This window comes from Lissotriton vulgaris, chromosome 2_1 (assembly GCF_964263255.1).
Source record: "Lissotriton vulgaris chromosome 2_1, aLisVul1.2, whole genome shotgun sequence".
Taxonomy (NCBI): domain Eukaryota; kingdom Metazoa; phylum Chordata; class Amphibia; order Caudata; family Salamandridae; genus Lissotriton; species Lissotriton vulgaris.
In genome coordinates this window covers 768,242,586-768,314,674 of record NC_141687.1, presented here as the reverse complement: position 1 = coordinate 768,314,674, position 72,089 = coordinate 768,242,586, and positions in this window count along the sequence as shown.

The following is a 72,089-nucleotide window of genomic DNA, read 5'->3' as shown; positions in this document are numbered from 1 at the left end:
ACTGCTGCTTCAGAAGAAGCATCCTGTTGCTTGTGTGAGTCGGGTAGGATTGGAAGGTTACAGCTCGCCAAACAGCGCAGTTTTTAACTATGCCTTAAAAAAGTTTTTGCTAGAAGTGGTATGAAGGGAGGGTGGGGGAGCGTTCCAGAGACGGGGGTCAGAACTGAGAAAGACCCACCCCCAGATCTGTTTTTTCAGAATCTGGGGATGCACAATAGGTTGAGGTAACAAGAGTGACGTGCCCTAACGGGAGAGTGGTGCCTAATCTTGTCTTGGGTGTAGCAGGGACCTTTCTGGTGGAGTGCTCTATGAGTGATCATAAGTGTTTTGAATTTTATCCTAGAGTTGATTGGTAGCCAGTGTATTCTTTGAGCCCTAGTCTAATGGACTGATGCTTGGGTATATTCAGAATAAACCTGGCTGTGGCATTTTGTACATGCTGCAGCAAGACAGCAGATTCTGGGGGGCACCAAGATAGAGTACGTTGGCATAATCCAGCCTGGAGATGATTAGCGCATGTACAATCCCTCTGCAAGTGTCTAGGGGTAAGTATTTTAGGAACTTTCTTGAGAATCTTAACAGATCAAAACACATAGCGGCAGTGGCTTGGATGTACAGTTTGAAGGAAAGAGTAGTGTCCCTCATCCCAAGTTCCTGACAGCTGTGGAAGGGGTGGGAGCAAGCCCTAAGCCAGAAGGCTAGAGATGCAGTGCGGACGACCCAAACATCAGAATTTCTGTTTTGTTGGAATGGCGTTGTAAACAGCTGTCATGAATCCAACAATCTTTGGATGCAATACATACCTGAAAGTCCAATCACAGCTAATGGAAGGATAGCATTAGTTAAATATCATCCGCATTAGAGATGATGTTCATAAGTACTTTGCGCAACTAAAGCCAATAGGGCCAGATAGATGTCAAAAAGAGTTGAGCCTAGGGATGAATCCTGAGGAACACCACAATTTATGTCCCTAGACTGAGAGGGGGAGAGGAAGCCCGCCTGTTATCTGTCTGCTAAATAGAAGTGAGCCATTTCAGAGCACATCCCGTGAAACCCGCCTGCTCCAGTCTTTGTAAAAGGATCTTGTGTGACACAGTATCGAAAGCTGTAGAGGTGTCTAGTAAGATGACCACCACCTTCTGCCCTGCGTACAGGGTACCTCTGATGTATTTGGTGACTCCAGGAAGGGCTAGTTCCATGCTGAAACTGGCACAGAAGCCTGACTGGGTAGGATGTAGAATCTCGTTCTGTTCCACATATCTGGTAATCTGACAGTTCACTAGGGCTTCACGCATCTTGCAAAGATGAGGAAGGAGAGAGAGATGGGCCTGTAATTACTCAAGGTATGTGGGCCGGTGTTTGCTTTTTTTTAACACAGGAATCTCAATTGCCTTTTTCCAACTAGGATGCACCTCAACACTTTCTAAAAAGAGGTTAAAAAGGGCATTGATTTGTGAATTAATGGCAGGGTCTGGGACAGGGGTCAAGGGGCGAGACATATTTCATGAATTATTTGTTATGAGTCAGCTAATGATAGAATCGAACGATTCAAGCAGCGCCACCTTCTAGTCTGGAAAGGTGGTGGCTCTGGATGGGGGGGTAGATTGTATGTTAAATTTGGAATAGATTTTTCCCACTTTTGTGTGGAAGAATAGGGAAAGGTCCTCTGCCAACGTCTGAGAAGCAAGCACACTACTTGCAAGCCTCTGGCTGCAAACAAAGTTTGGACATTTTGGAAAACGTTCTGGGGGCATTGTCAGCAGAAGTCCACTTGAACTCAATGTCATAGTTCCTACTCCACTTCCTTTCCAACTGTTTGCATTTGAGCTTTTCTTCCTGAAAGCTAAGTGTGAACCAGTTAGCAGAAGGGGAGGTTAGGTTCGCTTAGTAGAAAAAGATTTGGAGGGGGTTAGAATATCAAAGCCTTGTACTAGGGACTTGTTAAAGAAAATGGTTGCTATCTTCATTACTTCCAAGATGATTGCCTCAATCTGAGAATGTGGATGTGAAAGATTGGATTCAGGGATATTCCGCAAGGGTCTGGAGATGTTCATGTATTTAGTAGAGCCCGATTGGGCTGAAGGAAGAGTATGTGGAAGGGTTCTAAAAAGTGATCTGTTCAGACTAATGAAAGCAGGGAGCCTCCCATACTAATTGGGGAAGGTTAAGGTCACACATTGCCTCTAAATTGCTCTGCTGATCTGCAGATAGGATCATCGACGTGGACATTTTAATCTCCAATGACTACAAAGTTGGAATATTGTAGATAGAAAGGGGGTGAGGACAGTGATACGAGTGTCAAGCGCTGAGGCAGAGGCTCTGGGAGGGTGGTAACCTAAGGCTTCTGAGAGTGAGAAATTGGGGATATCTGGGGGGAGAAGACCAGACGCTCAATGAGGTCTATGCCCTCGAGCCTCGTGAAGGTGCAGCTGAAATTAGAACGATATATGATGGCAATCTCAGTGCCCACCTTTTTTTTCCTGGTACATGTTCAAGAAATAAGGTTTGCTGCACAATTTCAGACATTCATTAATGTGAGAAGATTTGCTGAAAATTGGGTGGGAGACAAAATATCACAAACATACTAATCTAATTGGAAAATATGCACATTTCTTAATTTCATTGAATGCACAAAGGGAAAACTCAATTGAAATTCTGAGACGCAGTTATTACTTTCCTAAATTCAGTTAGCTCCTGTGGCATTCAGTGGTTTGGTATGCGTATTCTTGTACAATTACCAGATGCAAAATACGTCACATTGTTTTGTGCGATCACATTGCAAATCTGGATGGTGTTTTTGACGCTTTTTTTGCCTTGCTAAAACTGCTGTGGGTCTATATAATATTTCCTACCACTTCTTTTGTTCTACAAAAAGATACTTGGGCTCCATTATCAAAGGGCCTCCGCACTCTTGGAGAAGGCCCCGCAGTCATGGCGGAGGGCCCTAACTCATGGCGGGCGCTCCAAACTGAAGAGGTCCATCCATGAGTGAGGTGCCCCCCGGTCCCCGCCACGAGAGAGGAGGCCCTTTGTGAATTGGGCCCTGTGTTTCCTTTAATGGGTTTGCAACTCATTTTTATCTTCTCTGAACCAAGTTATTACATAAAGGCCCATATTACATACAGTGAGCAGAGGAAGTGCCAATGTAAGACCAGTCTCTGGCTCGGTTTTGGTCCGAATTGCTCTCTTAAATAGGTGCAACATTAACATGTTACCATTAATAGTTGTTTATCACTGGAACGTTAACGGAATATGCTGGTTATGGCTGGAAATTTAGCAGCATTTGTAGACACCTTTTAAATAACTACAGACAGAGCACAACAGAGCAGAAGGAAATATAGCAGCATTTGTTGACATATTTTAAGTAATTACAGAGCACATTAGAACCGAAAACAGCAACTTTTAACACAAAGTAAAACATTTCACATTTTGTACAAAGAAACTTCCAATTGGGTGAAATCAATTGACTCTGGATATACATTAACACACTAACTGTGTATGCAGTTTTGTTGTTGTTACTGATGATTATTTCATCAGTTTCAAAGAAAGAATTCCTGCTCAAACACAGGCAAAACCATATTGGTTTAGTGCTTCCTGAATTGTACACCCAGTGGCAGAATAGATTCCAAAAAAGCTAACACAAAATGTGCACCCACTTGTTGCAAGTCGAATCTAATTTCCTGAACTGACCCATGTATAACCAATGGTTCACTAAAATAGGCAATTGAAGTGGGTCACAGAGCAACATGCCAAATTAATATTAATTAGGCATGTCAACATTTGCGTCCCTCTGTGACTGACTACAATCACAGGGATGATGGCCTGCAAAGAACATCAGGCAACACTTCCTGTTCAAGCATTCCAAAATTGACACTTTTTGTTGTTGAAGCCGTATTAAGCCGTATTCCCCAAAGGAACCAGAGCTGCTTTTAAAAAAAAGTGTTCCTTTCTGGAAAGTGTAAGGGGCGTAGGCAGTGGTGCATACATTGGACCACTGCCTTCTCCCCTGGAGGCTGCCACACTGATTCAAAAAGGAAAGGATCCAAAGAGTTACCACCCGAACTTCAAAACTGGTAACTAATCATTGGCTTGGGACTCAAATTACAGTTGTAAACCCTTGCTACATAAATATCTGCTCACAATTTGCAAAGAACAACCCTAACATGTTGCTTCCAAATATCAAAACCCCATTTTGCTAATCACTATTTTTCCAAATTACAATCGGGTTAGTACGCATGAAAAGTGGATTTTATGGTGAATCCCAGGGTTTGCAATCACAAAAGCCCTTTGTGCATCTGGCCCATAGTGTTTCCAATTGGTGTATTGCTTTACAACACCTGGCCTTGTAGCCACTTCTCCTGGGTTACCTATAAAACAATTGGATAGCTTGACAGTCTTCAAACACTTGACATTTTTTTCTACTCAGGCATCTAGAGAAACACCCTCTGCTCACTCCTTACCTTGGCATAATCTCTTCAACGACCACCCTAAACCTTTCAGTAGCATAGCCTCATTTATTGAACACCAACCTTTCTTCATTTCCACCATTCACTGTTGCTTGCACTCCTTTCATCTTATTAGACTGGTCAGCCCAAAGCTCCTTTGCATATGCGAATGCATGTTGTCTCACTTGCGAACTACTAGGCTTTGTGTGTTGAGGGATTTCTTTTTAACCAAAAGCTCTGTCAAACACCTGAGCCATATAAATTAACCATGAATTGATTGACCTGTGTGAGGCTTTCAAACATGAAAGATGGGTGAACCTTTCTCCTTCACCCAAAGAGTTAGTCAAAGTGTGAAACTTTCTCTCTGGCAAAAGCGGGAAAAGCTTCCTCATATTGTTCAACACGACCTGAAATGAAGTAAAACTCACCAAACCCACTGCATAACAGTATTTTTTGGCAAAGAATGTCTTTAGTTCTGGTGTGGGGGTGTTTGGACAAAAAATCGATTTAAAAATATTGGTAGGCAGAAATGTCAGGAAAAAAAATTGTGATACACAAATATTGTGATGCACAAATATCATTGACAAGAATACATTTTTTTGAGGTATTATCATTTTAAATCATATCGAAGATTTTAATATCATTTACAGTACCATGGTTAAAATATTGTTTTTTTTAATTATTTAAATGTGTTTAATTGATTGCTGCTATTGTTTATACAAAGATTATCTTTTAAAAAATGTATCTTGTAATTTTAAGTGATTTGGAATTATCTATTTAATTTTTTTGTGATTCACAGAGTCATAGCAGGTTGCTGGATTTATAGGGAGATAGGGTGAGAATTTAATCAGTTAATAATAATTATGATTTATTGGAGCATGGCTTGACCCCCAAGGAAGATGGCGGAGTCCGAGTGACTCTCTTAGGGATGGCGTAAGGAAGATGTGCTGCTGTGTTGGCATTTCTTCTTGACGCCTTACATTTCTGTGGCACACTCCCCAAATAAACATCAGGCATCATTATTTTCCTATTTGCAAATTCAGGGAGCTGCACAAAACATGTTTCTTGATGGTAAACGCAGCTCTCTTCACTGGAGAGCCCGCCATTTTGTGACAAAGAGCAGTTGTGGAGACAGAAAGGAACCTTTTTAGGTTTGCACTTTGATAATTCCCTGATTTGCTCGCACATATTCTTCAGTCATACACGCTGGAGCACCAGTTTTAAATTTCTCAAAAATGTACTAAACGCTCTATTATTAAGCTTGCATGCTTTAATGTGTGTACAAAGTATATGGAACTATGTTCCTTTTCTTATGCTGCTACCTTTTTAACATTTTCCAGTTTAGCAGAAGAAAACAACTAAAGAGAGAGAGTGTACCAGGACCAATTAGTACACGTTTGCTGTCTTTGGGAGCACTCCTTCTTTTGATGCTCTCAACCCAGTGTATTTCCTCGGAGGGAATTTCACTTGCGCTCTTTGATGGCTTTTATTCTTGTACCTTGCCCCTCAAAATACAATCAAGCACCTTCTCTCCCTGTTTACAACCTAGAAGAGAAGCACGTACCAAGCTTGTCAGTGATAGCATGGCTCCCTTCATTGCAGAGCCCTCCATTTTGTGACGATGAGCCACTGTGTGGACAGGAAGGATTTGCTTTTAGGGTTGCGCTTGGATAATCCTCTGCTTGCTGTGATATGTAACTTAAGGCAAGCACTGGAGAACCACCTTTATCTTATTACAAATTGACTAAATACTTTGTTACAATACCTTAAACCATACTAGTGTAAGGGATCTCGGTTTTTCTCATGCTGCTACCTTTGCAATATCTATGGTTTAACTAAGAAAATAACAATCAGAGAGTGCCACACGACCAGTTATGCAGCTGTGTTGGCATTAACATTCCTTTCTGCATGCTCACAAGACTGTACATCTTCACAGAAGGAATTACACCTGCGCTCTTCTCCACTTGACATAAGTAGCAATTCCCATTGCTCTTTTGTTTAACTTCTGACATGCCCCTCTCACAAATTTGTCAAGAACTCCTCTTTTTCTCCCAGTTCTCCAAGAGGGAAGATACTATGGCTTCCCTACACAGAGGCTACACCTCCTCCTAAAACTCTACTGCAGCTCCTTTACCTCTGATGACTGGGAAAGCATCCACCAAACGTCCTAAAAAGGATCCCCCTTCCCCTACCCTACAAAACCTCTTCTTACTGTATACATGGATCTTCTATTGAAGGAGGTTTGCACACTTATTTCCCACACATGGAGGAGACCAATGCTAAATTACAGCACTTCACTGACAGATGATCCCAAATGGAGGAAAGACTTTCCACAGCTGAGCAACACATCATGTCTTTTGGACCCACTAGCCTTAAGGTGAATACCCTTCAGGCACAAGTTTACCCTCTTTAGAGACAAGTTGAAGACCTCGAAAACAGAAACAGGAGAAACAATCTAAGTATTTACAGTTTGCATGAAGGCACAGAAGGTACGGAGTCTCTTGCTTTCTTTAAATCCTTCCTTCCTAAAATATTCAACATGCTTAATATCAACTGTTGTTGCTTCCAGTTCTAGACAACCAAAAGGAGTTTTTATTTATTTCCTGGAATATGCTGACCTACTTAATGTTCTTTCAGTGTCCCTATCACTGAAACGTATTTCATGGTCAGGTAATGTTCTGTATTTTTCCCAAAACTATGCCAAAAGTACTGCAGATAGACGCAGAGACTTCCCTAGTATGAAACTAGCACTTCATTCTCTTGATGCTCAATTTGGCTTGTTTAATCCTTGCTTATTGAAAGTAACTTATAGAAAATAAGACAACCACCTACAAGGATACCACCAGATTGAACAGCTTTATGGACAACTGCAAGATAGAGACAATGGATACATCCGGAGCATCAACATCCTAATCCATTTAACTTAAAGCACTCTCTTTGATGGTCTTAGTTATTCAAGTAGGAGATTTTTGTGTTAATGATGTTGATATTCAGTTATAATATCTTCTGCACTTCAAAAGTATTATTATAGCTATTGCTCTACTATTTCTTCTCTCCTACAGGTATTGCCTCATATTTGTGCCTGTCCTCAACCCCTGTCTCATGTGCTGCAATCCTCCTTGCACCCTTTCCCTTGCAGTTTGGATGTGCCATCTGTTCCATATGGTCTCACCCTCTCTGTCCTTTTTGGGAATTTTTAGGTATGTTTCATTCTCTCATCATTATCTTATTAGTGTTCTTTTTCCTCTTTGATCCAAGATCTCACTACTGTCCTTATCACCTTTTTCTTTCCTCTTCTTACTGTCCTTTTTTAATTCCTTACTTTTTTGCTCCCTTCATTTTCCTCAGGCTGGCTTTTAACGTTTTCTCGAATACACTGGTTGTTACATGGTTAGTGTTTAGCTTCTTATATGAAATGTTTGATCTGACAGTTTCCTTTGTAATGCTTTCACGTCTCTGAAAATTGTCTCTTGGAATGTCAGAGGTTTAAATTCCCCAATTAAGCAACATTGTGATTTGACACATTTATCAAAACTTGGGGCCATCAGAGCACTCAATCAGGAATCACATCTCACAGAAAGTAAATCTTTGAAATTGTGGAGAGGATGGGTGAGGGAAGTTTTCTTTGCTCTGGGAATCAGTAAGAGAAATGGAGTTATAACTCTTTGTCATTAATCCGTTCGTGCTCAATTCATATCCCAAGAGTCTGATGACAATGGTTATTTACCAAGTGATTGATGGCATTGATGACAAGAGTCTGATGACAATGGTCAATGGTCATTTACCAAATGATAGATTGATAAAGTTTCAGTTTCTCTATTCAATGTTTTTGGTCCCACCACTATTGACTGTTAATTTTGGTCCTACCTTATACAGCAACTCTTACAATATCCTGATGACAACTTTATTTTTTCAGGTGATTGCAATCAAATTGTCGACCCATTTATTGATCGGAACTCTACAGCCACATATACACCAAATAAAGCCCAAAAAACTTTTGTACCAGCCCTCAAACAGAGAAATGTAATAGATGCATGGAGGCTCTGTAGCCCCACTTTAAGAGAGTATACATATTTTCCCCCGTTCATCACACCCAATAGCATAATATATCCCAACCCTACATTCTGCAGATACAGGCTCCATCCTAATATCCGATCATGCTCCTGTCTCCATACAACTAGATATTCTTCCTAAGTCCAATCTACCAAAACACTGGCGTTTCAACAACTCACTTCTTTTAGATACTGACTTCACCCCATCTTTTACTTCTTTTTTTCATGAATACTTCCATTTGAACCTTACCAAACAGACAATTTGCCTAGGCAGAACGCGATGTAGGCACAGATCAGAACGCTGCTCTATGTCAGGCACGCGATCTCACATGGTCCAGATTCAAACACTGGTGCCGCCTCGAGACAACTCATCAAATTTAGTCTTCATTTCGAGATTTGGTCTCTTTCTTTTTTAAGATTGTCATGCCACAAGCTTGCACATAGCAGCGCAGTGAGCAGAATTCCATTTCCCTAACCTAAATGCTGATGTGATTCTCCAGGTTAATTGAAAGGTGGTAGCATCTTCAGACCGCTTTCTCTGACCACCAAGACTGTTTACACAGCGTTGTTACTCCAAAATAAAGCATTATCGCAGTGCAGCAATCTGCGCCCTTCCATTTCCATAGCCTGATACTTAGTCCAGTATCCATTGAAATTTATCGTGGCTCTTCCTGAAAAAGGCGCTTGCATGCCGAAACGTGAGTAGAAGAATTTACAAACTACACCACATCTTAGCAACTTGTGATTTTTTTCATTGGAATTTTTTATTTCCTTTTTTGTCTTTGATTAAAAGATTGATTTATGTTAGTGCTAGTTAATCAATGCATTATTTGTACATCATGTCATGCACATTTATCATTATGTATGTTCATGTCATAGTTTTAACTTTTTTATGAATAAAATGACACAATTTAAATTGTTCTTGTCTGGTACACTGAACGTATGTGGCTATCATTCTTTCATGTATAGGACTTGATTTTCAATAAGTCCCAAGTTGCCTAGGAAAGGTATTTATGTTATAGTGTTTCCCTGTCCTAGGAACACCTAGAGTTGTCAGAGGGTCCCTTCTTTTTTGAAACTCTTGGAAAAAATCACATCCTGAAGTCAGAAAGGCCTAATATGGGTCAATCAACTCTTCAATCATAACACTCTTATATAGTTTTTTCAAGCTCCTAATCTCTTTGGCCTGCCCCCTCTTTTGAAACGTAATCTTCACATGTCGCATTATTCATGTTTTCTGGACACAGACTTGGACTCAGATTAACAAAACGTGCACTCTACAGTATCCTTCTCGATAACCAATATCTTATTAGGATGTTTATCTACTGATTGGGCCCCAAACTCATTTGATATACGATTATTGGATTTGCTATTATCAATTGCATTTCAACCAGTCTCAAACAATTGGAGCGATCTAACCAAATTATCTTCCAAGCATGGTGGTATGCAGTGTGTCATAATAGATAAGGCATACATGCAGCCTGTATCACTTGTTTTGAGACGTTTCATTTTGTGGTCGCCTGTTACTATTTTTTAGGACGACCATGCAAAGGGAACTTTTGCATGCACTCCTGATCATCAAGAAGTGCTTCAACCTCCTTGACTTTTCTTTGACTGATAATAACAATGCCTTATTATACTTAGTATTGTTATTCCACAATGTACCAAATCTATCTGTGTAACCCCCAGACTGTTCATATTCTAAAACATGTATAACCCCCCTCCCTCCCCGAATAATGTATTCTGTTTAATAGTTCGAATTGTAGGCTTACTTTGAACTGTAATGTAGTATCTAATTATGTCTTATCTTTAATAAACTTACTTTTAAACTTAGTAATATTCATGAATTATAGAATAAACATAATTTCATTATGTGACTGATATTTATTATGTACATTATGTAATACTGATTTATTTTTCTTATGTGTTATTTGTGGGCTCCTAGGTTTGTAAGGGTATTAGAGTGGGAAGTTAAGTAATAATTATTTAACAATTAATTATTATTTAATTATTTAGTTGATTTTAATTATGTAAATTATGGAATGCTTATTTATGTTACTTATATTTTAATTGTGGGCTCATAGGTTTGTAGAGGTCTAGGATGGGAAGTTAATTAAGTAATAATTAATAATGTATTCATAATTTGTAATTATTTTTAAAACATTTTTTATTTATGCAATATATGCAATACCAATTTATTTAACTGATATTTTAGTTGCAAGATGAATGGTGTGTAGGGTTTAATTAATTATTAGTTGTAAATTAATTTTAAATATTTAATTTATGGAATACTTATTTATGTGTGCAGGAAGGAACTCCCTTCCTGTACATAAACAAACCTTCCCTGCCTGCGCTGGCGTTAAGTTGTAAAACTCATCGCCATCGCAGGGGGAAACGCTAGGCTGCACCATATCCTTGGTAATATGGTGCAGCCTAGTGTTTCCGAAGTGGCGAAGAGAGGCGTGAAGCCAAGGCGGCTAACACCTCTCTTCGCCACTTTGTTGCTAATATGCCCCAAAGTCTTTTGCCATTTCTACAGCAACGTGTTTAAGCATAGGACTAGCACAGTGCTGTCCTTGCTGAACTGTAAAAGGACAAAAGCCATTTATCACTCCAGCCACAGTATTACAGCTTCAAACTGGTAAAATACCAACTCAAGCCAACCTGAAATTAATAAAAGTAGCACCTGACACAGTGTTTCGCTCTAATTAGAGCTCTTCAGAGAGGTATACCTTGGTCCAGACAGAAGGGAGCACCCATTATAAGACAAAACAAAACCCTTTGAGGCATAGAGTGACGCATAAATTATGCAAAAAAGAAGGAGAGAACTCTGGGTAGTTCTCAAGTTTAGGTGGAAAGCAGCTCCCGTGCGAGCACTCTCAACACCAGCGGCACTCTCAACAACAACGACACTCTAGATCTGCTCACCTCAAATGTCTGACAGGACAAGATGCTACTAGTTCGTTAGGGTGGAAGGATCGTTTGACCTTGGCGACCCCGCTTTTCAGCTCTGATAGGTTTGGTAAATTGTGGAACACTAAGGGGTTCGACAAGTGGGATCTCATTGGCATCTCCAAGGTGGGAGACCTCTGGGTTAAGGGACAAGTGAAGTCGTTCGAGGCCTTGCAGACAAATTTTGAACTGGGAGGGATGGAGTACTTCCGTTATGCTTAGGTCCGTCATGCACTGATATCAGTCTTCCCGGAAGGGGAGGAAATACCGGAATCTACCCCGTTGGAGGACCGTGTGTTGGATGGCCATATGCCAGATAGTACCATCTCCCTGGTGTATTAAAAACTGATTAACCACAGGGTGGACCTTCTGTCGCAATTACGAGATGGCCTTGAGCTTGATGATGAAGACTGGCAATCGGCGATCTCCTCCCTGAAGGAGGTCGCGGTTCCGGCACGACTCAGATTAGTTCAGCTCAAGATATTGCAAAGGGTCTATGTCACGGGTCCCCGTTTGGTCCGGATGGGTTTTTCCGAGGAGGGTCTGTGTCAACGGGGTTGTGGACAGCTGGGGACGTTCCTCCACATCATCTGGGAGTGTCTGGAAGTCACTGACTATTGGAGTAGGATACACGAGGTGATGCAGGAGGTTACAGGTGTGGCTCTCTTGCCAGAGGCCAGGCGCTGCCTGTTGAATGTTTGGGAGCCCACGGATCACAATGTTGCACAGACCCAGTGGGTGACTCTAGGGGCCATGATTGCCAAACGGAAGATTGCACAGTTGTGGGGGTCCCAGAGGCCTACTACTCTTGAGGTGCAGATGGAAAACATGGATTCGTGAATGTTCAGGGAAAAAACTGTATATTTGGCTCGGGGTCGCCCCCGATAATGGCATAAGGTTTGGGGTCCCTGGAATCGATATAGAGGGGACATATGTGTACCACCAGCGACTGCAGTCTTTGATGTCCCGCTTTCCCCCTGACCCCTTATTGCTCTTGATTGCTTTCATGTTACTGCTGCACTCTCTTCTCCTCCCTCCTTCCCCCATCAATGCGTTGTTTATTGTAATATCTGCTGAAGGTCGCACTGCCCTCGTACAGTCTATGCACTTTTGTATTTTGTTGATGCCTTGCTTTGTTTTTCTTTTTCAATAAAAAGAAATAAAAAAAAACAAAGCAAATAAAAGGTTCACTCGTGCTTGATTGATGGTTATGTTTAATCAGTATGTTTACAGCCATAATGTTATCAACAGCGAAACAACCAGTTCAAAAGGTAGTTTATGTTAATTTCAAAAGACTCCTTTCATATGCTTGCTCATTTTTATAATGTGGCCAGTATGAATTTGGCAAAGAGTTTGCTGTCAAAATCCCGCAGTGCAATTAAGCAAAAGATTTTCTGATCATTAGGGTATGCTTATAGAGTGGCTGCAACAGTGTACCTTTTCTGGATAAAGGCATAACCCGAGAGTTGATATTTTCGTAACAAACTGTTAAAGATGCTACTCCATAATATAGATAATCCTTAGGTAAAGTAATTAGAATGCCATTGGGGTGGAAAATCTTGACGAATCTTGATGAATGACTAGATTTCATTACTGGAAACACATCATTCTTAAATCTCAAGGTTTGATTATTAACCCATGTGACAGAGGAATTTACTAGTCTGCGGAGTCGAACACAGTTTTGATGTAAAAGTCTCAAAGATACTGAATGTGTTATTGTAAGTATAATGAATAGAGAAACAATTCATGCCAGAACTTATTAAAAGTACAACAAAAGTACCTCATATCTCCGTTTTTTATGCTTTTTATCAATTGAAATCAGAGGAATTCGTGCCTATGTTTCTTAATATCACACACTTGTTGTCTATACTCAGATTTTAGTTTTTTCAAAACAGCACTAAGGTTTAGAGAGATAGGTCGCATTGTGATACTGCTCAGTGATTTCCTGTACTTTCGTGTAACACTGGAGATTAATCAATCAAACCTTGATTGTTTATTGCAGGCCTTTTGAGGTTGATTGATGAACTTGTCTTTAGAGGGTAAATATTTTCAAAGAATTACAATCAAATTCCCCCATATTTGACAAACATCACTTTAGAGATTTAAAGAGTATGTAAGTTGCAATGATGCATTTGACATAAAATCACAATGCTTTCCAAGAGCAAAATGTTTGGTTAGACAGTGGTGTCCCTGAATCTTACTGTTGTTTACAATAGTGAGAGAGCCACTGAGAGAGACAGATTAAATTATGTAAGATGAGTGAATCCAGTCGATACTAAAAGATTGAGCTTTATGGTTAATAACCATGAGAGAAATATGGTTTCCATGGCACCCAGAATAGTGGTATAGCGACCGTTTAAGCAGCTGGAAACCCGAGTTGCTTGTGGTCGAAAAGTATAAGATTCTACGCAATAAAGGTCCATCAATAAATCGTGGCTGTGGTATACTGTATTGATCATCTGAGTCTGAAGAATATATGTCGAGGTTATGTGTCCTTAACAAATTCATATTAAAATGACTGATGATTATAATTAAGACATTAAAATATTTGTCTATCAGTAACTCAATTTCTGATGAATCTGATTTCAAACTTGTGTTATTTTTACACAGTAATTAGAAAGTAAACTTGAAGAATCAGTATTATGTTTTTAGGTATTGAACCACATAAAGACTCAAGTATGACAGTAAGCATACATTTAGAGATACTTAGGCCCTCATTACGAAGGCGGTCAGATACCATTGCTGCGGGCAGGTGTCCATCTGACACTGAGTCAGGGATCTCACCAGCCCTATTATGATATGACCGCCATGCAAGTGGTTGGAAAGTGCCTTTTCCTAATGTGGCCTGAGCTGCAGCCCAGGAAAAGAGCCACAGCACAAGCTGCAGTAGTTAACGTCACGTTGTGCACATCCATGTACCGTGTGCTAGGCACCATGGGGTGCCTGGCACACGGTGCATGGGTGTGTGGGGGGCACTCCATGGGCTTCCGAGGCCAGTTACCAGTGGCCCACGGGCACGGGCCCTGCTTAGGACCCCAAAGACTCTTTCCGGCTGCCTTTGGGACTGCCATGAAGAAAATTGTAGGACCGCCATGAAGAGACAGTGGGAAAGGGACATCCTAAACCCTATGGAGGTACTTGATTCTGGTGGAGGCTGTGGTCTGTCCCCCAGACTGCTGCAGTCCAACATTCCGCATTGTAATGCGGCAGTCGGACCGATGGCCTGGATGTCGGTGGGACCGCCACCGACGGCCTGTCATTGGTGGTACCATCAAAATTCAAATGAGGGCCTTAATGTTGACTCCTGCATTCCTAATGCAAAATCAGCCATCGTAAGAAGGCCACCACTGGGTCTAGCATTTGACCTATTTGAGGCAATGTTTCAACTGTTGCACAATTATTAAGGGAAAATGTAGATAATTTTCATGATTCCTGGCAATTGATAATAGAAAAGGAATTTTGGAATTGCTTGAAGTTTTTACCCTCACATCTTAATTGCCTTTAATGCTAGTGATATTCCAGGTGCAGATTTAAGAGAAAGATTAGAAAGAGTACATTTATATATTAATGCGTCAGGAGTTTTGAATGCATCTTAAGGGGAGGGAGCTAATCAGGGTGGGTTCAAAAACATTACATTTGGTAGATTTGTTATTGATACTTACATATTATTAAGTTTGACTGGCTCTATTTATGCTAGCCACTAATAGATCAGCTCCATTTGAAAGCTTCTAACTCTTCAAATTCTTAGTTAGACCTCCATCTTTGATGAAGATGTTTTGTTCATGGGATTTACTGAGTGGTAGTGTTTTTTTGTTGGGTCTGATGATTGAAGGATAGTTGATTTTAGCAACCCTCTTTACTCAGATTCCCAAGACCAGAAAGACTGATTGTTTCTCTTATATTTTGTTGACTCAAGACTGAGATGACCAAGATAATCTGCCCATATTGTTGGTTTATTAGCTATAAAATGAATCCTTAGTAGATCTATTGATTTTACATCAATCTCCAGTAGATAATTGAAGGGTAAGGTATCAGGATCCAAGGTGGTAGATGGGTTAGTCGAGCCGATAGTGGCAACACAGTTAGTACCAAGAATGGTAGAATAAAGATGCTTACCATGACTAAAGGGTGATTATTTAATACTTGGACCAACTAATATTGTATCCCTTATGTGGTTCTTGACAGACTGCAGGTGTTTTGCAAGGAGTTTATCCAAACCAAATATGATTATTAGAATCAAGTTTTATGATTGGGGGTTCACAGACCCAAGTTGGTAACAAGTTTCAGAACTATTGCCATTGAGGATGACACTCTTTCAATTTGAAGTAGGCATACCAGCTTTGGTGCTATTTATTTATTTGCCTTTTGTTGGGGAGTTAATCTTAGCTTGCTAGAAGTTGTTAGTGACACCTTGTCATTATTAGGCAGATTCTTAGGTAATGTAATCAGAGTCTCAGATTCTGAGCAAGCAATAGATTGAACATTATTCCCCCTAAATGGTTGAAAATTGGATAAGATTAAACAGTTTAATTAGAAGTGGATTTTTTGTGGTGAGATTTACGTTTATCATGATTTTCTACTTTGTTTTGTTCAATTTTTTAAGCTTTTCCAATCTAAATTTACTAATGTACAGGTGAAAATGATCATTCACTACTTGTTCACATTGAGACGGTGTCTGTGTTAACAGGCCTGTGTACTGTTGATTGACTTGCTGGATGTCGCCATTTTCAGAGTGTAGTGTCTCAAGATTTATGTTTAACAGAGTTACTTTTTTAATACTATATTAATAGTTTCTTCACTTGATGCAATAACCTTCAATGAGTACACTTGGCCATTTATCAAGGAGATGTGATGTAACATGGTGTTACTCATTTTCACTAAAATAGCAGACATGGAGCCCATAGCAGTCATAATGGTATATTCTGGATTGTGTCATCATAAATATCTTGATCTGAATCCCGAGGAGACGATGGAGTAAAGTTGGTTGGAGTAGTGACTCCTTTATTTAAATCAGTGTTAACGTAAGTGACAAGATCAGCGTTACTCGAACAAAAAGAAAGGGCCTCAAATTCTTTTAAGTTTGCTAGAGTTGCTGAGTTTGCAAAACAGTCATTCAAATAATGATGAAAAACAGAGTTAGTGAAATTGTCGGAGTCGGTTAAAGATGTGTCAGTCACAATCGCTCACCCATGACACATTGACACCTAGCGCAGAAAATGCAAATGCCCCCTTCACACCAATACTACATTAATAATGCCAGTACGCCTGTAAACCCAGAAAACAAGTGTTTTTGCTGCTGACTTCTGCCGGGGACTGGGGAGGTGGGTGAGGTACATTTTTGCTGTTTTCATTGTTTATTAGGTTTGATATAAAAATTTAAAACACATTGCAGTGTATAGAAAACCTCTGGGTGTGTGGAGCTAACCGTGGGTTAGCGCCGGAACTACGATCACAAAAGTATGAAGGGTTTCCATGTAAAATGTATATGATAAATGTCTAAATTGTGATATGATGCAATGTTGCTAATAAAAAAAAGATGTGTCAATAGGTCAGTTGTCTTGAGAATCGTCTCGACCATAAATTAACTCTGACTCAGTTAGTTTTGAATCCTGGATAAGCAAAGCTATTGGGGATTTTATGGAAGTGATTAGACCAGTTGTAACAACGGTAACATTTTGGCTTGATGCATTAAATTCAGGGATATTCCTAGCTTGTTGGCTAGGTTAGAAAAACAGGATTTGATTTTTTTTGTTGGTTACATTAAGTTATATTTATTAAAGGTTGATTAGTGCACCAAGGAACAGTTTGTAATATCTCACCCATTTCACTATATCCTCCATTAATGCTGTTACTAATTCTTATTTAATGATTACTCTTTGCATGAGTAATCATGAGGGGGAAAAAAGGAAATCAGTGCACCTCTTTGGGCTTCAGTTGTCTGCTAGTAATCAATGTGTTTTGAAACCTACTGACAAAAATATACAAACTTGTGGCACTGCCACATTACTCTATGGATTCTCACTTATCTCCTCCCTTTGAGAGGCTTCTTGCCGTTTCCACTGCCGCCTCCCCCTAGGCAAAATGGAGCTCCTTTAAATTTTCTTCAACTTCTTTCCCCTTCATTTTGTATATGTGAGGAGGTTACACTCTTCAAAAACAATGTTATCCTGAGCACTCAATAAGTGTTGTGATCCAAATTGAAAAAGGTTCAGGTAGGTGCCCACGTCGTCGCACGTAGCCCAAATGTGCCTTAATGAAACAGTCAAGTAGTATCCTCACTACTTGACTGAGGTTACACTCTTCCTCACATGGTTATATTGCTTCAAGCCTGGCAAAAGAAGAACAGAGAATAAACAAGGACAGGGCTCCAACAGCACTCCCGCTCTTAATGCTCTACTGCACGCCCAGCTTTCTCTGCATACCCAGAGCGGTGAGCACAGAGGCAAGAAATGGGTGCATGTCAAGTCCCAGAACCCCGTTAATTACATAGGTTACAGTTGAGTTTGGGGGTTATTGACGCCCCTTGGATTCAACTTCCGTATTCTTCCACTCTCACACTGTGACTGAGCTGGGTCTCTGGATTGATGTAGAGCCTATCTTCCTTGGTGGTCAGGGTTTTGGAAACAACTACTCTGGCAAGCAGATCTGCTGCAGGACCACAAGTCTATCAGTTCTGGATGTTGGGTTCAGTTCCTGGACTACTCGCAGAACTGGTATAGCGGATGAGCTAGGGATGAGCTAGTGCTACTGCTGGCAACAGCTGTAGGAGGGCATGAGTGCGGCGAGGCATAACGAGAAGGAGGGAGGAGTATCCAAAGTGCCAAACAGCAAAGTATAAACTAAATGCTCTTGAGACACGCTTAAGCCAATTTAAGCGCTTCATTTTCTAAAATGTATTGCTAGCACAAAGCAGCCATATTAGATTGAGGTTCATTATGTGAAACAGTCAGCAACACCATTTTGGCTTGAAAAACACAAAAGGGATGAGAGCCACATGCACTGCTAGCCACAGTCATAGAATGGAGGTGAGAGGAACACTGTTTTCTCCCAAACCCAACTCTAAATAGCACAATCCAAGGAGAAACAGTGAGGAGAGAGATAACAACCTCGGGATCACCCATTGGGAGAATCCACAGACAAGGTCTAAGCCCTGACTTAGAGTAGAACACAGTTTATGGGTTTTGCATCCAGGGTTGAAAGAACAGGAGCAACTAAAGTGCTTATCAGTAGAGTGGAAACAATTAGGGAATGAAGTCTATGGGGTATGAGGACACTGGGAAATCACATGCAAGGAAAAGGCATCTGATGACCTAACACTATTGGTGGGATATAACATCATCTTATACACACTTATATTAACACCAAATGCAGCAGCTACAAAGTGAGAGGATATTTTCAATGAATGTATATATTAAGTGTCTGTCCTGACAAACCTAAAACATACGGTGGAGCCTTCAGGACTGAACTCCGAAGTGCTTTCCCACATATAATAATTACACCATTACCCAGTTCTCTGGTACATGGCTTAATGTCTGAGTATATCTCAAACTAGTCCACCATTTCTCCATAGGTCCCGACCACAGATCCACTGTTACTGAGTATGGTCTCAGTCTAGCTCCTAAGGGTGCCAATGTACCAGTGGACAGTGTTTCAGCAGTTTCCCCAAGCGGTACTTCACTTGATCTCAAGGAGAACATTGATAAAAAAACATCATAACCTGTTCCTAATCACTAAAAGCTCTGATCAACTATTCCTAATTCTTGTACCACCAAGGCCAATACCTCTGTTCAGAAGATAACCCCTAAATTGTCATCCCTTTCCCACTGTTGTCAAGTGCTGCTGTTCAGTGTATAACTCTACTGCCAAGGCCTGGATCGACACACAGTCACAAGATTCTGCCATGGCAAAGCTCTGTTTTGGCACATTCCTACTGCATGTTCCTCAATTCAGCCACAGGGGCCCACTCCAAGCGTACTCACCTGGCTCCTCTTGCTATCATATTTATGCACATGCAAGAATTGTACGCATCCTCAACCACTCGACCTTGACTCACTGCTCCATTGCTGCACGCACAAGCACTGACTGTCTTCCCAGCCCACGTCCACAGTGGATAGGTCAGTACAGGCCAGTCTGTTGCCCCATACCTAGGACATTTGCACTAGGTGCTTCGCGCTCCTAACCTTTAGAAGTCAACTAGATTAGTTATATCACTGTTTCTGCAAGTAAGAACTTTAGAAGACAACTGGCAGATTTTACTTTTGACTGTCTTCTGATAAGCTTTTTACTCTCATCATTCCACGCCCTTCTGTCAAAGCCAGTAGAACAGGGTTCCATGGTTATCTCCTCATCGGCACTGCATGAGATGATATACAAGCAAAGCTTAGGAAATCACATTCCTTGTTCAAGAACCTTAGCACAGGGAGCATGTGTGCGAGCGTGCTGACAGGTAGCCTTCCATTAGACTCTTCTAACCTAGATCTCCCACAATCCCTTGATCCACATTATACAGCAAACACCTCACACATTCCTCCCTAGAATGATCTCTCACCACACACCTCATTTCCAAGATGCCACATACATGGACCTATTCTCAGTGAGAGGCATCTCTCACAGAAGAGACTGGGGGTGAAGTAAATGTAGGAGAGATCGCAAAATGTCTTCTCCACCAAAATTACATACATTCCACGAAATATATTTTGGTTGTTATCCACGTGCAAACTCTATGCAGAGAGATACCGCGCGTAGAAAGATGACGTCTGATACTGAAGGGTGACTAATTGAACAGAAAATATCATGCAGTCGTGGCACACATCAGTTTCAAATTTTTCATGTGACGTTTCCAGCTCTAAAGTGTCCCGCAGGTGAAAATCACATAAAAATACATAACTGAGTACAAATACGAAATGACACTAAATATGTGAAACTCAACGAACTGAAATGATGTTAAATTTTGTTTGCATGAAAAAAATATTCCTGTTGCCATTTCAGTCTGGGATGCAGGATCTGCAGTAGCCATATGACAGAGGTGTCTTTCATTGACCATAAAATACATAAACGGGCATAAAACGAAAGAATCGAATTTATTGTAAAATAAATTGTTTCCACTTCCTTTTCAAGCCAGAGCTGAAACGGAGACAAATTTATTTGTATTGACTTCTTCTTAAAGGAGTTTATGAGATCACTACGCCAAATACACCAATCTCTGTACTCCTCAGTTGCCTGATGGTGTGTTGCTGCTGTTTCCTGTATGCCCGAGTACCGCTGGCTGTCTCACAAAAACATTCTTTCATCATGTCATTTAGTATCATTGCCTCTATTAGCATAGTGTATTTTTAAGTTTAAAAACAAAATCTTTCCTAGATAGAAATATGTAGTACAGATAATACACATATTGCAAAAAAATGCTGTTTAAGAGTATAAAAAACCTCATACTTGAGAGAAACATCAAAAATTGTAAATTTGACAATTTTTCTGTCGAGCCTGGGCAGTCCATGCGCTGCTCTGCCAGCCATGCTGTAGTGGAGTATGGAATAGAAGTCACACCCACTATCCGCCTACATTTGTCACTGGCTTTTGTCATTGTCCTTCCTAAACACTGGTTTCTGATTCATTAATAGGCTTGTTAGTCCCTCCTTCATAGCGCCTTGTTTTCGTCCTAACCTTCCATGAAGACTGGCCCTTTTACTTCGGTTGTTAGATGGTGAGTCTTTTTAGGTCGAGGCTACCGTCGCACTGCGAAGCAGTGGGTGGGTGGAACCGAGATTTTATGACGACTTCTACAGTGGGGCTTTAACCCGCCTCTCTCTTCCATTGGCTAGCTTCGTAAATGGAGGCTAGCCATTGGAAGAGATGTGTGTCACTCGGGGTTGGAGCAGGTTCGTGGGTGTTTCTTGCTTTTTTTTAAGCCCCGCCCCTTTTTGTTCGTCATTCGGAGGTGGGCGTTTACTTTTTTTTTTTTACACAGATGTTTTTCGTCATTGCTAACCTCGTCCCGGTCCTGCGTGGTTGTATCCTGCCCCCCTCCTGCTGTCCGTCCCCCCTCCCGCTGTCCGTGTCTTTGTTCCCGCCCCCCCTCGCGCTGTCCGTGTCTCCGTTCCTCGATCGAGTATCTCGGTAAAAGGACACAGCAGCGCTTTATAGCGCCTTGACTATGATGCACAATCTTTCTCTGATAGGCGGGTGGAGATCGACGCCCTTTGCCCCCAAACAATCGCTTGCTACCAGGTAAGTTTCACTCTTCCCTTTCATCCTTCCTCCAGCCTTCTCCGTCTTCTCGATCAAGTATATCGGCAAAAGGACACAACAGCGCTTTATAGCGCCTTGACTGTGATGCACAATCTTTCTCTGATAGGCGGGTGGAGATCGACGCCCTTTGCCCCCAAACAATCGCTTGCTACCAGGTAAGTTTCACTCTCGTTTCTCCTCCGCCCCTCCCTCCACCTGAGATTTCTTTCATTTCTTGAATGCCCGTAAATTTAGGGAAACGAAACTTGCGAAATGTTAAAAGAGGTTTGGTTGCCCGTTTCTTTATTTTCAGTGTCAGGTTCACCTGCCACGGAGCTCCCCACCCCTTTTTTGGGGTGAACATCAATGCCACTTTATAAGGCTCCGAATCCAGTGGCATTACTGGTGATCGATTCAACAAGAGCTGAGGCGGGTGCTGCCTCTAAGAGCCCATGCAACATATATGGCATTTAAACCAGGTACAGACGTCAGGTGAAAATATTGTATCGTACCGTTATTGCATTTATATAGCGCAGTAAGGTTGCTTTAGAATTAAAGAGGTGTATTTGTTTAACATGTGCCGGCTTCTTCTCCACCCCAAGCTGCTCCTCCACCCCAAGCTGCTCCTCCATCCCATGCTCTTCCGCCCATCCCACGCTCTTCCCCCCATTCCATGCTCTTCCCCGCATCCCACGCTCTTCCCCCCATCCCATGGTCTTCCCCCAATCCCACGCTCTTCCCCCCCCATCCCACTCTCTTCCCCCATCCCACTCTCTTCCCCATCCCATGCTCTTCCCCCCATCCCGTGCTCTTCCCCCATCCAATGCTCTTCCCCCCACCCCATGCTCTTCCCCCCATCCCACACTCTTCCCCCCCATCCCACGCTCTTCCGCCCATCCCACGCTCTTCCTCCCAACCCATACTCTCTTCTGCTTCTCCTTCCATACAAGCTTCCAGAGAAGTGTATTCACTGTGCTGGTATAAATAACCTTTCTACATTGTGTTGGTCTCTTATTTCATCATAAACTGTTGAAGATAGTTGCTGTAGTCGTACCATAAAATGCGAACAGGATTCCGAAGCATTTGAAGCAGTTCATCTGCCAAGTCCGGTTCTTTGGTTTCGTTTTCGTCCTGAGAGGGTAGCTTGGGCAAAGCATGCCTGGTGAATTGCATTTTCTTGAATTATTGCAGTGTCCACCCCCAGCTCAGCTTTTTTGGGAATATGAAATACCAAGTGCCTATAGATGCTTTAATTAACCATTTGCAGTTCTTCAAATGTTAACTTTCTGACCAATACATTTTTTATTGTACTTGAGTGAGACACAAATAGTGGGTGCACTAAATTTGTGAAAAAACTGTTTTTTAAAACAGGAATAGAGACTCTTTTGTGTGCGACAATATGACTGACAACGTGATGTGCAAAAAGAAAAAATATACTTGAAGAAAATTGCTTGTTCTTCGAGTCTCTACATGTTCTAGTTCCGCTTTTTCCGTTTTAACAACATGTTCTAGTTCCGCTTTTTCCGTTTTAACAACCCCCGCTTGCAGTGCCCCAGAATCTGTGTAATAAAGGCAGTAAATACATCCCTATTGCCCACTTTCAGCTGCTAAGCTTCTTACTGGCACGCCTCACGCCGAGAAACTAAGACGGCGCTGGGCGGGAATTGGAAAAGCAAACCTTTTTGGCGTAGTAGGGTTTGCTTATCCTGGGTATGCACATTATCCTGGACATGTTTGAGTTTGGGCTTTTGTTTTTCCCACTTTGTAAATACTATGCATTGCTTAATGTTTCTTTCTCGCTTACTTCCTTTTTCCTGTCTTTGCCTTTACTGTCGTTCTGCCTAATTTTTTTTCTCTCTCTTTCTTTCCCCACATCATCATTAGCATATTGCAGGTGTTTGCTCTCTGTACTATTGTGGGATGTATCTCCTCATAGAAATATTTTGTGAGCACATTTGCACAGCGGGCCAATATTTCGTTTATTACAGTGGACTATGATTTTGCCACTGATTCTTCTGGTCTCAGGAGGTGGCAAACGCATTAATTTGTAGCGAATTATGGCCCGTTTTCTTCGTCCATTAGGACAGTGGTTATTTCATTTTATCTGCCTGATGTCCCAGAGTACATTCAAGATGTGTAAGTGGTGCACTATATTTAATGTACATGGCTTTATTCTTTAGGGCCCCAAGCAGTGCACTTTTGTTTTTCTCATTCGGTCTCCAGCGAGCTGCTCCAGTCAGGTTCTCGAAAGGACTACTAAGAGAAATATCAGAGCAGACATGTCTTGATTTCTCACAGCCATTTGGAACAATTGTCATTCTGTTCAAAGGCAACATGTGCCATTTTCTCGATAAAAATCCTAAAATGCATAATTTAATTCATACCTCATAAAAGTGAGAGTAAGAGTGAGTGCAGAGTGAGAGTGAGTGCAGAGTGAGAGTGAGTGCAGAGTGAGTGCAGAGTGATTGTGAGTGCAGAGTGAGTGTGAGTGCTGACTGCAGAGTGAGTGCAGAGTGCAGAGTGAGTGCAGAGTGCGAGTGAGTGCGAGTGCAGAGTGCGAGTGCAGAGTGCGAGTGCAGAGTGAGTGCAGAGTGGAGAGTGAGTGCAGAGTGCAGAGTGAGTGCAGAGTGAGAGTGAGTGCAGAGTGAGAGTGATTGCAGAGTGAGAGTGACTGCAGAGTGAGAGTGACTGCAGAGTGAGTGCAGACTGCTGCACGCCACACACTGCTGCACACCACACACTGCTGCACCTCACACTGCTGCACGCCTCACACTGCTGCACGCCTCACACTGCTACACGCCTCACACTGCTGCAGCCTCACGCTGCTGCACGCCTCACACTTCTGCACGCCACACACTGCTGCACGCCACACACTGCTGCACGCCACACACTGCTGCATGCCTCACACTGCTGCACGCTGGTTGTGCTTGCTCTCCTGCCCCCTCGTTGGTTGTGCTTGCTCTCCGGCCCCCACCCCCTCGTTGGTTGTGCTTGCTCTCATGCCCCGCCCCATCGTTGTTGGTTGTGCTTGCTCTCCTGCCCTGCTATTGGCATTGGAAATGACAATGCAATTTATTTGTTTTAAAAACATAAATAAAAATAATGTCATGAGCAATGCCAATAGCTCTAACTTTAAGAATGCCGAGACCATTGCATTTAAATGCTTGTTTAGTCTGTAAGCACTATTTTCTTCAAATAGTTTCTCCTACTGATGGCACTACATGCTTTCCTGCAACATTCAGCTCAGCATGTGCACTTTCACTTTCTAAGCAGCCGGGACAACGGTGCCCGCTTCATTAATGTATTAAGGATTCATTAAAGGAAGTAAAGAATTTAGGTCAAATACAATAGGGTCTAGAAGCGAGAGAAAGGAAAAAAGAAAAAAAATATACATAAAACATTCTCAGTATAGTATAATACGTAAATTATATGTTACGCCTAAACAGTCAACAACGTGTATTTTGAACTCGTGCATTATTATTAGTTTAAGATTGGGGTTTTATACTTTCCACCAACCGACAAGATATCTACAATCAGCTTCCCTCTCACTCGCAGGGTCCCACAGGAGCCGCTGAACCCATAGCGATGGGCACTCCTTCTAGCATCTGGCAACCAAGGCTTGGAACGATCTCCCCCCACACCTCAGGACCGCTCCTTTAATCCAGCAATTCAGGAAAGAACTCAAGACATAGCTTCTTTAGTGCCTGCAGACCATCACCGGTGATCAGCTGCGCTATGTAAATGTTTGATGGATACGAATCTCATGTTTGAAAACATTCCTAATTCATCTGAAGGCCTAATATGCAATAACAGTCAATTTTCAATTGTAGAGTTCAAGCAAAGGTGGCAATATGAGCAACTACGCAGTACAGTGAGACATTTTAATTAAAGATCTATTTTAGTATAGTAATATTTCTTTTTATACTTAAGTGTCATAGCGAGAAATTGAATCCTTGTATGAGGAAAAACTACAGCACTGTCCCTAAAACTTGTACTTGGCCGAACACGCCAGGTCTGCAGGTAAATCTTAACGTTTATTCTTCTATACCGCACCGGCTCCTCGTCAGAGTGTATTCTTAAGGCCACCTCATAAATCTCCCCGATAGGGACCTCCCTGCCGCCAGATAGAGATAAATCATAGCGCGAGACAGTGAAGCATGAAATGATTCTGTTAACATGTCATCTGTCTAGAATATATTTTTAAGTCTCCGGCGGAAGGCCCTAAATTATGAGGGAAGGCAAGGTGGTAGTTGGGGATTTGATACTTGCAACCTCGCCCATCTGCTGCCTGTACTTCCCACTTCCGCTTTCGTCGTCCAATCATAAAGCAGAACGCTACCCAGTGTTGACGGCCATTACAGTGAACCACTTGGAAGTGAAATCAGCCATGAATCCTCTGGGTTATGCTATCTCGTGAACAGTATTACATCATACAGATAACGTCTTCGCAGCTAGCAGCTCTATGAAATTTTGAAAAGAAACTAATGGGCAGGATAAGTAATGTGGCGGAGAGGAGATAAAGACCGTGCATTGGAGGCAGAGAATTATGGGTGTGGGTATCAGAAGCACGGGGGACACACATTATATTCAAGCTACAGATAAAAAGAGCTTATTAATTTCGCCTGCCTCCGGTCCTGGCGGCCGCCTGCTTGATGCAGTATATTGAGTGCACGGAATAATACAATACAGTCCAAGATATCATTATGTTTGTATAATCTTTTCGCAAAGTCATTGAGCCCAAAACACTTGACAATCGCATTAAAAAATAAAGTGAAAATATATTCCTGGATATCAATTCACGTTCTCGGACAAGAGAGTCATTTGCATAAACTGCCAGGCGTCCGAGAAGGAGTGTTTTCAGATGAGAGACTCGGTGATGCAACCTGAATCTGCTGGGATGTGCGGTGGCCTTTGTGGGTTTAAGTGCTACGGCTGGTATTAGGTTTGTAAATAGCCCCAGGGCGGGAGGGGAAAGCACAGCACACTTGTCAAAACTAGACATGTTACAGTGGGTCACAGCAAGAAAATACATAAGAATAAATAAAAAATATGGTCCAGTGGGGCATGAAGGCCAAGGGCAGTTAGTCTTGAGGAGCTAAAGCTTTTGTGCATTCAGATTTGAGAAACACTGAAGTGCTTTCCTTCGATAAGGTGGCGAAAACACATAAAACATGTTTCTCAGAAACGAGACTAAGTTCCTTTTTTAGTACTCCACAAGCCAAGAACTTTTGATTTTGGAAAACAATATACAATACATAATATTCACAAATAGGGGGCTTTGCATCAGCCAACTTCAACAATTGGCTTCTTTGGCCCAGATTCTTCAGTCTTTGGCTTGAGACATTGCCAATCACATCAAGGGTCACCACATTTTCAGGGGGCATGTCAGCCTTGATCTTGGGGACGTCCAAAGGCCTATGAAGCCTGGGGGTCCTTGAAGTTGAACTCTTTGCCTACTCCTCGAGTGCCTCCAGGACCTGAAGGCACCAGACAAGGTAGTCTACTTTGACCGTACTAATGAGTGGCCTTCAAAATCTGATGAAACTGATTAACAGCAGTTACAGTCCACATCGTGATTATGAGGTCCAAGGTGTTTCTCCAATTCTGCTGATTTTCATGCAGAGATTTTGGCTGCTAAAAACAGCACAAATCTCTGTGGGAGAATCTGTTTGGAAAATGTGTGATTACTGGGGGAATCAGACCTAGAATTACAGAGTCTTCTGGCAACTCCAATATTTTAAGGGGACCATGAGGGTCCTACTAGTAGTGGTCTCGATTTTCCACCCCTTCGGAGTTATTGATATGGTAACTCTGAGGGTGGGGAAAATCTGGGCCATTTCCGGACACTCGTAGTGAAGGTCATAGCCCATCATTTTGTAAGGGTCATGAATGTGGGTTAGAGGTGTCACATGTAAACACATAGGGGACAATTTACATATTGCTTTTTTTAGTGCTTTTAATAATAGCGCAATAGTACTTCTCATATACTACAATATGCTATTCACCAACCTTTGCTTCCACTTCTCCTACATTTACTGTGCAAACATCTCTGCAAATCTATGTTTTAGTAGTAAATGTGCAAGGAACAGGAGTGGCTGCAAAATGTGGGATACTTACTACAAATTGGGAGGAATAAGGAGTGATTTACAAAGGGTTAAGGAGGGGTTTAGGGCGGGACATGCACCCAACCACCAAATAGTAAATATGTGCACTTGTGCTATTCACCAACTGCACTTCTATTGTTATTACAGCCAAAAGGACTCAAAACTGTGGTAAATGTACTCCAGCTCAGAACTGGAGCAAATTCAGCACTACCCACAGTCAACTACTGGTACTTCAATACCCTCCATAGAACCTGTTAGGAAATAAAGTCAAATACATTTTTTTTTACTTTTTAAGAATAGATATGAATTCAATTTTATGTTAAAACTATATATAAATAATGCAAATATTATTTTATACGTTATGTTTACTAACCTCTCTAAAAATAAAAAGGAAATGTACATTTAAAAAAATGCTTAAGTTAATTCCATATATAAATTTGGTAATAAATAAATGTAAACATTTTATTAAAGGTGGGTGTTTTTTTAAATAAATCTTTAAAAAATCTTTTCAACTTAATATTACATTTTTCACAAATGTATTTCGAAAATCAAGTTACTAGCACTGTAGCTTTAATATATGGCCTAAAGTTCCCCATGCTGTACATTATAACGGATGTACGATGGTACAGAGCAGGAAAATACCTTGTATGCCTTTACCACACATTTTTTACCATGCATGTTTTTACCATGAATATGCTTTTACAACCACGCATGGTGTTTACATATAAAAACAATGTATTTGGGGGGATAGGGCCCTCAACTTACCTTAAATGCATGGTAAAGGTATTCGTTATAAAGGCATGCACGTGGTAAAAATATGCATGCTAAAATATGCGTGGTAAAGGCACAACAAGGTAAAAACCTTGTTGTAAAGGCTGTTGCCCCCATTATAACTGACACCGGTGTAAAATGTTCCTTCAATCTGCCTACTGCCACATCAATAATGCACAGTACTTTCCTACTTTCGTTTCGAAACATCGACCTCCATAGTAGTTCCTCAATATGTTAATATTCACCTTGTTCCTTTAGCTCATATGTAATTTATATATAGACTTCAGAAGACACGTAGACATTGTACGGAATAGTGTTGCAATCAATTCTACATAGGTCTTATTCCCAATGTTACATCACTCCAGGACCTGAGTCAGAAGCTCTTTGTCCTAGCCTTCCGTGTTACATTGTGATCACCTTCATTCAAAGCATTTGCTCCACATGTGAAGAGACTATTTCTGCAGCACACGGCATGCTTTACTCTCAATTCAATTTAAAACAATGCCGTACAAATATAACAGATGCTTTCAACAAAAATTGTCGTCAGCAAAGTCTCATGGGTCAGTCTTTGTGTAGAATCTCTAACAGACTAGTCATTGTACAAATATATAGGAATACATCACTGAAACAATTTGAAAGATAATAGAGATAAAACAATATCTGTGATTTAGAACCTGGTGCCCAAGAGGATAGCCGTCTTGCTCCAGGGTGGTTGCTGCATCAGTTCTCTTGTGTCTTTGCTCCATCTATTACATCCAATATAACCACACCATTGATTGAGTGAATGGTATTTTATCAGCTAATTTTAGCAATTGTAGACCCATTGCTGGCTTCCCCATTTTGAGAATGCTTATGGAAAAGGTAATTACCACAATATTGCACGTACACCTTGACTACTGAAAGATCCTCACATCTGATCAATCAGAAGTTTGTCTGGTACTTCTCAATTTGCTGCCCCTCTCAGCAGATTTCGGCATGGTGAACCACTATTTATTAGTGCCCCTGCTCAAGGGGCTTTCTGAGACCACCTTCATAAGGTTCTCCTACTTTTTCGGTCATACCTACAGACTGGCAGCAGAACTATTCCATCTAATTCACTTTGATTGGGCTTGTGTTCACCCACTGCCCATGATCCTATGGGATCACTGACATAATATCGAGGGACAGAATATCGACAATCAAAAATATCGTTGAAAAAATATCGAAAGACAGAATATCGAGTTTCTATCTACAAACAGGTAAGTCCTAAAATATCGAGTTAAAAATATCGTTTACTAAAATATAGTTTATAAAAATATCGACTTTACTAAAAACAATGTTAAATTAAATTAATATTAAAAACGTAATTACTAAAATATACTTAAAAATACTTAAATTAACTTATTATAATTAAATAATTAATGAAAGTTATAAAAAAAGTTTTAATTCATATTTGATAAAACATATATATATAGTAACAAAATATAATTAAATAATATCCAATACTATTAACGTACAATAACAAAAGTGTAAAAATTACTATTCCCACTCCAAAGAGTGCAATCGTAGGGAAAGCGTTGGATAGCGTAGGGGTTAAAATGACTATTCCCACTCCAGTGGGTGCAACAGTAGGAAAAGAGTTGGATAGCGTAAGGATAAAAATTACTATTCCCTCTCCAAAGAGTGCAACAGTAGGGAAAGCGTTGGATAACGTAGAAGTAAAAATTACTATTCCCACTCCAGTGGGTGCAACAGTAGGGAAAGCGTTGGATAACGTAGAAGTAAAATTTACTATTCCCACTCCAGTGGGTGCAACAGTAGGGAAAACATTGGATAGCGTAGAGGTAAAATTTACTATTCCCACTCCAGTGGGTGCAACAGTAGGGAAAGCGTTGGATAGCGTAGGGGTAAAAATTACTATTCCCACTCCAGTGAGTGCAACAGTAGGGAAAGCGTTGGATAGCGTAGGGGTAAAAATTACTATTCCCACTCCAGTGGGTGCAACAGTAGGGAAAGCGTTGGATAGCTTAGGGATAAAAATTACTATTCCCACTCCAGTGAGTGCAACAGTAGGGAAAGCGTTGGATAGCGTAGGGGTAAAAATTACTATTCCCCCTCCAAAGAGTGCAACAGTAGGGAAAGCGTTGGATAGCGTAGGGGTTAAAATTACTATTCCCACTCCAGTGGGTGTAACAGTAGGGAAAGCGTTGGATAGCGTAAGGGTTAAAATTACTATTCCCACTCCAAAGAGTGCAACAGTAGGGAAAGCGTTGGATAGCGTGTCGTTAAAATTACTATTCCCACTCCAGTGGGTGCAACAGTAGGGAAAGCGTTGGATAGCGTAAGGGTAAAAATTACTATTCCCACTCCAAAGAGTGCAACAGTAGGGAAAGGGTTGGATAGCGTAGGCGTTAAAATTACTATTCCCACTCCAGTGGGTGCAACAGTAGGGAAAACGTTGGATAGCGTAGAGGTCAAATTTACTATTCCCACTCCAGTGGGTGCAACAGTAGGGAAAGGGTTGGATAGTGTAGGGGTCTAAATTACTCTTCCCACTCCAAAGAGTGCAGCAGTAGGGAAAGCTTTGGATAGCGTAAGGGTTAAAATTACTATTCCCACTCCAGAGAATACAACATTAGGGAAAGTAAATACTTCATATATTATTAAAAAAATTAAAAATGTATATCTATAACAAATTTATTAAAAATAATTAACAATTTAATATAATATATTAATTAATATATTAAAATTACTAATTAACAATAATTATTTCAATTAGTTACCTAATAATACAAATTAATTAAAAATTAACAATTAATTATTTAATAATTAAAAATTAATTAACAATTATTTCGAATTAAATACAATTAAATAAATGTTATTATTTAATTAATTATTAATAAATTACTTCCCACCCTTTTCCCCTATAAACCCACAACCCGCTACAGACAATAAATTATTAAAATTAACATAATTAGCAATTAATCAATTAAATTAAATTAATTTGCAAATAAAATTTTAATAATTACCCATAAAAACTGAATTAATAATTAATTCCAAATAAATACCAATGCATAATTTTACATATTTAATTATGATTTATTTACTTCCCACCCAATTCCCCTATAAACCCACAACCCGTTACAGAAAATAAATTAGTAAAATTTACATAATTACCAATTAATCAATTAATTAAATTTAATTACCAATTAAAATTTAATTAATTACCAAATATAAATTAATTAACAATTAATTAAAAATTACTACCAATAAATACATTTACATATTTAATTCATTATAATTAAATTACTTCCCACCCTATTCCCCTATAAACCCACAACCCGCTACAGAATTAAATTACGTAATAATTATAAAACAAAATTCATTAATTAAAATTAATTATAACATAAAAAGACACTTTTCACACATAATATAACATAAAAAACACTATAAAAAATTAGATATTATTAAAAAATCGATATTTTTTACTATCTATATTATATACTTCGATATTTTAACTTTCTATATTTTTAACAGTCGATATTACATCACTTACCTTAAAAACGATATTTTGGATATTTATATTCTGTCCTGTCGATATTTTGTCCAATCTATATTTACAACTCAATATTATGTCCAATCGATATTTTGGACTCAATATTATGTCTGTGCACCAATCCTATGGCTTTCTTGTCTATCCTAGTTCCTTACTCCTGATTCCAAGGCTTTTCTCCTGTGTTTAGGCCACTTAGAGGAGCATTTCAATCTGAATATGTTTTGATTGAATGAGTAGCATCCTTCCACTGCTGATGTCTAGACCTTGCATTACTGTGCATATGGGACGATTTTCTCTCCCTCTCTTTCTTCTCTCTATCCCTGTTTCCTACTACCTTTCTCCTTGCTCTGTTTAATGAACATCTGGCTCTCCCCCGCATCTGCTTCCAGAGTGCTCTATTCACCACCCACCATTAATACAGCAGGGAAGAGCCACCATTGAATGATTCTTACCCCGTTCTAAATGACTGACTGTCCGCAAGCATGTGCACGCCACAGTGGCCATCTTGGACTTATTCTTATAATGCTCAATTAAAAACCATTCTAAAATGGTCCCTCGGCTTGCTCATGAAAGCATATCCACTGTGATCATTGCAGCATTGTTTTTTCACAAATTGTAACAAATTATTCCAATATAGCTGCTGTGCATATGCACGCATGACTAGCTCCTTGGAATGCGTATTTAATTCTTGCTACACAAGCATGAACATCTTGATACTCATTTTCACAAAACCTTTGAAAAAATGTTCCGCAATGATCATCATACCTAAGGTCTAGGTAGGAATTTAAACAGCATTTTATAAACGTATTTAGTGTGGTTGTTTATGACTTCTCAGAGCAAGGTGTGGGAATCTATGTGCTATACATACTCTGCAACAGTCTCTGGTTGTATCTGAAATAATCTTTATTCTAATACACTCTTGTGAACCATTATCTACGAAGACAGGTCAGATCCTTGTCTGTTTTCCCCACTTTGCAGATTCTCTAGGCTAGACTCATTGGTCTTATCAATTCAATTCAATTCAATAATAACTTTATTCGGTAGTTTAAAAAAAAAAAAACATAAAAGTTCACATTAAGCAGATTACATTGGTCTGATCTACCCGGGGTGGTGTCCGATTTACTCTGACTCACTTCACTTGAGATCATATGGGTTGTCTGCTATTTTGAATTTGAGATGTCTTATCAATAGTGCAAAGACCACAGACGTGGCTGGTACTTCAGCCGCTTTCTTTAGCAAAGAAAAAGTGTTCTCGATCCGTTCGAAAGAGAAATTACACTTAGTAGACAAAAGTACGCCCAGGTTAATGGAATGAGGTGAAATGGGCTTTGCATTCACTTTACATAAACTCCCTTGGAAGTTTATAAATGATTTTGCTCTGTTTCAAAACAAGCACATTTACGCGCATCAATGTGTAATGCTGCTGGACTGCACCATGGACGTCATTTAGGGGTCAACAGGGGTCTCAGCTGCGAGCCCTGGCCTCAGAAGTGGCAAAATAAGAGCTTGGAACACAAGGGCAGCTCGCCCCTACGGACGTCGTTGGGAGCCATTTTACAAGCTTTTTGTCAATTTTCTATTGCACTAATAGTGAATAATATTTTGCCATTCACTATTCGTGTAATAAAGAATGGATTGCAATTAGCTCGAATATTACCCTCCTTGGTAACTGAATGAAATAAAAAAATGTTTGAAATGTATGTTGTTTGGTTGCTTGCAAGTGAACGTGTGTTTACGTGAGAGCGAGTTTGTGTATGTGTGAGTGTGTATGTATTCATTAACTTGCATGTGTGAGTTAAAGTAAAGGTTAAATGGGTGTGATGTCACTTCCTCTACTCGTGACAATTTGGTGAATTGATGTTTATGAATGCAACATCCACCTTGATGTCTGTTGAACAGTTAGACATATATATTTACTTATCTTATAATCAGGCAAGCATTACTTGGTTGATTTATGTGTACGGTCACAAACAAAATCTGTGCCTTATAGTTTTTGTTTGCTGGTTAACCAGTTGTTGTCAATTAGCCAAGTGACAGTGAAAATCCAATAGGCCACACCTTGAACTGTAATTAGAATACATTTCTATCAAAAGGTCTTCTCGGGTCTTATTTTTCTGCAGCGCTGGCACAGACACATAGACTCAGGAGTTTTTCTTAGATCTCGTGTTGTGAGTTTTTAGATGAATCATCTTTTTATGTTGATTTTACACCTGTCCCTAATTTTAATTGGGATCCATGTTATTCTTCTAACCAGTTATCTGCCGGGGTTTTAAAATACAACTTTTAACAGTGTATTGGTCTTTAGAATTACCCTTACATTCTGCACCTCATCTATAATTTAAAACAATCAGCCCTGGGTGTTGTGGTTATTACCAGTTATGACCGGTGAATATAAAGTGTAAAAAGAATATAAAAAAAGCAAAAGATGACTATAAGTTGCCAATTTTTCGTCTCGCTCTTTAAATTATGGAACAATGTTCATCCCAATAAGCAATGATTGAAATCCAGAAATTGTGTTTCAGGGACTCAAATTATGAGGTTTTAAAATAAAATATTGAAATAGACAGTCTGCTAGAGACATGTAGAGACAAGCAGGCCACCCAGTCTTTGCTCAATGATCTTTTCTATTTTTTCCCCAAAAGGAAAAATTCGGTCAGGCTACATTTTGCAGCACAGAATGAAAGATTATAGGTGCTGCCTTTTCTACACACAACAACGAAATGGGCCCGATTCACAAAGGCACTTACGTGTAGTAAAGTTCTGAGTGTGGAGTCCCCACACTTGTGGCAGATTCTCGGCACGGCACAAGGCAGAGACTGTGCCTTGTGGAGATTCTGCCAGAGTGCAAAGATTCCATCACGAGTTCAGAGATTCCAAATTCAGAGCTTTACTGCATGTAAGTCCCTTCATGAATCGTGCCTCAAGTGTCTGCCACTATGTGGTGAGTACATGGTCCGTAAATAGAAGCTACAGAGGAGTCCTTTCCTGTCATTCCCCAAAATGGTTATGGTTAAAATACTAAGGGACTTATTTCGATGGGACCGACCGACCTCCAGTCGGCGCTCCTGACCGCCTAATCACTATGGGACCGCACCATACTCCCATTCCTGAATGGGAGCTTGTGTTACAGCCATAAACCGTCCATAACACAAGCTCCCGTAGAGGAATGGGAGTCTGTGTTTATCCCTACACCCCGTGGCAGGCACCTCAAAGTGCCTGCCACAAGGCGCTTGGATCAACAAGGGGGTACCAATGGCGCCCCCACGACCCCCACCTGGAGGCTGACTTCAGAAGGGGGCCCTGCTACGGTCTCCCAAATAAACTTCTATACAGGGTTTCCATGTCAGAAAGGCCGGCATGGAAACCCTGCCGGAAACTGTGCATCGTAATCCAGAAACGCCTTCCATTTGGATTACGGGTCGATCTTCGACTGGCAGACGGGCTCCTGGATGCCAGCAGGAATGACAGGCCTGTTTCAATTGTAATCAGCCAGTTGGTCTTGAAACCGATGATCTTGGTCGCAAGGCCTCCGACCTAAGGTCGTAGGTTTTACGACCGAGAACGTAATCGGGCCCTAATTGTTTACCCAGATGTTTGATGACAAAATATTCCAATATTTCTGGAGCTGGACATATGGGACCTGATTCACAAAGAGACCTACGTGTAGTAAAGTTACGAGAGCGGAGTCTCTGGCCTTGTGGCAGAATCTCTGCACTCATGGTGGAATCTCTGCATAAGTGCGGAAACTCCGCACTTGTAACTTACTACATGTAAGTCCCTTTGTGATTCGGGCCCATAGTGTTTAACACAAGTTGAAGCAGTACTCGGACCCAGTGTAAAGTTGTACTACACAGACAGAAACACCTCTTCAGCCACTGAAAAGATTGGACAGTGTTAAAGTAGAGGTGGGCAAGCTACCGAAAGCTCAAGCCAGGCTTGAGCCTGAAGCCTGGCTCTGGTTCAGCTCAAGATCCTGTTGGAAGCTTTCATGTGGCTCCTGCATGCCTCCCACCCTCTACCTAGGATGCTGCTTTTTAGTCAGGGCTGCCAACTTTAGGAATGGAAAACCAGGTTTGAGTCCTGGCGTTGGTTCAGCCTACTGTGATTTTTAGGCATATCACTTAATCACCTCATGCATATAAACAATGCATGTTACCTTAGTAATGTAACTGGTGCTCCGGTAAAGGGCTTGACCTTTGGGTCGAGTTTGCCCTATGTTTAAAAACTACAGAAAAATGCACTAAGAGGTAAAATGAAAGCCTTAACATAAGGAAAAACAAATTGATACCCTTTAACTGGCTGTCGGTACAAGTAAAAGCAGGATAAATAGTGGCTTCGCCCGCATAAATTATGTGATCTTAGGCAAATATTTAATTTCACCAAAACTCTTTTTTCTTCATTATTGCAAATAAAAACACTTTCAAATATGTGAGTTCAAGCTACCAGTTGTACAGAACTATTACTTTTCATAAGTATTTCTCAGGACAGTGCTATAATGTGCCATATTAATATCAAACCTTCCACATGTTAAAGAAATACACTTTTATATTTTAGGTGAAGTTTACTGTATGATATTCATAGCAAATATTTTCAACTCTCAGCTTGTGTACAGAATATTAAAAAAAGCAAAAGATGACAATAAGTGGCCACTTTTTCATCTCGCTCTTTAACCCGTTCGATGCTGATGACGGAACCGCTCCGTCATCAGCTGCAGTTGGGCTGTGCTGATGACGGAGCGGTTCCGTCATGGCCCGGCCGCCGCGCCTCGTGACGCTGATTTCGCGCCTGCGCGGCGCGTTCTATTGAGCGGGGCGGGCCATGACGGAACCGCTCCGTCACGAGCACAGCTCAACCGCGGCTGGTGACGGAGCGGTTCTGTCACCAGCATGCGGCCGCGCGCGCGCGACCCTCCCTGTTAGCGCTGCGGCGGAATAGCCGCCGCAGCGAAAGAGTTAAATTATGGAACAATGTTCATCCCAATAAGCAATGATTGAAATCCAGTAATTTTGTTTCAGGGACTCAAATAATGAGGTTTTAAAATAAAATATTAAAATAGACAGTTTGCTAGAGACATGTAGAGACAAACAGGCCACCCAGTCTTTGCTCAATGATCTTTTCTATTTTTTACCCAAAAGGAAAAATTCTGTCAGGCTACATTTTGCAGCACAGAATGAAAGATTATAGGAGCTACCTTTTCTACATACAACACCAAACGAAATGGGCCCGAATCACAAAGGCACTTGCGTGTAGTAAAGTTCTGAGTGTGGAGTCCCCACACTTGTGGCAGATTCTCGGCATGGCACAAGGCAGAGACTGTGCCTTGTGGAGATTCTGCCAGAGTGCAAAGATTCCATCACGAGTTCAGAGATTCCAAATTCAGAGCTTTACTGCATGTAAGTCCCTTCATGAATCGTGCCTCAAGTGTCTGCCACTATGTGGTGAGTACATGGTCCGTAACTAGGAGCTACAGAGGAGTCCTTTCCTGTCATTCCCCAAAATGGTTATGGCTAAAATACTAAGGGCCTTATTTCGATGGGACCGACTGACCTCCAGTCGGCGCTCCCGACCGCCTAATCACTATGGGACCACACCATACTCCCATTCCTGTATGGGAGCTTGTGTTACAGCCATAAACCGTTCATAACACAAGCTCAAAGATCATAACCAGACCCTTGGCTCAGCTCTGGCTCAGCTCTCCTTGTTAATTTGTTGGCTTGCCCACCTCTATGTTAGAGTCACCTTCTAAGAATAATCACTCACTAATCTGAGTGTGTTACCAGTGGCGGCTGCCACAACAAAGAGGTAGAGGGGCGGGTGGAAGGGCTGTGGGGGAGTGCAGAAGGGGCACACAGGGGGGGGTTTAATAATAAAGGCACACAAAAATTATTTTTAAAACACTTACCTGGAGCTGCCACCCACCTTGCACCTCGTCCTTTCTGGTCCCAGCAAGCACTGGGGCCGCATCACAGACTCCTTATGCAATCCTCACGCTGCTCACATAATATGAGGGCTTGGCCTGAGCAGGCTAGAAGGCTATCCGCTCAGACGAGGGAGTCTGTGAGGGTTTCTCCAGCCCAGCTGTTCAATGCAGCAAGGCTAGAGAAACCTAAGTGCGCATGTGTGTTTTGGTCGGTCTGAGACGACCGGCCAAACACATATGCGCACTTAGGCAGTGCACTTAGCACTCATCCTCCCCAAGCTCTGCCCGCCTCTCCCTGCACAAACTGGCTCAGAACCGGCAAATTAAAAATAAAACGATGCTAGAACATTTTTTTGCTTTTCATTTGCTGACTTTGAGCTAGGCAGTGGGGCGACGCTCCTCCGCCATTGCGGAGGAGCCGCCGCTGTGTGTTCCCACTTTGTTCTTCAAAGGCCATGCTCCAATGGGGTGGCATCCCTAATATGCAACCTAAATGTAGTTAATGAAAAAGCTGTATTGCTTCACAAGGTTGCTCTTCACTGATGCTATAAGCGCACACACCCCTAACAGATATTTTGCTCCAGCTGACTACTACTGTTCCTTTGCTAGGATTATAGTGTAACTGAGAGAGTGCCTCGGATTGATCAATCTATTGAAAGCCTTTCATAGCTAAAACATGAGCTGCAATTCTGGCAGCTCTGGGAATCATTCTATTTCCCTGCAATTTGTAAATATGTGTGACAAAAAAACCACTGTCCTTTCTAGTCAGTCACAATCAGACCTGTTCCCACACCTTCCTTTTGTATTCTGGGTATTATGCAGGTTCTCCTTTGCAGTCAGAAATTGTAGAGCGCTCTTAGGAAGTCATCAGATGCCAGAGGGACATGCAAATGGCAAGAAGGCCCTCAAGAAGCAATTACAAAATCAGATGCGTTGGTTCATATTTGACAAGACTTTGGATGCTGAAGGACGCTGCGTCCTCGTTGCGGCAGCTGACACTGCTTTATGGAAGGTTCACAGCAGGGGTGGCTTCTCTGCAATGATGGAGGGGAATCGACCCTCAGAGCCAGCCGGAGAAAAATAAAACAATATACTATAATTGTTTGGTTTTTCATTTGCCGTCTCTGAGCCAGGGTGTGCAGGGAGGGACGGGGCATGGGAGGAGGAGTGTTATGTGCACTTCTAAGTGTGCATGTATGTTTGGAGGCAGGGGCGGCTCTTCCACTAGGGGGGGAGGAGCGTCGCCCACTGCTTTCTCGCAGTGCGAGAAAGCCACAGCATAATATGGTAATAACTTTTGGTTATTACCATTGTATGTTTGCTTTGCGCAGTGCGGGTGGGTGGGTGGGCGGGGCTGTTCTGCTCTTTGAGCAGGGCAGGGGAGTAGTGGTTTGCCCACTCCTGTGCACAGAGTGTTTATTCAGCCGTCTCGAGTCACCAAAACCAGTCGCGCCCCTCTGCCCCTTCTCTGCCCCTTCTCCAAGCAGGCTGCATTGCAGCCTGCATGTAGAACTTGCCCACCCCACTAGCCGCTAGCTGGGTGATGTCCTGACCAATCACAACGCTGCATGCAACATTAAGATTGGCTTAGGGAAGGGAGCCTGGCTTCCTGCTTCCTGTTCCTGTCGCTGGCAGGATATCAGGAACAGAGAAGACGTGAGACCCGGCGAAAAGGTAAGATTAATTTAATTTCTTTTTAAAAATTTCCCCGCGACACCCCCGCAAATCCAGAGAATCCCACCGTTGCGACCCCTCGCGCACCCCCCCTACACACGAGTCATGTCGGCTGCTACTGTTTGGCCGGCCGTCTTCGACCTGCCAAACACACATACGCACTTTGCTTTCTCCAACCCAACTGCATTGAACAGCCGGGCTGGAGAAACTTCAGACTCCCTGTCCTGAAAGGACAGTCTTTTCAGACTGCTCAGGGCAATCCCCGCACTGCTCTCTTGGCATGAGAACAGTACGGAGAATGCACAGGGAGTCTAATGCTGCCCCAGGGCCTGCTGGGACCAGGAAGACTGAGGCACGAAGCAGGAAGCGAGCAACAGCTCCAGGTAGGTGTTTTTTTTAATCATGATCTCCCCGCACCACCTTCAGTCACCTACCACCTCTTCAGTCTGTCAGCTGCCACTGGTTCACAGTAGACAAGCACAAATCTATCTATTGGCACTTTTTCTTGCATAATGCAACAATATTAAAATATGCTGTGAGAGACCAAAATGATGATGGCATTTTCTATCAAAATGTCACTAACTTCAAGCGTGGCAACATCGCCCAAAAACTATATGACCAAATTCTAACCATATCAATGCCTAATCTTTTTGTGTTTGTGAGATTTTCGTCTTCTACAGGAAATCATGAACACAATGCCAACATATGCCACATGTATCAAGATTAATCTCATTTGCAGTAAAGTGTCAGTATCGCTTATACAAACATTTAAAATCCAGGAGTATAGGATATACATCGTCTAAGCAATCTAACTCATTAGGACATATCTGGTTCTGTCAGTCAGTAGGCCACAAGAGGCCCGAAATATCTTTTTGTCTCGAGGTCAGTGGCAATTCTTTGGCAAACAGTTCCAGTTGTTCTTTGCAGTATACCATGTCAATAAACCACTGTTTAATTTTGGGTACGGCTCTTTGGCCTCAGTGTATGGCCACTCTCCGTTTCGCTAACAGTAACACCATCGCCACAAACTTGTGATGGGCTAGTTGTAGATATTTAACCAGGCCAAGCAAGCACATCTGAGGAGTGCAATCCCCCAGCTCCATTACCATGTCTGATAGAGCGTTCACTACCTGTGCCCAGAATTTTCATGTAGGAGCACACAGCCGGGTTGTGTGTATAAAGTTCACCTCCATTGCCCCACATCTCAAACAAAACAAAACACCTGAAAACGGTGGCTGGGGTGTATTTGTTGTAAATATTTAAAATGTATAATTTACAAGTTACAATTGGGTGTGAGAGTGCCCGTTAATGTGCAACAGACACCCCGACCCTATGGTTCCAGTGGCGTGGCAAAAAGCGCATTCCGTTTTGCAAATGCCGAGTTCAGCACTGTCAGCCTGTCACCCGGCGTCGCTTTGTACAATCTGGTTTTCATCTTCAATGTAAGTGTGAAACAATTGTGTACGTGCATTCACAGCCAGAAATGTAACCAAAGAATAGAATACCGCTGTTCTGAATGCTTAGTGTGCATCGATCATGATGGTAACGTCCCCACCCTTTAACGGGAGGCCGTAATGTAATAATTTCATAGTAATGGTGCGTCAGCAATTTTCTGTAATATTTAGAATTACTACTTCTTCACCACCGGCTTATCCATTTACGGACAGTGTGTAAAGAGAGAAGAGATTTCATAAATTAATTCATGGAGAAAGGGTTTACACAATATGGGGAAAAATTATCCTACAAGCTTGATTAACTAACCGACAATACATAGGGTATACCTACTCAGCTGAGGTGGATTTCCCTTCCCACCATGGACGTCTCTGGTTTAAAGGCAAGTAGGGATCTCAGAGAAAAGCACAACTGAACTACTCAGATAGACTGTTAAATAAGAACCCAACCAACGTTGGTGGTGCCATGTAGTGTAGCTCCCAATAATCTGTAGGACCTGCACGTTTGTTGGACAACATAAACTTTGGGTGAGGTGGCTATACTGATTCTGGGCACCACTGTAGGATATGTTGGCCTGGAGACCAGCTAGCTCACAATGCCACCATAAGCTCTCCTAACTTTACCAGGGACTGAATGGTTTTTAGCAGCCGCTGAACATAAGAACTCTGACTCCTCAGGGATCGTAGAAACAGATAAGAACCTTCTGCTCAGTCACTCGTGCTTTCTTCTGCTCAGAGAAATATACAGAGAACACACAGTGGGACGTTTTCAATATATTTATAGAACCTATGTTATTCTTGTTTGGAATACATGTGCTGGGATAATCAGTAGACAGCAGCAGATGAAAGTGATTACAAGCACCAAAAGAGTAAATAGTACATACAGTTCTACCATGTTGCTAATACAGTGTATATATGCAGACATATAAACAAGGTAGTAATCTGGTGTACTCCTACTATGCAAACCCTACTCTGAGTGTACACAGAGTGTGTATGTGTGAAGCCAAGAATTCCCTAAGGAACGATCCTCCCCATTACCAGGTGGGACAGAATGTAGGAGCTCGTCTTAGTCACGAAATGGAAACCCCCTCACGAGATTTCAGACCACTGTGTGATGAAGTCTCAGCATGCAGGGACCCTTGGTATCAGCTTAAGTCCCTCCTCTGCTAATCTTTTGGGATGCTCGTTATTTATAATAGAAAGCAGCCTTGCAATGTGCGTTTAGATTTACGATGTTATGGATATGTAGAAAGCCCTGTTGCCCCGTGGATGCTGATAAAACAACATTTGTACATAGTGCGTAAAAGAGCCTTGTACATGATGTTTGAGGCATCGTGATAATGTTGTGCGAAGCTAGATGTGTAGGCAAAGTAGTTTCCGAGAAACTAATCCAACATTGTCGTACACCCAAATATGTGCACAAGGGCATGGCAGAAATGTTATTGTGAAAAATAGGACAATGTAAGAACTGAGCTGCTTCGCACCATGGGCGTAACCCGGGCACATAACAGTAATAGGGCTCCTGCACGTGACACTAGTGAGTGCCACAAGTATAGGAGACTTTGCAGGAAAAAAGGAATATATCTCTCTTATGGCAGCTTGAAGGTGATAGTATGTGAACGTTAATAGCGGGGCTGACGTTGTCTGTGTGAGATGTCAGCTATGGTAACAAAATTCCCCTCAGGATATATTTCCCCCATGGTGTGCAAATCTGCCCTGTCAAACATGGCGAGTGCTCCAGCCTTATGTGTGACCGATATGGCTGAATAAAATAACAGGGGGAACACAGAAGCATACAAAGGTTCCTTTTGAACGTGTCCCCCTAGTATCCTCTAGGTGCAGTGAATAGTGTTACTCCCCAGTTGAGAGACATCTGGATGTCTGTGCAGCAAAAAGGATGTGAGTGGTAGGGTGTGGAAATCATCAGATTTCTCTGCCAAGTGTGGTGTATAGGTGTGGGTGTGAACCCAATAGTGTGCAAACTATGCTTGAGCAGACAATGATACAAGTGTAAATCTGGTGCACTAAAACTACCCTGCATACTGGTATAAGGCTTATACTTTCCCAAGTAAAACTTTGAGTTTGTTGGACAACATAGCCATCAGAACTGTGCGAGTCTGATTCCATGAGCACCATCCGGATATGTTGGCCGAAGTCCTGGTAGGTCACAGTGCACCATCTGCACCCTTAATCTTACAGGGTAACCAATGAAAGTGCAACCTCAGAACATGACAAAGAAAAAGCTCTGGCCCCTTACAACTTTAGTTTGACTTGAGGGTTATTTAGGAAATATTGATTTAGTCGTCTTGAGTTCCTTACTAGTATGCATTGTTTGTTCTGGTCAGCTACGCACAGATGTACTTGGATATGCACACATAAGAGCAAACACAGCAGAGATCCCCGCTCTGTGGAAGCTATAGCCCCACCCACCCTCGTCCCCCCCACACACACAGAAAGGATAATAAGCTGCCATCCATTAACCCCTCCCCTGCTGATGACGGAACCGCTCTGTCATCAGCCGCGGTGGCGCTGTGCTGATGACGGAGCGGTTCCGTCATGGCAGTGAAGGGGTTAAAAGGCATATCACCGCTGCAAGTAATGGTGCTCGGTGTTGTTATTTCTAGCTGAATAGAGTGGCACAACAAGAAATGTCCAAAATTAACACAAGTACCTTTTAGCATTCCTGCCACACTCCCCAGTCACTGACACTCCACTTGGGTGCTCGTTTCCCTTTTTCTTTACATAAATATTCTGTGGGGCCATTAACCATGCATTTGTACAATCTCCCTGAATTTAATTCACCACTTTCCAGGACTGACTAGGGTTATGTAGAACTTTGAACACTTACATACATGTACTAAATTATTAAACGGGAGAAACACCTCAAAAAGCCACAACAATAGTAAGTGGCAAACCTTGATTAAGTATGGACTTGAGAGAAGTAGCAATGTGCTAAATTCAGGTGGTGGTCAGACGTTGACCAGTGCTTAATTTGTTTAAAAAAAAAAAAAGTAAGTGCCAGGGCCCTTCTTGGGAGGCCAATGTAGCCTCTTCCACCATTTCCCCCTGTTAACTCTGCCAATTATCATATCAACAGAACTACTGACAATCACGTGGGACAATTCAGATTATGCTAGGCCACCCAAAGCTATAATGGTGGCGAGCGGTAAGCATAGTTCTTTTGTAATGTATATTGACTAATTAAACACTGTTGTTGGTCTCATCCCAAAATTAGACAGACAGTGCCAGCATGTGGTGAACTGTCACTAGGACCGGTGCGGACAATTATGTGCCGGTGCCAAGCACCAGAAACCACTGGCTCAAATTAAGCACTGTAAAAACCACCAATCCAAATGTCACTTCAAAAGAGTTATGCCATCCAGCGTCATACACTATTGACTATGAAAGTGTTTGATCATCTAGATGGCACAAGAAGATTACTGTTCCTTGTGCGCTTTAAGTTGCCAGCTCACATTGTTCGTTATATGGAAAAACAGCAATAAACATACTTAAGAATAAAAGATTACTGTTCTTTCTCTGGACTTGTGGCAGACTGTTTGAACATGGATCAACAGTTTTAGTCAGAAAGAGAATAAGCAAATAGGTCATTGATGAGGCGTAGCGTATATACATCCCTGGGTACAATTCTGATGGGAAAGATAAATGCCTTTGCAGATCCACAAGTTATTGATGAAATTATGTCTATTAGGCGTAAATTTAGGTTCTGACCTCAAGCCCTTGAGGAGCATGCAATATTTTGTTGAGGTATAGTTTGGATGTAACCTGGCTTTGCTGGGATCTCTGATGAGCCACTGAAAGGGCCTCCTTCATCTGGCTGTGCATCCTGTCAGTATCACTTTCAGCGGTGATTCTTGGGTTTGCAGTTCCCCTATCTCCTCCACTATGTTGAGTGGCCATGCAGTCAGAGACAAGACATGTTTTTGTTTTTTCACCTACTGAGGACCTGATTCACAAACAAAGTAGTAAATCTGCAGCTGCAGATTAACGTCTAAGTATAAGTGCAAATCTCATTTTTTCTGGATTTCGCAAACATTCCCAGGAATACGCATAGAGAGTGGTGTCAGTCAAAGGTTACCATGTGTACTGCTGGAAAGGGCATGTGACATGACATCCGCGGCACCCCAGCGTATCTGACGATGATCTATTCCCAATTCCACCGTGGAGAGGGATCGAGTAATTATACCACCATTTACAAGGTGGAAAAGGGAAGAAAATTATTTTTTAAATGCTGACAAATGTCCATATTTGTGGGTATTCACAAACTTCAGTGGGATTTATGGATTCAGAGACCTTCACACTTGTGTTGGAGAACTCCACCCACTTAAATGGGTTTACAGCACCCTAAAATCCCTTTGTGAGCTCTGGGCAGGTGTATAGGGTCGTTTTGGGTATACACAAATTTACCCTTGTAAAAAGGGCCGTGAATATCTACATTTTATTGCCTGCATATTAAAATTGGGCCTTGTGGTCTATATATTCAATGTGGTGTGAGTGAATGCAAAGATGTGAGCCCTACATAGATTGGTTCTTAGCATCTATCAACATTCACTGTCATCTTTGGTTTCCTTCCAGATCCACAGTGTGGAATTAAGTACATTGCAAAGGATAACCTTTTGTTTAATGCCTACAGTCTCTCCCCTGCCCCCACCCCATCTGCTGATGCAGTGGAATCACACTGCAGGCACTAACGCTCCAGCCATTGGCAATGCACAAACGTAAAAGATTACATTTTGTACTGCAGAGGATATCTTGTTACAGTTATAGCACAATAAAAGGACTCATTTTTGCAGAGCAGTTGATCATTTTTTTATCATGTCTATAGTGCTATCAACATAACAGAAATATCGTCCTTTGCAAGGCAAATGAAAATATGTATATATATGTAGACAGTCTTTTGTTATGCTCAAAGCCCAATAGACAAAATAGATGAACTACCCGTTGCAATTCAACTGATAATCTTTATGTTATGTGTAGTACAATGCTAATAGGATAAGTGACAGAAGTAGCTAGCGGTCCACTGCATTCGAGGGGATGGCATGAGATAATGCACAGCTATGCATAGGCCTTCTCTTTCTCTCAGAGCAATTACAAGTCATATGTCCTGCAGACTATATGTGTTTAAACCTCTCTCAGGGGGAATATAAAAGTAATAATAATGAAAAAGTATAGAGTTAAAAAGGTCTAAACAAAACGGTCATAGAATTCGTATAAATCCAAAAGGGTGAAACCATGGGCTTAATTTGAGCTGGTGGTTTCCGGTGCTCAGCGCCAGCATTAAATTGAAATCACCGGCACTTATCACAGTCTGCCACATGGTGGCACTGTTTGAAGTGCATAACAACAGTTCTTTATTAAATCAATACACATTAAAAATTACTAATACCGGAAGGAAAAGCCATTATTATAGCTTTGGTGGCTGGGATTAACCTGGATTGTCACACTGAGAGGAATGCGATGCTTGGTGATTGTATTGGTACTGGCATTGGCAGCCCTGGCAGGGGCATTGGATGGTGCAAGTTGCAGTGACCAAAAAGGGCCCTGGCGCTCATGTTATTTACAAATTGAGCGCTGGAAACACCTGTTGTCTGTTGAATGGTTGAGAGACGATTATGTCTAACCAAAGTATGGTGGAAGTGAGACTATACTTTGCAGACTCCGGCCATCTTGTTCTGTCTCCATAACAGTCTGACCGCCCAGTACGAAGGATGCAGGGAGCAGATGAACATGATAATATATCTGACCAACTACACACCACAGTGTCCCCCATGTTGTCCCTTCCATACAATGGCAATTCTGTGGTATTAGACACAAAAGGAGGGCACCCCCACAATCACGAAACAATGTCCCAGATGGGGGTGGGGGGGGCGAACATATTTATAACTTGCTCAAATGTCATTAGAATATCAATTATTACTCGCCAGTTAAACTTTGATTCTTCACTTGTACCATTTTGTAGAGCGGTAAACAACAACTGTCACTACAATACATCTCATTGGTAATCCTTTTATTGGTCAGAAGGCCTAAGCCTCAGATGACCTTCACCAGAGAAGGGCAACACACAGTCCACATCAGAAGTCATTTAGCTCACTGAGCTATCTTTACTGTGGGATGTTCTCAATACAACGTATTCAAATGTGCAGCAGTCATGATAGTTATACAACATTGATAAAGTAGCAGACTGCAATAAAAAGTGATGCCCGCCATTTCCCCCTCACAACATGCAAACCTGCACCACTAAAACCAAAGAAGCTGCTTCATTTTCTACCGTTTGCGCAGCTGCAGTTGGACGTAAACCTTATCATACCTCAAACTGTTATAAAAACTCTATAAAAAAAAGTCACATTACTCATTAACTCCTGTTTTCACACTAGAATACAGGCAATATTCTTATCAGAGCCAGTTAAATTTTTTAATTCAAGACGTTAAGGGCCTTTCTACGATGAATTATTTCCCACCGGGCATTGCTATAAAAATTATCTGTAGCTTATAAATGTCTATGTGTATTGCCAGGCAATGTATGCAAATTTAGTATCGTTCTATTGAGACGAGCAGTTCAGAGGGCGTGAGCTAATCCGCACGCGGCCTCCAGGCACAGAAGCCTGGTTCACCAGAGTATCGGTGGGGGGGTCATGCCAGGTCAGACCGCTGTGGTCAGACCGTGGGATAACCCAACCGATCAACCTGATCAGTACCGGTTTTAGGGTGGTGCGACCTGTGCAGCTGCACCAGGAGCTGACAGGAGGGAGGACCCTGATCTCAAGGGTGGAGCTGTTTAGCAATAACCTATGTTTTAAAAGCACCTGCTGCAGAGTTCTTTGTGCTCAAGCTTTCAGACAACAATAAAAATGTCAAGATAACTCTTGTGATTAATGCTTCTTTTAAAGAGAGAGATCAGAGTTTTGTGTAGTGGCAGTTTTTACTCGCCTTAAAGTAGCACAGAGGGTTAATAATATGACTGCTGCAAAGAGCAGATCTGAATTTGATGTGGATAGCTCAGTGGATTAGTAAAGCCAGCCTTTACCAGCACTTTAAAACTATTGAGATGTATGAGAGAGGGGTTATGGAGAGATGAGGAGCACTTTTGCCAGATGGTAGTCAGGGAATCCAAGAAGGAGGTCATGGGGTGGGAGGCGCCAAAAATGCTCACACTCCTCCCACTCCCTAAGCCATGCATACGCCACTCATTCAATAATATTGCATAACAATACCAGAACCTATTTTGAACCAACACAGGAGGAAACAAGCTGGTGGGGACACAATCTGCAATAACATTGTGTCATCAGAAGAAGATCTGCCAGAACCCTTTCTATCATTCACTTGCATTTCTCTATTTTTCAAACAGAGCCACGGTACAAATGTTGCAAGATATTTCGTATATGTGCGTGGAATACAATATACATGTACAGGAATTTATATAGCTCAAATCACCGAGCGGTTTCTAAGCGCTTGCTTAGGGAACCCGTCCTGGTATGGTGAAAGCCAGGCATCCCGCCGCGGGGGGCCGTTGTGGAGATTAAGCAAGCCCAGAGTCGCAGAGTGTGAACCCATGAATCGAGTAGGCACCGGAGCGAGAATTGTCGAGTCCATGGACATTTTAGGACTCAAGACCCCACCGAGAAGGGAATTGAACCCTGGTCCCGGGCTGACCTCTGCTTCCAGGTCTGCCTCCTCTAGCGAGTGAGCCACACTTCTCACACCTGTTCACGTGAAACATGCCTAGAGGTCTATCAGCTTTTTGTCAGCACCACTGAATGATAGATATAATGCAACAGCTCATAAATAAAATATATGCTTTTATAGATATTCAGTCATAGCTGCCATGCAACAAAACGGAACTTAATTAATGCAAAGATGGCTTTAACAAACTGTGCGCTCCGCAGCCATTATTATTTACATGTGGATCTCTGCAAATAAGTGTAATTGATGAGGTATCATAAAAAATGCTTGTGTTTGTGATAAATGTAAAAGAGTGTGTAGTGGGGCATGATTGCAGTATTATCATGTTCCGTATGTGCCCTCTCGATTGTTTGAGCGCATTAGATAAACAACAAATACATTACTTTTAACACACATAAATCTGAAAGAAAAACGTTTGAAAAGACGTTTCCCTGTTGGAAAGTCGATAAATGCATCTTACCTATATATTACCTAAGTATGTCCACATATTAAGCTAATTAAACTAATTAAATACATGTTTCTTTTCCACATAGCAATAGGCAGTTTTATTTTTAAGTGACAATGTGACATTTTAAAACGAAGAGGAAATACCTAGGTTTGCATCTCTAAAAAGGGCTGATTTTTATTACGAAAACTGGTGGTTTGAGCATACAGTCATGCAGAGTCTCACCTGTAGTCATTTTCACATACTAATCCTCCCAATATCTTTCCAAGGTCTTGCAAGAAAAAATATGGCAAGAGAAAGCGTAGCCAGGATTTGAAAGGGTTTCCTTTTGATGCCCTGAGCTTTCCCTCCCAGGGTTGGTCCCCTTTGACATATATTACAGAGGGACAGCATTGCTTCCCCTCAGGCTCTGGCAGCCCAAGCCATATTTTAAAACTTCATACATAAATTGTTAACGGGATCCAGTCTCCACAGGCCATCCTAACCTGGTGTATATACATATAGAGCGCATCAGGTATAGTTTTGGATGTCGTGTGGAAATTCTATTTGAAACTCTGGCTGGCATGGACGGAGTGTGGTGGGGCGGGGACGTATAAAAATAAAAAATAAATAAAACACCTTCCTACGCGATGAGACGTCCTCTTCGCTCAAGTCTTGTCCAGCAGGCACGCTCCAAAGCAGGACCAGTAAACTGCACTAACCAATTCTGCCTCTGCTCTCACAGCATGAGAGCAGCACCAGGATTGGTTGGCCTCTCTCAGCGCTCCTAAGAGCATTGGGTGCCTGCTCGTTCACTAATCTAGCTGTTAGAGAACTTTAAAATGCTCATGTCTGGCTGGCCATCACAAGACAGCCGACCAAAGAAACATGCGCATTTTAAAGTGCACTGTCACAGTTCCCTGCTGTTGCCACTCGGCAGTACTGGCCCTGCCCCATCGGTTGCTGAAAAATAAAACAGTAATAAATTAACTGTATTACTGTTTTATTTTTAAGCTCTGGGGCTTGTGGGGCGACGCTCCTCCCCTCAAACAGAGGAGCCGCCCCTGACTGATTGGCCAGAGATAGTATGGTCAAGGAAAAAGCATGGTGGAAGCACTCAGGTCTTTATACCCCACTAAATAATTGTCGTAGAAACCCATGCAAAGAAACTGACTAGACTATGGGACATCCAATTAATTAAACAGGGTAAGTGCTGTGCTACATCAAAACAGTCACATCGAGAATACAATATCGACATTCAACACCATTGCACAGATAAAATCGTTTCCTTGTTGCAAGAAAGTCTAAATTGATTTGACACTTTTTTTTGTGTTGAACTACGCTACATTTAGTGAAAAAACAAACATATATGTGGGGGTGACCTGCATTGGTTATGAAGCGTATCCATTCACTCCAGTTTCTGGGCTACTAAGACATTGTAGGAATTTGAACTTAATTCATTCCTCGCCACTAGGGATCTTCTATTTGTGTCTCCTACTATCTAAAAATCACTATTTGTTCTAACCCTTGGACCATCTGCTTTTAGAGACTAAAAATGCCATCTATTCCTAGCCTACTTCCTGTACTCAAGTCTCTAGCACTATATAATTATCTTCATAGTTGCATTGACTTTTTGCACCAATCATCTTCAATTAGACTTTTTTCATACCCTTTCATCTATTCCATGTGAAGCTATCTCATATTCATTTTACATGAAATCACAAAGCAGAGTGTTAAAAGGAAAATCGACATTTATTGAAAAGGCAAACACAGCCAGGAGAAAAAAGAAGATAGACCTGTGGAGAGGGATGCAAGGCAACTGATTCTTGGTGCTTAAAAGAATACCCCTTAGTCCACTAATTAATGCTGGAGTCTGTGTAATTTTTTTCTTAACCCAATACATTCTAGTGACTTATTTTCAATGACTAACAAATTCCCTTGATAAGTAACTCTTCACTGGGCCAATCACCTCATGTGCCCTATCCTTATCTCAGCTTTACCACCAAATCACAAAAAGTTCAATTCATTTTTTGTCAGTAGAGATTTCATTATTCAAAAACAGTGATTCATAAATGTAAGACCCAGGGGATGAGCTGGCAAACATTGAGATCTGTTAAGTTACCGTATTTTATCTATTTGTACAGTTTGGGCAGCCCTTCATACCACTGGTGTGGCCCCTCAGTGCTCTCTTCAGCATTCGGATAAGCAGGTACCCAATTTGTTATGCATTGTTGCTCGAGTACATGTGTGTGCTTATTGTGTGACTTACGTTGGAGTCATTGGTTGTTGTATTAGAGGTCCTAAGGCTTTCTAAATTTCTGTTGCTACCGACTTGCACCCCACATGAAATTGATGCGGAAAAATGTAAGGTAAATAGAACTGACACAACATTTTCCTTTGGTCTCTGTAGATGGTTCATGCAGCATCAGTTCATATGAGGAATATCCATTAATCTTAGGTAGGTCGTCTCTGTTTTGTGTTATGCATTTATTTTTTAGGGGGGAATTTATTAGAGTGCTTTACATGAGCACCATTTGCATTACAGACTGACACATTCATTTTGTAAGGCACGGGGAGAGTACGTGATTTGCCCAGAATTACAGGATGTTGAGCGTCCCTGCCAAGACTCCAACCGGGTTGGCCAAGCTTCTAGGTGGACCCCTCTAGCCTTTAGTACACATCCTCTGTTTGTTTGTTGTGCTTTTTTGGGTACTATGTGTCACCAGTGACAATACCCAGAGTCGGAGGCATTCCAGTTTGTGGTAAACAGGAGGAATAAAGTGGTTATTTCCCAAGCAGGTGTTCGCAGTCAGTTGGCCCATGAGAAGAACAAAACATCTGTGGAGGAATTATCCTGTGTATTTGTGTTACTTGAGGTCTCTTAGTAGTCGGATTCACAGGAAAAATCGTCTCCCGATTGATAAAAGAGACTGTCACAGACATCAATAAATTGCACAAATTAGTTGAAAATTGCAATAATTAGAGGCAATAAAAGCATCTAAACAGTGCACTCAAGAATATTGTGACAGGAATATATTGAAGGTAGTGGGACTTGAACACAAAGCGGTTTTATTAAACAAATTAAAAGTCAAAAACTCACCATGGAAAAGCGAGAGGCAAAAAGAAATGCGAAAATGTCCGACTTATTCGCAACTGCGGCAACATGTAGAGTAGAAAGAGGACAAATAACAACTACGAGTAACACAAAAGATAAATTAAGAGACTGGGAGAGACTTTCCAAAAAAGAAATCAGCAAGTGGTGGGAATTAATAACAATGCAGAAATATGTGGAAACGAATTCCAAGGGGCTTACGCCTCATGCTAATGCCAACCCACCAGGACACAAGTGGGAGACTACTACAGGAATGGGGAGAGCATCTGTTGGAATCATCTATGGGCCTAATTTTAATCCTAATAAAACATCTTGAAAAAACCCTGAAAGAAATACGAAGGGAACTGAAAGATCAGGAAGAAGAAATCGATAAAATGAAATTATCAGAAGAAATGGAAAAACTTAAATCTGATAACCTAAAAAATCTAGAAAAACATGAAGATAGAGTAAAACAAAGTAAACAACATAAATTTCAACGTGACAAAATCGATTTTGAAGAAGGGAGGATTTTTACATTTGGACGACAGTATGAAGCGCGTAAAGGTAAAGCCCAACTAGAAACAACCAATAAAGAATTTTCGAGCTATGATTCCCTGACCAGCACAGATGCCAGCAAAAATGAAGGTACCCCACAAGTGACATCAGAAATTAGAAAATATACCAAGTTTTTAACGGAGATGAGAATGGCTCTAGAATAACGGAGCAAAAACACACAAAGAGGTGGTGGCAGAGGCCGTGGAAGGGGAACAAGAGGAAAACAAGAAGAGGGCAGAGAGGCAAGAGAAGAACAACAACAGGACACATGGACCAAAGAACACCTGAGATAACCGAGGAAGCAGAAATAAAAGAACAAAAAAACTCAAGAACTGAACGTCATCAATCTCTCTGAAAAGATCTTAACAGACACTGAAAAATAAGTTCTTAAAAAAGGTTTAAATTTCTGCCCAACATCTCATATAGATATTGCTCAAACCAGGATTGATTTATACAAGTACACAAGGAAAATCAAGCTAGCAAAGATACATGCATAAAGAACCACCTTGAAACAAACAGCAAGAATAACACCATCGAGCAGCACTCTTCTAGCAGACGATGTGCAAGGCCTGGAAGCTTTATTAACAATGGGGGCAGTAACAACATCACAAGAAAATGCAGCACTGCTAGAACTACAAGAGTTACTACCTCCAAAAGGGGCAGGAGAAAGCGGACTGAAACTTAAGTCAAAATATAATCCAATCTTGCCACCAGATAACAAGGTAGATCTGTTTCACGCAGCCATAACGAATGATCTTTACAAAATCAGAAATTCAAACACAAAAGATAATTTAACTAAACAACAAAGAGAAACCTTGAATAAATTACAGCAAGACAAGTCAATTGAAATAAAACCAGCGGACAAAGGGGGTAATATTATCATCCTTGACAAAAGAGATTATGTAGCGGAGGCTAGGAGACATTTGACAGATCTGGAATGTTACAATGAATTACAAACCGATCCAACCATGGAAATTCAAGCAAACCTTATTGCGAAACTACACATTTGGTGTGAACAGGGATTGATAGACGAAGAAGAACAAAAATATCTAAGCCGAAAACATCCTACACTAGCAGCATTCTACTGCTTGCCCAAAATTCATAAAAGCAAAGAACACCCCCCCGGGAAGACCAATTATGTTGGCAAACAGTTCCTTACTAGAACCCATCTCCAATTATGTTGATTACGTCCTAGCCCCACTTGTAAAAGACCTTAGCTCCTATCTCAGAGACACTACCGATCTCCTTCAAAAATTGGAGGGAATCATATGGCAGCTCACTTTCAAATTAATTACGATGGATGTGATTACGTTATACACGAATATAGAACACTCCATTGGCATGGAGGCATGAAAATACTTCTTAGGGGAGAGGAACAGCAAATATCATGAGCATAATATCATGCTAAATGAGATGATCTCCCTATGCCTTAATAATAACATCTTCCTATTCAATAAACAGCAATACAAGCAAATAAAAGGATATGTGATGGGCTTTTCTTTTTCCCCCAATTATACCAACTTAACCATGGGATGGTTCGAACAAAAATTGGCATGGACAACAGAAAAGGATGAGTCTCTACAAAATATCATTCTATGGTTGCGCTTCAGAGATGATCTTTTGATCATCTGGGATGGCACAGAACAGGAATTTGAAAGTTATTTTCAAAAATTTAACAATGTGTCAAAACAAAAGTTCACATATGACATCAGCAAAACACAGGTGGCATTCCTAGACACAAACATCAACATAGAAAATAATTCCCTACAGACAACATTGCATCGTAAAAAAAATCTATGAATGCCATATTACATGGAGAAAGCTTCCATAACCAATCACTCAAATGGAGCATGCCATATGGGGAATTTCTAAAACTAAGGCGGAATTGTTCAACCGAAGCTGAATTTACAAAACACAGCAAAGAGACAGGCAACAGGTTTCAGAAACAGAAATACCCCATGAAAGTAATTGAAAAAAGTCTACAACAAGCATTTACAATGCAACGGTTTCGCCTTTGAAAAAGTTAGAGCTATTGGCATTGTAAATGACAACATTTTAATGTATGTGTTGGTTTTGAAAACAGATAAATAAATGACACTGTCATTTACAATGCCAATAGCTTAATCTCTTGCAAATGCCACACACAAACACACAGACCCACTCAGAGTCCCACACACATACATACCTACAGAGCCACACAGAGAGCCACACACACAAAGAGCCACACACACACATACACAGAGCCACATACACAGACACACACACAGCCCCCCCACGCCCCCCCCCGTCGGGACGCACCCTCCAGGGCCAGCATGGACGGGAAGTCCTTGCAGTTTGAGATGCCGGTGGAGTCGGTGATGCAGGTCTTCCACAAGTTGGACCAAAAGGTGGCCGTGGTGATGACCATGCCGTCGATGCTCGACACCTTCTAGTAGTCGGTCTGCAGCGTGGAGCAGACCAGCACCCAGTCCGACAGGGCCAGCAGGAAGGCCACGATCTCCCCCGCCATGCTGGACATGGTCACCGGCGAGGGTCACAGGGCACAGGTGTCAGAGCTGAGGGCACGGGTGAGGGCAGAGGGCACAGGGGTAAGAGCTGAGGGCAGAGGGGTAAGAGCTGAGGGCACAGGTAATAGCTGAGGGTACAGGAGTCAGAAGCAAGGGCCTAGGAAGAGCTGAGGGCACAGGGCAGGGTAAGAGCTGAGGGCAGAGGGGTAAGAGCTGAGGGCAGAGGGGTAAGAGCTGAGGGCACAGGGGTAAGAGCTGAGGGCACAGGGGTAAGAGCTGAGGGCACAGGTAAGAGCTGAGAGTACAGGGGTAAGAAGTGAGTGAGGGCCCGGGGTGAGATCAGATGGCAGAGGATTTAGAGCTGAGGGCACCTGCGAGGGCAGAGAGCAACACGGTAAAGCACCTTTACCTGCGCTCATATTTACTAAATTATCTTGTCTGAATACTTTATAACTCATATTGCACAGGTGGAATTTGCTCGTCCTTCACAGTATGCTTAGCAGTGGTCAAATCTGGTAAATGGTTCCGGTGCTGGGTAATTGTGCACAGACATTAAGTAGCGGCCAGCGAGTATGAGAATGATATTCACACTGACCTTCCGGTGCGAAAAATACACTCATGACGTGTGTTGTGCAAAACACCATTTCAAACCTCCATAGCACTGACGCCATGACCGCAATCAGATCACCAGATGTTTATCACATTGTGTAAGTGCAAGAGACATCACACAGATTGTCATGAGGCAACTATTGTGTTCCCTGCAATCATTCAGGGTTGGTAGCCTAAATGACAGTCAAGAATACAAGTTCCTTCAGCCAGTTTTCCAGATGGACTTTCAACCTCAGGGAATAGAGTGAGGGTTATACAAAACTAACTGGGACAAATTTATAAGTCTCATGCCCCACGATCTGTAATGTAAATATGGGTTTAACGTAAATTGTGAATGCACTGTTCAGCAGAGTTGTTTATAAATATTATCAGCACTTCATAATGTGTTATCTATAATGTACTGTTTATTTAACACTTACTTCGAAACATTAAATGCTCACAAAAAATATTACTACTACATGCGGCAATATACAAAACAGCCTTGTGACTTTCTCGTTGGTTAAAATATGTTATTTCAAAGGCTAATGTAATTTCTGTGAATTATGGGAAATCATTCAAACTAGTATCTTTTCTAACTAAAATGGTTGTTTAAATCACTGCTGGAAAGAAAATCATGTTCCAAAAATATAATAAAATCACTGATTTTCTCCATTTACTGCGAGCTATAATATCGCAGCACCCCTGAGTTCACAGCTAGTGTACTTAAGAAATGTCCTGAAGTCAAAATGCCTATGCTTCCGGTAATACCTGGGGATGGTATGGTCAGCAGTCGCAAGGCATGTGCCCATGCTCTGTACTTTGCTCTGAGTACCCACTGGGGCCAGCGACTATCTGCGTCCAGTGGGAACTAGGCATGGCAAGATCTGTATCCATGCCTTGTACTCACTACCCCGGCTTACCTAACACATTGGCTACAGGGCACATTCAATGTCCTTACCCATTAAACCCAACACTACTAAGCAAGTGTAGACTTTGCTTCTTGGACATGCCAAAAATGACTAACTAAAACAGCAGATCGCGGGTCCCCCTTGGTGATTTCTGCCCATTACCCAGTGTAACTTCATGGTCCACATGTTGTTCTTCTAAGCCCTCCCAGGCTCATAATGCAGGAACTGGGTGCAGTTCTTTGACAGATTTATCATTATACTGGTTAAGACTCATCAAAAACGGCATTGGGCTCTGTACCCAAGGAACGAATGGTAGGAATGGTAATGCTAGTATCTAAAAATCTAAAAAGAATTGAGCCCCGTTAGATGCATGCAGTTTACAGCACTTACTGAAACCACCATCACGTTCAGACACCATCCTTCTTAACGCCATCTCCATTACACTTAAAACACCAGTCACAGACTCGATGTAAAAACCTATCCAGGTTGACAACTCGTTTAAATGTTTAGCCCTCTTGCTGCACCAAGTGCCGTCACAGCCATTTTCTGTAGTACAATTGCAGAACTTAGCCCCATGTCCACTGCACCAATTTAAGACACATTCCCTCTGCCTGCATCATTTGTTGTCAACTCCCAAACCCAAAATGATCCCCTTCACTTGTGCAGTATCCAAGTGAGACCCACAACACTTACAACGGAATCAGAGGTCGCTAGAATTTATCGTTTGAAAATTCGACTTGCAGGCATATCGCTGTAAATGAAAATAATGACACGTTTCCTGATGAGAACCATGTCGATGGTTACATAATCTACTTCACGTTAATGCACGGTTCAAGTTGAACGAATAACTGCACAAAAAAGGAGCACCTACTACAACACTTGTAATAACGGTTTTGCTTCCAACAACTCCACCGAAAGCAAGCACCCCGTCCTCCACAGGACCTAGGACAGCAACTTCCTCAAACTCCCACTACTCCCTCCTCAACACACCCAAAAAATGCTTCTCCATCCAGAACTCACGGCACTACACAAACAAAAGATGACCGAAGAAGGAGCATTTCTGCAGACCAGCTGAGATGACAGCACCTCACCTCTCACGACATCCCTCCAAGGTGGTACTTCACACACAAAAGCACACGGGACACCGCCTCTCCAAGGCAGGGGTGCACTTAAACTAAGGCACCAAGGTCCAATACAAAACCAGATAAACTGGCTTCCAGAAAGCAGTTCCCAGTCTGATCAGATCTTCTCTTTTCTGCCTTCCTGACCCTCCAGGTTCACCCAGTCTATTGCCATCTCCCCCGAAGTGCCTCCTTCAGCCTCTCTCTATCCCTGTACGTCCTTCTTTCAGTCTCCTGTGGGTATGCGCTTCCAAGTCTCCGCTCCCTCTACAGAAACCATCCCCTTGTCCCGTCTCTCCCTCCCCTGCCCCTTTCCCTAATGAAGGATTGCCTCTCCAGGATGCATACCGGCAGCGCTGGGACCACTGTGCTGCTGGCTGCGGACGACAGCCCCGGACTTGCTACTGGTTCCAGTGCCTGCGCTGCCGCCGCCCCTCTTATTCTTCCTGCGCTTGGCCCCTCGCTTAGCGTCTGCAGGGCTCATGATCAATGGCAGGGCGGGCGGGGAGGCTGTGATGCAGCCGGCTGGAGGAGACCGGACAGAAGAAGCTGTCAGCGCCCAAGGGTTCACGACAGGAACTTCCAGCCTCAGCGCCAGAAGCAGAGTTGGACTTCAATATGGCGGACACAAGGGGGAACAAGCATTTACAAGTGGGGCCGGAGACACGGACAGCGGGAGGGGGGGCGGGAACGGGCACACGGACAGCGGGATGGGGGGCGGGGGAAGGCAGGACAGCAAGCATGAACAGGGGCGAGGGGGGCAGGACAGCAGCCAGCACTCACCAGAGGACGACTTCTTCCTGCGGCGGTCGGGCAAATGGTAACATAAAAGGCTGCCAAAAAAATATATAAAGTACCGCCCACTGCCACAATGACGTTCACAAAGGGGCGGAGAGCGAAAAAATTGCCGGAACGCCCACGAATCTGCTCGGGCAATGACTGACGCATCTCTGTTCCAATGGCTAGCCTCCATTTATGGAGCTAGCCAATGGAACAGAGAGGCGGGACAAAGCCCCATACTGATTCTCAATAGATTTCGCCTGCGCGAACACTGCTGCGCAGTGCTACGCCAGGCGAAACCTAAAAAGCCTCAAATCAACAACGAGGAGAATTACTTAAGAACAAACAAAAATCTGATGAACTGGATAAGACAATAAGACTAATAACATTGTACAGCGCAGAAAACAAAAGTCTGACAAGACTCATAAAAAACAAAGGGGTATCCTACAACTGTGGAAAATCAGGAAAATTGATGTACATAAGCGGCGTTCATTTGCCTTTTCCAACTCCCCTCCCTGTAAGCACCATGAATACCGTAAAATATTGACCGCATCACTCCGCCAGTAAAAGCCCGTGCCCATATGTACATGACAGCCATTTTAGGCACCATGGCCTTTTTGCCCGCTCACTAGAATCACCGGCTTCCCTTCTGCGCGTATTTGAAACCCCCCCCTCACATGCATAGACCATGAAACCCTCTCCCTCTGCGCGACCCTGCTCTGAAAAGGAACCCTCCAGCTTGACCCACGCAAAACCCCCCTTTTTCCCTCTTGAAGAAGCATCCTTCGTCTCAGCTGACATAACCCTCCCCAGCTGTATCTGACTGCCCCCGTTCTCTCATGTACGGGTCATAAGACCTCTCTCTCTGTGCGACTCTGTCCCTGTGCACACCCTGGCTCCCCCCCTCCCCTTCTCCCTCACACGGGCAAGTCATAAGCCTTCTTCTTCTGCAAGACCCTGTCCTTGGGAGTCACGGCCGCGCCTGACCAGCACCTCCCTTCCTTTCATGAATAACCCCTCTGTTAGTAAACCCTCCCTCCGCGATTGACTGTCCACACATGTCCGAGGTCATCGCCTAAGCCACAAGATACTGTTTACTGCCCCTTATTGTATGGAGTCACTCCTCTTCAAAGGACCCACTATTGATCCTGGCCTCCCCACCCCCCCGGGCTACGATCAGGCGCACATATCCTAAAGATCGGCGGAACACTCAGCTGCGTGATTACCCTCTCCTCTTATCGGCAGGTCAAGGGTCTCTATTGTGAATATATGTTGGGTAGGATTGACACGAGGATTATGGGGATGTCTTTTCCTTGTTTCACAATGTCGTGATTGTAATACAGAGTGTTTTGTAAGGTATAAAAGATGATGTCTCAGCTCACTTGTTAGAGCACCTCCCGAAAGACACTGTGTTTCGTGTCCGAAATGACAGGCTCTCCTCATGAGTAATAAATCCTGTTCTGGTGACTCCTGCTTCCAGCGCCCGTCTCTTTATTTGGTAACTATTCAGAATGGGAACTAAGAGGTAACTTGCGCCAGCCGTCCGGGCATCGATAGTAGTCTGGGCTCCTGTTCCACAATTGGCGTCCCAACGCGGGGTCCATCAGTGACATTAGGTCCAGTAAGAGAGATCCAGACGAAGAGGTGAACATCTAAATGATCGGAGTATACCTGCCTTGAGAGGGCCCTCGTCCGGCTGCCGATTGAATGAACTTCACCGATTCTGAACGGACCTCTCCCGAGTGACCTACTGTCCTGACTGGAATCCCACAGGAATGCTGCATAGAGTAAGAGAACGATCGGGCGCTGGAGGGGGAAGACGAAGAACTGTCCGTATGGTCCGGTCCGGGTAAGATTAAGTAGGGTGTTTTTACGCCTAATTGGTAGGGTGGTTTTATCCATCTGATTGATTGATTGATTGTATTGGAATCGGTATTTGAATACTGATATTGTTGTTATTGGTTCATTTAGCTTTGGATGCTACTTGAAATATTGGTTCTCTTCTCGAGAACGAGACATTCTCTGTTTGCAAACAGCGGTGAATAGGAACGTTCATCCCTCTTTGCAGATAGAGAAGGGTAGGTTATGCCCCTTTATGATTCGTCAGGCCTACCTTTCTCCCCACTGATTGTTTGAAATCGATTAATAATCGATTGTTGCTCTTTGAGATCTTCCCTGTCTACAAACAGAGACAAATAGAAATATTCTGTCTTCCTTTTGCAGATAGCGAAGGGCAGGTAATGCAGACGTTTGTCCCCGTTGTAATCCGTCATGCCTGTTTTTCTCCCCACTGATTGATTGATTGACTGGACATTGTTGTCCAAGGAATTGTTTGTTTGAGGTATTTTCTGTTTGCAAACAACGTGGAATAGAAATATTCTGTCTAGTCTTTGCAAGTAGTAAAGGGTAGGTTATGCCCCTTTATGATTCGTCAGTCCTACCCACTCCCCACTGATTGACTATTTATTGGGGGTAGCTCACCTGGTCCGCCCAGGAGGCTACCCTAATGGAGGGACATATGCTCCCCACTCATTGGCCATTTATTGGAGGTGGCCCATCTGGTCCGTCCAGGAGGCTACCCTAGTAATTGGAGGTACATCATTTGGTCCGTCCAGGATGATACCCTAATGAAGGGACATGTGTTCCCCACTGATTGATAATCTAGTTCCACCCCGGACCATTTATTGGAGGTAACTCATCTGGTCCGTCCAGGAGTACCCCTAATGAAAAGGACACATAAAAATATGAAGTGATCACCGTACCCTGTTAACAGAAACTTTAGCTTGAAACACGCTAAGGAGAAGAAGGAAAAATAAAAGAAATCGGGCTAAGTCAGTAACCCCCTGATGAGCTTTCGACTTCACTAAAAATAAGAAACATTAGAAACAGTTCGTAATAAGAAATATAAAATGGCCAAAAGCTTGACAGCAAGACAGCCATGAGGTAGCTAGGTTCCGCTACCTATTCCTGCTTCAAACATGGCTGCCTCATTGCCCACCACGCCCAAATAACGGTCACATGAAATAGATACAAATCAATAGGTACCTACCCCCATTCCGGAAGCTCCCGAAGTGCAACAGGTCCACGGTTACGCCCATCCGGAAGGCGAGGCCTCGATGCGTGCAGGGCTCGGCTGGCCGCAGTCGGAAGGGGAGGCTGTGGGGCGGACGGCCCGAAAATCGTAATGATCTCTCCTTTTCCCCTCTTCTGCTGCCCTGCAGGCCACGGGGGGGGATGTCTTGCCTCAGCCACCGACCCCCCCCCCCTCTCTCGCCTGATCCGCTCTCATCGAAGGCCGAAGCCAAGGCGAGGACGGCGGCGCTTCTTTGCGCAATAATGGCTGCAACAACACTCGGCCCGGGATAGTTGCAGGTAGCCCCGCCACATGGCAACGCCTGAGAGTGACAGGTAGTCCCGCCACACGGCAACCCCTGAGTTGCAGGTAGTCCCGCCACATGACAAGGGGGGGATGTCTTGCCTCAGCCACCGACCCCCCCCCATCTTCATTGCCTGGCACGGCCGTACCAAAGCGCTGGAGCCGGAAAACGGCGCGGGGTCGCTGGAAGGGGGAGGCGGCGCGAACGAGCCTCCCCCACCTCCCTCCAGGTGGAGGCTTCCAGCGACACCCCAACGCTCCTGCTTGAAGAAGGGGTCCATATCAAAAAGCGGGTTTCCTTGCCCGGGACGGGCACACGCCCTGTACTCCTCGACCTTGAAGATTCTAAAAGAGCTGGGGGGGCCGACCTCTCCACGAGGCGCCCCCCGCCCTGTCCTCCGATGGAGCCACGAGACGTCGGCGCACTCCTGCCGGCGCCAGCCTCAGTTTGGAAATGACTAAAATCCTGCAAAGATACAGATTTGTTCAGTTCCGGTGGAACACCAGAATGACCCGGTAGGAAAAGATTGTTGCCTCCCTCCCCACTTTTTGACTGATGATTCATATTGCTAGTCTGTCACCCCATTACGAGAAAACCTTTTGAACTGCCAAAAGAGGTTCTGGTCCAACCACGAGTCATTGGAGACATTCTGACTATACTGGGACCTGCCTGACCTCGCCCAAAATGGCGCCGATACAAAAATGAAACTTTCAAACTCCTTGTTCACCCGGATTGCTCAAACCTTGATGCTCCGAGATATGTATGCAGTTTTGGACAATGAAAGCAGATAAGATGGATATTGATTATGTGCTTAGAAAAGAAAGCCATGTAAGATAGATATTGATTATGTGTTGGGACAATGAACTGATTTAGGGTGGGTACTAATTATGATTGGGAGCAATGAATTGGTGTAATGTAGGCACTGAGTGAGCATTTGGATAATGAATTAATATTATTGAAAACTTGAATTTCTAACATGCATCATGCTCGCCCTGTAGGAAAGTTCGATACGATTTTATTGCACTGCTGTACTTTATGCGATGAACGGCCACCGACTTCGTTCCTCTTATGCACAGTTCCAGTCGGCTCCGTGGCCGGTCCACTGGGTTGTAGGCCCGTATTTGTACACCAACATTTTTTCTTAATTAAAGGTGTTTTGAAAAAGAAAGTATAATTGTAGCGGTTGCATTAATGAGTTTTGAATGTGTTACTACTGTCTCCAATATGAGCGAAGAATAAGCATGACTAAGGTTGAAGGTTAAAAAGGCCCGATATTTAGCGGCTACATTATGTGTCACAGGCAGCCGGAAAAGTGTTTTAGCCGCCCTTAAGCGACACCACAGAAATGCCACCTGACCACCACCCTTGCACACGACCTAAAAGGTGCCGATCAAGTGATTCATGTAGATACGCAGACCATCGATGATTATCTATCTGACACTACTGATCCCTCTGGGCTTAAACGCCGAGATGGTAGAGAATGCACTACGTGGAGATAGGTCGAGTATGTGGTAGGTAAAAAATTTCCGGACTACTGCATGCTGATGTGCTTTAAATGCCGCCCCCACCCCCTTCTTCTCCTCCCTTCTGCAGGCTGCGTCAGAACGTCGGCTGAAGTATGGAAGAGCGATGATCGAACGACCGACGAAAAGGGAAGGAGGGGATCTGAGCATAGTACTTATGTTGACGAGTTTTTAAAGACGTAGACTTAGATATGACTGTTCCTCCTTAGAACGTAGCGACTGGGAGGATGGACCGACATAGAAACCTGACGGGTACTGTATGACGGAAATTGACTCGAATTAGCACGCTAGATAATGTAACCATGACGTTTAACTAGATAGGGAAAGGACAAAGAAGAGTCCTGGGGTAAGGGTTACCCAGGCACCACCCGTCTGGGAAGTTAGATATGTCATTGATGTTCGAAATGTACCACCTCCTTCTCACACTCTTATAGATATAACCAAGCTGTCCGACTGTTCTCCTGATCAATACCCTCTGTTGCCTCAGCCTGGAGAACTTCCCACCAAAGGAAGAAACTCAAAAGTGGTTTAAGATCCAACCGTGGGTAAATAGCCCGACCAGGTTAATTTCTGACCGGCTGACCGAGGTGTAAGTATTGGCAATCGAGAACGCTCGCAAAAATAGCAAGCAAGAGGAAAAAGGAGGAAAAGGTAAAAAGAGCTCAGCTCATAGATAAATAGGATATTAAAGATACGCAGGATGCAAAAATAGATCTTTTTGGCCAATAATTGTTTTATGTTTTGTCGTGAATCTCTTATATATGTAATACATGTACTGTCTTCCTTCGTCTGAGTTTGTGTGTATGTACTGTAGGGGTTTATGTCTTCCCTCTGTTTGCGTCTCTCCGTTACCTGACCCCCTGCTGTTCTGTGTTGTGAGCGCACTAAATGACCTATTTTTGTACACGTCTCTCTATCTCTCTCTCTCTCCCCCTCTATCTATCTCTCTCTCTCTCTCTCTCTCTACATGTCATATGTGTACCGAATGGCTCGTTTAGATTGCGGACGACTCTCACTCTCTATGAGAGTCTCCCTATTTCCTCTTCCTTTTCATGGTAAAATTGTGCCTTGCTGGCACCAGTCTGATTGGATACTTATTGAACGCGAAGGTGTTCAGCGAAATTGACCGAAACTAAAATGATTGTATCTTGCCATATTACTACCTCTCCTTTCTGCAAAATGAATGAACTCGAATTGGCTAAGAAAGGAAGGACAGGTAAGACGACTAAGGTCCCCCAATCTGGCCTTTTATAAGGGGAACTATATGTCAATGGCACCTCGTTTTTTTTAGCTCATCAGAGACAAACGCCAACGTCTAGATTGACCCCCAATGCCCAGATTGCCCCACCCCCTTTGCACCCATGCGCGAATGCCCGAAGCGTCCCCACCCCACTTGATTGACCCCAGCTGCTGTCCCCGTTATATACATGATGACCATGAGTAACTGTCGTCCCTCGAGAAAAACTTGTTTTACCCTGACTCTCGATGATAGCACCCCCGCCCTGTTTGAAAGGGTTGGCCAGCTTTTGGAGGGAAATGTTAGACTGTTAAGGCTCGGGTTTGAAAGACAAGTCTCCACTGGAGGTTCCGAAATGTTGAATTTGATGAAATGCGCAGTTGATAGGAGTCTGATTTCTCTCTATTTTGTGTCATGAATAGACGATGAATAAACTTGGCATGAACTCAGTAGGAATGCCGACATATGCACTGCTTGGTAATAAATTTCTGACTGTGACCGATGAGCGTATCTCCCAAGTGCGTAGGATTGAGGGAGGAATTCACATGCATAAATGTCTTCTCCTGCCAGTTCTCTAAAGCTTGTTTTGTACCTATTCAAAGATATACGGTCGCCGGAGGAGAAGGGTCGGACGTGCCGTACAGCCTGGCTGCAGATCTTGAGACACATGTGACCTCGATCGAAGGTGGAGCTGCAGAGCAACAAGATATGGGACGAGACAGCAATTTCAGACGTGGAAAATGAAACTTGACGGGCTGTCCTGAAGCCCTCAGTCTGCTAACCCACGTGTGCCTGAAGTCTTCGCCCCCTTTTTGGGCCCGATCGATGGGCCTGCTTGCTTGTTATCCTTTGCTCCCTTGGTCCCTTGGAAGTGTCCGAAAAGATCTGACCCCACTCCGCCCTCTCTTCCCTCGACTATCCAACAACCCCCCCCTCTTTCCCACATGACCTTTTTTGACTCAGAAAGAAGAAACAGCATTTACATGGAAATGAGGTTTGCAAACGGAAGTAAACAGAAATATAGGTGCCGAGCATAAGGCACCACCAAAGGGATTGGTTAGGGAACAGGACTGTGGTCTAACAGCGGAGGACTGACCGCACCCTGCAACGCGTAAGGATAGATCCGAGCTGGACCTATAGCTCCACCGCCGGTGCTCAACAGCGCCAACTAAAGGACACGGACTAGAGCCTACCAGTGATGGCTCACTGCTAAAAAGACACTGTGACGAAGAGATCTTGTGCATTGAACTGAATTCCTCCCTTAACTACTTGGTCAAAATGTTCATTGGTCGCATTTTTTGAGAAAGTCAGAAGCATTTATGCTATGTAGTACGTAGGAATGTTAGGAACTCAACAAAATGCAATTTCCTATGTGCTGCATTCTGCCAATCACATCAACTGTCCATGATTATATGCCATGTGTTAGTATTGACAAATGCTAATTCTTCGACCGTACCTGTTTTATATGTACCCCCATCAATTAGGAAAATGAACTCTGTTATGTAAAAAGCGGCGACTGTGGAAAATCAGGAAAATTGATGTACATAAGCGGCGTTCATTTGCCTTTTCCAACTCCCCTCCCTGTAAGCACCATGAATACCGTAAAATATTGACCGCATCACTCCGCCAGTAAAAGCCCGTGCCCATATGTACATGACAGCCATTTTAGGCACCATGGCCTTTTTGCCCGCTCACTAGAATCACCGGCTTCCCTTCTGCGCGTATTTGAACCCCCCCCTCACATGCATAGACCATGAAACCCTCTCCCTCTGCGCGACCCTGCTCTGAAAAGCAACCCTCCTGCTTGACCCACGCAAAACCCCCCTTTTTCCCTCTTGAAGAAGCATCCTTCGTCTCAGCTGACATAACCCTCCCCAGCTGTATCTGACTGCCCCCGTTCTCTCATGTACGGGTCATAAGACCTCTCTCTCTGTGCGACTCTGTCCCTGTGCACACCCTGGCTCCCCCCCTCCCCTTCTCCCTCACACGGGCAAGTCATAAGCCTTCTTCTTCTGCAAGACCCTGTCCTTGGGAGTCACGGCCGCGCCTGACCAGCACCTCCCTTCCTTTCATGAATAACCCCTCTGTTAGTAAACCCTCCCTCCGCGATTGACTGTCCACACATGTCCGAGGTCATCGCCTAAGCCACAAGATACTGTTTACTGCCCCTTATTGTATGGAGTCACTCCTCTTCAAAGGACCCACTATTGATCCTGGCCTCCCCACCCCCCGGGCTACGATCAGGCGCACATATCCTAAAGATCGGCGGAACACTCAGCTGCGTGATTACCCTCTCCTCTTATCGGCAGGTCAAGGGTCTCTATTGTGAATATATGTGGGGTAGGATTGACACGAGGATTATGGGGATGTCTTTTCCTTGTTTCACAATGTCGTGATTGTAATACAGAGTGTTTTGTAAGGTATAAAAGACGATGTCTCAGCTCACTTGTTAGAGCACCTCCCGAAAGACACTGTGTTTCGTGTCCGAAATGACAGGCTCTCCTCATGAGTAATAAATCCTGTTCTGGTGACTCCTGCTCCCAGCGCCCGTCTCTTTATTTGGTAACTATTCAGAATGGGAACTAAGAGGCGGCTTGCGCCAGCCATCCGGGCATCGATAGTAGTCTGGGCTCCTGTTCCACACAATTGGATCCGGCCTTAACTGCAATAATAGGCGATCATCCAAACATAACATACGGCCGAGCGAGAAATATTGGAGACAAAATTGTCCACAGTCATTTTCAACAGGCACCAGTAATAACTTGGCTACAAAGAGAAGTCTTCTGGCTGTGCAAACATTGCAAAGTGTGCAAAATCGTAAAACACAAGCGAGAGGTTAACATCTGAGAAGGCACAAAATGGCAAATCAAACAACATCTCACATGCAAAAGCAATTTTGTCATCTACATGGTAGAGTGTCCCTGCACATTGCGATATATAGGAAGCACGATCTTTGAAGTAAAAAAGCGAATTCTCGAACATATCAGAGCCACAACCGCCATAGCAAAACATATGGAAACACACCATGATGGCAAGTGTTAGTCCCTAAAATACTGGGCTTTAGAACAAATCCCAATAACGGAGATGAGGGGATCGCAAGAAAATCCTGAGACAACGAGAATCGAAACACATACTTTCCTTCAGAACTTTAGATCCTAGGGGTCTAAATCAAAATGAAGAACTTTATGTACACCTCTAAGATACTACTCATGAATTAAAACATCTGATATCTCCCAAATAAAAACTCACCAGAGAGAAGAATAATTTGGAGATAAAATGCAGAATAGAAAAAAGCTTCAGAATGCGAACCATTATCAAAAATGGTTGACAAAATAATTAACGGATCAAAAGCTCACTAGAGAGCTATGAACTTCTGAGAAATTAAAGGACAAAGAGCATACTTTACCTAATAAAAGGATTAAATATAAAATGTTATTAAATCACAAAAAATTGAGAATTTTTTCACAGATAAACTTATAGTTATAAGTTATGTGTAAATATTTCACTACAACAACCACAATGCAATGCAATGTTAAACAGGAAGTAATTGTGTGCCTATTGAAATAAAAGATGCCCTCTTTCTTTTGTGATCACATCCCGTGAACAAGCCTTATGTGAAGGTGAAATGCGTTGGGCATGGTGAGACCTTGTGAATAAACCGCCACAACTTCTGATGACAAGTGTGTGCGTTTCATCTTTTTTACTGTGAGGTAAAATACTACTTTGAATTTTCACCGGTGTGACCCTGCCGGTTGGAACGAACCGCCCCATCAAAGAGTGCCGGCATCTACACGCTCTGGGTTACATTGTTGCAAGATATATATATATATATATATATATATATATATATATATATATATATATATATATATATATATAAACACAGTTCAGGTAGCACCACAAGTGAGGGAGGCCACAGGAAAATTCTTGAAGTTTTATTCTTTTAAGTGGTCGACATCATGCCAGCAAGCAATGCATCCAAATACAAGCATCAAGTCATTAAAGTTGCCAGACGCGTTTCAGGAATTCGCTTCCTTTCTTCAGTGGCAAACAGGTAAGTAATGAAAAGCGCGCTGCTGCTGAGCATATTATTAAGTTCAATCACCCCGCCCTTTTGGCGTGGCTGCACCACAGCCTGATGGATGTTGAAGTCCCTTAAGTATTTCCCCAGTGGGTGCGCTAATCAGTAATGTCTCGTCACCTGTGTTACCCCGGTGGGTTGGTGCTCTGCGCTGGTGCTGCGCTTACCCCGATTTCGCGGCTTTGCACAGCCGTGGAGAGAGGCCAACTGTCAAAACAGGCCTGTTCTGGCCCCGGATGGAGCTGGAATAAACAGGAGGAAATAGTGCACGGCGATAGTATCGGGGCTTAAACCGGCACGAAGTTTGTGTGGACATCAGGAAAGCAGGGTAAGCGCAGCACCAGCGCAGAGCACCAACCCACTGGGGTAACACAGGTGACGAGACATTACTGATTAGCGCACCCACTGGGGAAATACTTAAGGGACTTCAACATCCATCAGGCTGTGGTGCAGCCACGCCCAAAGGGCGGGGTGATTGAACTTAATAATATGCTCGGCAGCAGCGCGCTTTTCATTACTTACCTGTTTGCCACTGAAGAAAGGAAGCGAATTCCTGAAACGCGTCTGGCAACTTTAATGACTTGATGCTTGTATTTGGATGCAGTGCTTGCTGGCATGATGTCGACCACTTAAAAGAATAAAACTTCAAGAATTTTCCTGTGGCCTCCCTCACTTGTGGTGCTACCTGAACTGTGTTTATATTTCGCGGCTTTGCACAGCCGTGGAGAGAGGCCAACTGTCAAAACAGGCCTGTTCTAGCCCCGGATGGAGCTGGAATAAACAGGAGGAAATAGTGCATGGCGATAGTATCGGGGCTTAAACCGGCACGAAGTTTGTGTGGACATCAGGAAAGCAGGGTAAGCGCAGCACCAGCGCAGAGCACCAACCCACTGGGGTAACACAGGTGACGAGACATTACTGATTAGCGCACCCACTGGGGAAATACTTAAGGGACTTCAACATCCATCAGGCTGTGGTGCAGCCACGCCCAAAGGGCGGGGTGATTGAACTTAATAATATGCTCGGCAGCAGCGCGCTTTTCATTACTTACCTGTTTGCCACTGAAGAAAGGAAGCGAATTCCTGAAACTTTATGACTTGATGCTTGTATTTGGATGCAGTGCTTGCTGGCATGATGTCGACCACTTAAAAGAATAAAACTTCAAGAATTTTCCTGTGGCCTCCCTCACTTGTGGTGCTACCTGAACTGTGTGTATATATATATATATATATATATATATATATATATATATATATATATATATATATATATATATATATATATATATATATATATATATATATATATATATATATATATATATATATATATATATATATATATATATATATATATATATATATATATATATATATATATATATATATATATATATATATATATATATATATATATATATCAAACAATGTATAATCATTTTTTTAGTATTGCGAATAACATCTCCCATCTATGCATACTTACCTATCTGTAGGTATGACCACGTGCAGTGCATTCATTGAGAATAGAAATGTTTGTATACTTTTTGCCGTTACAAGATGGCGCCCGCGGTATCTGGGAGAGCTTTGGTCCTCTGTCGATGTCGACTGAGAGGTGTAACCTGTTTATCTTGTAATCTATATCATGTACCGGTTTCCTATGTGTAAATCACACACTGACGAAGGCCAAGAGCCGAAACGCGTCTGTGGCGCGCTTGTAGTAAATAAACTACTGTGTGAGTCCAGGTACCCCCCGAGTGCTGTCTTTCTTCCTTGGGATTGCAAGGTTGTTTGAGCGCAGTGTTACGCGGCGTCCTTCGAGCCGCTGACAGCACCCGCCCACGAGTGCACAGGATTGACGAAGGATTTGGAGCGGCGAACTCATCGGTTTTCTGTGCACCGCCTAACCGCCAGCCAAGCAGGAAGGTCTATTGCGGATTGCTCCACCCCTGCCTCGGAGAGTACGAGCGGAATCCTGGAGGACGTCGGCATGCCGTGGTTCCCCACCGGAGTTGTTCGGAAATACTGAGACGGGTAAGCGGACCACCGTCCGACTTATTTTTCCCTGCAACTCGAGTAAAGCTCGTGCGAGTGAGCGGACATTTAGGCAGAGCGCCAGGGGGGCTATCGTTCTCACACAGACACCACAAGCCAAGCCCACCAAAACATTGCGCACGCATTACATCTTGCAAGCAGCGCAATTGTAAAACCGGCATCATGTTCTCTGAAACGGAACGCCGCACAGCGGCAAAAGATATGTTTAGACAACGGGAGAGACGTGAAAGGACCAATGAGGAGGTGCCAGTAACAGACCCACAAAAAGCAAAAACTAAAGAAATGATGGTTAAATTGGAAAGACTGCATGAGCGCGAGACGCACAAATGGTGGGAAGCCACAAGCCTCACCAGCTATGTAGAGGTGAAGAGAGTTCCACGCGGGCTCAGGGTCCATACTGTTCCATCGTATGAGAACCCTGACCCTCAGTTGCTCACGGACTGGGAATCACACACAGCGGCATACAAGGAGGGGACTCTGAAGATATTAATCAAGTATGCCTGGAGTGACCGCGAGAAGGCGTTGGAGGAAATAAAAAACTTGGAGGAAATACTGGAAGGGGACTCTGATCAAGAGCTAGTGCTGCAACTTAGAACAGACATGAAGGCACGCCTCACCAAATACGAACAGAAAATACGTACTAGGAAACAAGAGAAGTACGAAAGAGATGAGGATGACTACCAACAGGGGCGCATTTTGACATATGCCAAAAAATATGATGCCTCGCGCCAAGCACTACAATCAAGTACTACCCCAGCATCCGAACTCCTCACATCTGAATCCGATGTCACGGAGAATGAATCCGGAGACGAGCAACAAACAACAAAGGCCTCAGCCAAATCACGGCAAAAATCAAGACCAACGCAAAATGGCAGCGAAAAAACCCCTTTTCATCAGGAGTACGATGTCATAAAAGGGACCTGGTTAAGAGGCGGCAAGACAAAACCACCGGACATGGCAGAACAACCGAAGAAAATAACAAAAAAACAAGGCGCACAAGGAGAGGGGGCGGCGGCAAGC